The sequence below is a fragment of the Stegostoma tigrinum genome, chromosome 20 (assembly GCF_030684315.1).
Source record: "Stegostoma tigrinum isolate sSteTig4 chromosome 20, sSteTig4.hap1, whole genome shotgun sequence".
Taxonomy (NCBI): Eukaryota; Metazoa; Chordata; class Chondrichthyes; order Orectolobiformes; family Stegostomatidae; genus Stegostoma; species Stegostoma tigrinum.
The window spans coordinates 45,520,676-45,592,764 of NC_081373.1; the positions used below are offsets into that span (position 1 = coordinate 45,520,676).

At 42.6% G+C, this 72,089-nt stretch overlaps 1 protein-coding gene across 5 annotated transcripts; it reads right to left on the reverse strand.

Annotated features, from left to right (window-relative positions):
- Positions 1–367: 367 nt before the first annotated feature.
- On the reverse strand, positions 368–50,511 carry stambpl1 (STAM binding protein-like 1). 5 transcript variants are annotated; one of them, XM_048551193.2, is made up of 11 exons: positions 50,410–50,511; positions 35,880–35,972; positions 32,714–32,928; positions 32,106–32,181; positions 28,251–28,346; positions 22,640–22,997; positions 20,453–20,577; positions 13,332–13,469; positions 8,991–9,103; positions 2,282–2,381; positions 373–912 (listed from the first exon to the last, which is right to left on the reverse strand). In XM_048551193.2, exons 1-11 carry the CDS (start codon positions 50,470–50,472, stop codon positions 856–858), a joined length of 1,434 nt encoding a protein of 477 aa, XP_048407150.1. In that variant the 5' UTR covers positions 50,473–50,511; the 3' UTR covers positions 373–855. The 5 variants fall into 5 exon arrangements, with proteins under 5 accessions (XP_048407153.1, XP_048407150.1, XP_048407154.1 ...); XM_048551195.2 differs by lacking the exon at positions 50,410–50,511 and adding an exon at positions 48,981–49,281 and having other exon boundaries at positions 375–912; XM_048551194.2 differs by lacking the exon at positions 50,410–50,511 and adding an exon at positions 49,911–50,101 and having other exon boundaries at positions 377–912.
- Positions 50,512–72,089: the final 21,578 nt, after the last annotated feature.

A 72,089-nucleotide genomic window follows, 5' to 3' on the forward strand; every position in this document is an offset into this window, starting at 1 on the left:
GAACATTGTCCACTGCATCAGTTATGTGACTGACTGAGAATTCAGATGTGCCCACTGCATTCTGATTAGTAAGTAAAAAATGACTACTAGACACACTTGTGGGATGTGTGGTCCTGATGTTCACTTTTACAAGTGAACTTTAACCATTTTGGGTATTTGGTGTAAATGGTTAAGGAAAAAGCAGAATTTGTAAGTGCTTTTAATTACTGGATGGTGTACATTAATTCAACATTTATATACCCTTATGTTGTATGAGTGCCATACATAAAGGTACTTTTGATTAAGATGAGTCGATCTGGCTAAAAAAAGTGTCACTGCAGCTGTGGCTGTGGTCAATTGGCAATTTCTTTTCGTGACAATAACTTGTCAAGTTTCTGCAGCTTTGCTTCAGTAAAAGCGAACTCAACAAAAAGTTTGTACAATTCCCCAGGCCACATGGAATCAAACACACAGTTAAATTTAATGAGAATGGTTGAATGATAACATTACAGGGATCAACCTAAAAATTAGTAATGATGCTAAACACCGTTTCCACGAGAACTAACTTTGCAAAGTAGCAATTTTAAATCCAAAACAGGAAAAGCACGCTCCAAACATAGCAAAGAAATGAACAGCATTTATTAGCTTCAGCGTGAATTTCAGAGTCAATTTTATAAACACTTTTGGACATAACATTATACGTGTGAAATACTTGGTGCATTTCAAAACAAAATATTAACCACCTTATTTCACCTAAATGTACAAAATGTGTTAAATAATCCAGTTCTCAGAAACTGGTAATAAAAACTTGAAAGCAACATATTGTTTATTCTAAATAATTTATACAGACTCCAGGATTGTAGTAGTCTCACGTTGTCACCTCATGTCCATGATGATGATATTCATATCTTTTACAATGATGTGTTTGCAAGTCTGAAAGAAAAATCAGTCATGAGTTTGGCATGTACAGTTCTGTTCACAAAGTACTGCATTAAATAAGCAACCATCCAGAAAAATGCTCCTACTAAATGCTGTGTCTTTCGTCTACTTTCTAGCCTTCTTTTAACTTTGGAGCTTTGTGTGAAATTCAGGTCTTTCTCCTATAGGAAAGATGTTGCAAAACTTGAAAGGGTTCAGAAAAGATTTACAAGAATGTTGCCAGGGTTGGTGGTTTGAGCTATAGGGAGAAGCTCAACCGGCCTGGCAGCATCTGTGAAGATAAATCAGAGTTAACGTTTTGGATCCGGTGACCCATCCTCAGATCCCTGGATGACATGTCCATCCTGGGCCTCCTCCAGTGTCACAACGACACTACCCGCAAACTGGAGGAGCAACACCTCATATACCATCTCGGGAGCGTACAGACTGACGGCCCGAACATAGGATTCACCAGTTTTAAAATCTCCCCACCCCTGCCTCATCCAAGTCCAACCCTCCCTCTCATTCCCACCTCCTTTGACGCAACCTGTCCATCTTCTTTCCCACCTGTCCACCCCACCCTTCCCACTGACCAGTCTCCACTATACCCCCCACTTGCATCCACCTATCACCGTCCCACCCTCCTCCCTCTATTTATTGCCCAGCTCCCTTCCCCTTCCCCAGTCCTGATGAAGGGTGTAAACCTGAAGCGTCAACTTTCTTGCTCCTCTGATGCTGCCCGACCTGCTGTGTTCCTCCAGCTCCACACTGTATTGACCCGGATCAATAGATGACATTATCAGACCTTCACCTTGAACACCTTGTTTAAATGAAATTCAAGGCACACTATACAATTTTGATCATTTTACAAACAAAGTCAGAAATTGCTGGAGAAGCTCAGCCGGTCTGGCAGTAACTGTGGAGAGAAAAACAGAACTCACATCTCAAGTCCTGTGACCCGTCTTCGGAACTAGAAGCAACTGGGAAAAGGTGGTATGATGACTGGGGTGTGCAAAGGACTGGGGAGGTAGGTGGAGTGGGAACCGGGAGAGAGAGAGAAAATACAGGGTGAGCGAAGAGAGGAGTTGTTGGCTGGAAGTCAGGAAAACCGGCAATAATGTAAAGTAGGAATTAACTGTGTAGAAAGCAGCCCAAGTCATGATGGTACCTGGGTGTGGGGCTAAGCAATACCCATGTCACATTGTGTCTGATTGAAAGGTACATACAAAGTTTGAGCATATTTCTACTAAAATTAAACTTCAGTTTGCATTTTCTTACCTAATTCTGAAAAGTCAACTTAAAAATAGCATAAATTCAAAAGTCTAAGATAATTGTTGGAAGCATTTGGAAATGATAGTTGTATCTGATAAAAGATTGTACATACTTGGTACAAAGGTGGCTCCTTCGAATGTGGGTGAAAGCCTTGCTTTCGGCAGGAGGACACTTCCTGTACCCCCGCAGCAGTCAGGCGGAAGGCTCCAGTTCTAGAAAACATCAGAAGTTGATCAATAGTTTTTACCGATTATACCCAAAGATAAATAAACCATACTCATCTGTGCATTGGACACTACCAATACAAATCAAAAGTCAAGTTTATACAAATTCCAGAAGTGAAATTTAAAAATTAGGAGGTATGTATAATTCCAGCAGCAGGATTATTGATTGTGTACAAGGTCATATCTGCAATTGTATTCACTGCTGCTTTCTAAGGAACATGGGTTGGAATATGAGTCACCGTGGGACAATCTCAAACCAATAACATTGACCATAAACAAATCAGATGATTTATTGGATGTGTTATTCCTCTGGTTTGATTTTTCCACTGTGCCTCTGTCAAGGATAAACCAGAAGAATAACACATTCAATAAATCATCTCATTTGCTTATGGTCAATGTTATTAGAAAAAGCCACAGTCCAGTTCATTTTCTTTATGAGAGAGAACATACAGCTCAATGCAAGAACCCAGCAACTCCACCTCCTCGTGCAGTCTATGGGAGCTTGAAATGGGAACTTGGGAATAGTGAATGACCGGGGAAACTTCAAAGGACACCTGTAATCATCTTTTCTTCACAGGCATTTCTTGGATTAATTTGGAATGATCGACATTATGGTCAGGGATACTTGTGCCATGATTTGTAATCGACATAGTTGTCATTGTATGTGCTATGTAGTGCAGTCTTTATTCTGGAATTGGTGAGTGCCTGATTAATAAAGCAATTGCCCTGAAGGGCCTCAGTTCACAACGTGTTTAACACGCTTGCCTTCATTTCTCAGACCTTTTGAGTAGAGGAGCTGGGACGTCATGTTGAGGTTGTACAGTATGTTAGTGAGACCTTTTCTGGAGTACTGCATCTAGTTTTGATTGCCCTGCTATAGGAAGGATATTATTAAACTGGACAGGGTTCAGAAAATATTTACCGGCATATTGCTGGGAATGGAGGGCTTGCAATATAAAAATAAATGCTGGAACTTTTTCCACTGGTGTGTAGGAGGTTGACAGGTAACCTTATTGAGGTTTATAAAATCATGAGGGACATAGTTAAGATGACTGACAAGGGTCTTTTCCCTGAGGTGGGGAAGGTCCAAACTTGAGGGTTTATTCTTAAGGTGAGAGGAGAAAAAGGTCATGAGCAGCAACTTTTTTTTTTTTTTTTTTTACACAGAGTGTGGTTCATGTGTGGAATGAACTGTCAGTCGAAGTGGAGGATACAGGTACAGTTCCAACATTTAAAAGACATTTGGATAAGTACAAGAAGAGGGAAGGCTTTGAAGGATATGGGCCAAATGCAGTCAGGTGGGACAAGTTTAGTTCAGGAACGTGGTCAGCACGGACTAGTTGGGCTGAAGGCTCTGTTTCCGTGTGGTATGACTCTGTGACACTACTCAGTGCACTCTGGGCATGCTTGCAGCCATTTCTCATTTCCATTGCACATTCCCAATCAGAAGGAGGTGAAAGGCAGCAGAGTGAGTGGCCTAAGATCAGGTTACAGCTCCGTTTGTTACTCTTGGTGCCCCAACAACGTTCGTCTCCCTTTCTGCATTGCACTCCCTAACCAATCTCAATGCCCAAGCTTTCATGTTGAGTCGGTGCCCTTCACAGTAATCATGGTCTCTGCATTCCAACTTGCCTTCCCTAACAGTGGTACCTGATAAACCCCATGACTTCTGGTACACAGATTGCCCTCTCATCAGGACTGACTGTGGTCCTTTCCCCTGACTAACTTGGAACAACAGTATCCAATGCTGACCAAGCAGATCCCTGACCGATTTCTATGCAGCTCATTGATCGACTTACCGCTCAACCCCATATTGGTTCAACTATAGGGAGGTGATGGCCTAGTGGTATTATCGCTGGACGATTAATCCAGAGACCCAGATGATGTTCTGGGAACACAGGTTCGAATCACTTCAGGACAGATGATGGAATTTGAATATTTTGAATAAACTATCTGAAATTGAGAATCTAATGATGGCCATGAATCCATTGTCAATTGTTGGGAAAAAACCCACCTGGTTCACTAATGCCCTTTTAAGGAAGGAAACTGCCATCCTTACCCGGTCTGGCCTCCATGTGACTCCAAACCCACAGAAATGTGGCTGATTCTTAACTGCCCCCTCGGCAATTAGGGGTGGGCAATAAATGCCGCCTGGTCAGCGATGCCCTCATCCCATGAATGAATAAAGAGAATTCCAGACTCTAAACACATTCTGTATAAAAAACCTTACCCATTATGTTTCCTTTGAACTCCCCCCGCTCCCCCCCCCCCCCACCTTAAATGCATGCTCCCTAGTTTTGGGGTAGAACGATGGCTCAATGGTTAGCACTGCAGCCTGACAGCGCCAGGGACCCGGGTTCGATTCCACTCTCGGGGGCAACTGTCTGTGTGGAGCTTGCACATTCTCCCCGTGTCTGTATGGGTTTCATCCAGGTGCTCCAGTTTCCTCCCACAGTCCAAAGATGTGCAGGCTAGGTGCATTGGACATACTAAATTCCCCACTGTGTTCAGGGATGTTTAAATTAGATGGGTTATAGGGGGATGGGTTTGGGCGGGATGCTCCGAGGGTCAGTGTGAACTGGTTGAGCTGAAGGGCCTGTTTCCATACCATAGGGGTTCCATGATCATAGGCCTGCAGAACTGACAATGGCTCCTCCCAGGACTATAATTAGATGGATCCCTGGATCATGATTGCAACAAGTAGCTGACTAACAATGACCATGTCCTGGATGGAGATCAGATGCTGTCCCTGACAGAATTTGGTGGGATCCCTGACTGATCACTGTCCCCCTTGATGGGCCAAGGACAATTTAGCACCTCAGACATTGAGACAGTCATTTGATTGGTGCATATGCAGTGTGTTTGCCTCATAAGCTGCTGGCACATGGTACAGGTACAAGGCTGGCATAGCATAATGCCGTACAGCGAGATGTCCATCCCCTTGACTGATCATTGCTGACAAACCTGCCCGGCTGACTGTGCTGAAAGCTAAACACAAAACCGAACCACAGTTTGCCTGTAAGGTCTGAATGGAATGACAATGCGCAAAAAGGCAGGATATGGTAAGACAGAGATGCTGTGAGTGTTCAAGTAAGTGCAGAGTTAGTGACTGTTACAGAAGCAAGCTAAGATCCTTAAGGTATACCTTCTTCTGATGCATGTGATCAATGGCTGACCTGCATACCTAGTAGGAGCATTGCAGTGTAAGGTGTCAGTGAGCTCCAACTTGCAGTAGTGAGGTGCTGAGCCATATCACAAGTTGATCCAAGATATGCCATAATGACAAGGCTGGTACATTACCATTGCCAATTTCCTTGGATGAAAGGTGCAAGTGCACACTGCCCACAACACATGCCCTGCAATGTTGGGCAATGCTAGCCAAGACAAAAGCATGGAAAAGATGCCTTTTTGGAATTAGCGCCATCTAGCTTCTTTCTAAAGACTTGGCATCTCTATGCAGGCTGCATCGAAATGAGGCAACTTTAGGTAATAATGAGATGTTAATGCACACAAGCCTCTCATTACCCAGCAATAAGATGTGCATCTTGCTGCTAAAACTTTGTGGAAAATCAGACATCTTGTTTTCTGGATATCAAGAATATAATATTCATTCTCATTGTATTTTCCAATTTTTGGGCCATTGCACACGTTGTTCAGAATCTGAGAAAATTTAGCACAGTGTTTCTACTTGTGAGAAAAAGCAGAAGTACAGACCGTCAACATAAGATGTTCAGCAATAAAAACAAAAAGGGATTCAGAAGAAGCCCTTCTTAGCCCAGAGAGTGGCGAGAATTGGGAACTCATCACCAAAAGGAGCAGTCAAGGCAAAAAGATGCACGTAGGACAAAGATGGAACATGTACAGGAGAGAAGACAGCATTTTGTTGATAGAGTTTGATGAGGTGGAATACGAGAGATATTTTGATTTAGGGGTACTGCTGGAGAATTGCAAATATTATACACTTAGATGAAAGCCCAATAACTACGGCCCGGTCAATTTAATCTCAGTGGTGGAAAAGTTTTTAGAAACTGCATTCCAGGTTAAAATTAATACCACAGAATATGCAAACAACTGAAAAAGCCAACACTGATTTGTTAGTGTCAAATCATCATCAGCTACCATGCTTGAGATTTTTGATTAGGTAACAGAGAAGGTTGGTGTGGGTAACACTCCTGACATGGCATATAGAGTCCTCAAGAAAAAGCATTTAATAAAGTACTGCAGAACAGTTGTGATAAACGACAGATCTCATGGAACAAAAGGAACAGTGGCAACATGGATACAAAATTGGCTGAGACAGGCAACAGAGAATAATGTTTAATGAATCAAACAAATAGAAAATAGAAATTGCTGGAGAACCTCAGCAGGTCCAGCAGCACCTGTGGAGAAGAGTGATTGTTAATGGATGGTTTCCAGACTGGAAGGTGGTTGGGCTTGGCAGGGCTGGGTGTTAGGACCCCTGTTCATCCTGATCTATACTAATGGCCGACACCTTGGCGTACAGAAAATGGTTTCAAAGTTGTGTATTATCTACAAATTTAGAACTACTGTGCACCATGAGGAGATATTGTAGAATTTCATTTACACACTGGAAGAACAGGCAGACAAATTATTAAGGGAAGAGAGTGAAGTGACTCATTTTGATCAAAAGAATGAGGAAAGAGAACCTTAAATAAAGGGTGCAATTTCTAATGATGGTGCAAGAAATGAGGGAGCTGGGGTGTATATGTACACAAATCATTGAAGGCAGTGGAACAAAGTTGAACAAGTGGCTAAGAAGGCAGATTGCTTTCCTGGATTTTATAGATTGGAGCGTAGAGAACAAAAGCCAGGAAGCAATGTTGAACCTGTGGAAAACACTAGCTCGATCTCATCTAGGGCAGTGTGTCAAATCCTTGGAAGTGCCTTTAGGAAGGGCATGAAGGTATTAGAAAGGGTGCAGAAAAGATCCACAAGGATGATTCCAGGGGTAAGAAACTTCATTTCTATAGAAAGGTTGGAGACCATTCTCCTTGGAAAAGAGAAGGAAGGTTGAGTGGGAGATTTGGTAGAGGCATTAAAAATCATAAAGGGGCCTGGAGCAATGCTCTTGCTAAGCTGCTTTGCCATGTAGCCACTTGCAGACCTATAGGGGTCACTTCCACACGATGACCATGATGATCTGCCCAGCGGAAATAGTAAAAGGGTAAACTTAGGTCAGGGTGGAGTAAATATTCCCACTCATGGATAGATTGAGAACCAAAAGGGCACAGACTTAAGGTTTCATGTGAAATAGCCAATGGTGAAGGAAAGCTCTGCCTTAGAATATGGAGGACTCAGGCTCCACTGGGATTTTCCAAAAGGGAAATCAATCATTGTCTTTACAGAGAAAGTTCTGCAAGGTTACCCGAAAAGGCAAAGCAGTGGCATTAGTTAAATTGCTTCTTCAGAGGCCAATCACAGACAGATTTGAATGGCTGAATGGCCTCAATGTATACTGTAACCATTAATTGATTCTATGAAAATCAAGTGGAACATAAAGACTGGATGGGTTAATGGACTGCTTCTATACTGTATATTCAATAAATATCAGTTTAAGAAACCTTCCTGACCTAGTATTTCTAGACCATGCAGAGGATAGTGATGATAGGAAATGAATGAAGCCGTCATCATTATTTCAATGGGAGTCATGACTTGAGTTTGATGGAGATCTGATTAACTGGTGAAAACATGCGAGCAATTGCCTATCTATACACTAGGCCAAAAGGACTGAAAAACACCAAAATTGAGTAGCTACAGGAAATCAAGATATGCAAGTTATGGGTCATTTTATAAATCCTCATTACTGATAGGAGCTATGGCTACTGAATGGTACAGCTCAGAAATCTAAAGCCTATGCACGATTTTTCATTCTATTAGTAAGTTATGATTAAGAGTTATCACTTTTATATAGTGCCTTCCATCATGTCAGAATGTTCCACAAAGCCCTTCTGTAACCGTATTATAACACATGAAATGCTACAATCATTGGTACACAGCAAGATTCCATATGTGGCAATTTGATAGGGTGAAAATAATCTGTTTTAGTAATGTTAGTTGAAGGATAAATGATGCCCAGAACAGTGAGCCAAATTCCCCTGTCCTCTGTCTAAATAAAGACATGGATACTTTACATCCAGCTAAGAGGTAGGCAGGACCTTGGTTTCACATCATTCAAACATTCCCAACTGAGAACAGAGAACAGTCTCTTCAGCACTGCATTGGAGTGTCAAACTAGAAGATGCACTCTTATCACTGGAGTGCGACTTAAACCATAACCTTTGGGTCAGAAACAAAAGTGCTACAAGTAAGTCAAAGCCGACAAAGGGCAGCAGAACCCAAATTTGCAATATGTGCTTCGTGCACACAAGGTACCCAGAGGACAGCACCAGGTCATACTCATTGTTAATTCAGGCCTTTTCAAATCATTCCAGTGAGTCCCCAAATTATAAGTTCAGAAAATATTAGATTCTGATTAGCCAAGTAAAACCAGGGAAACCAACATGCTCATGGCCTCACACAGAGCAGGAACACAGCAGTTCATACTGGCTTGCTTTTTGAAAAACAAAACCAACTTACTCATTGTGTTTAGGAGCACACACAATTGCAATGGACTCAGGCAGCATCAGCTGGTAAGAGCAGTGAGTATGAAGATCGACACTTGACAGAAATGCAGTCTGTGTTGGATGAGTCTGTAAAGAGATGGCTTTTTGAAAAATCCTCCTTTAATGCAAATGTCATACACAAACATTTTGTGAGTTTAATCAATAGTTGTGCATCTTTTCTCCTTCTAAACAGCAAGATAGTCACAGGAAGCATTTTCCTATCTCTTCCAACAAAAATCAGTATTGGGTTGGTGCACCATGAGATACACTTGTTCCCTGACAAACAGCAGTCATGAAGTACCTTACAGAACACAGCCGAGATTACATACAGAGATTCTTCCATCGTAGCTTTCTCTTAATTCTGTCAACAACTAACTCAGCCAACATACTATCTAGTGAAGTTTAAGCATGTACCTCAAAGATTTACAGACAGAAACCCTAAGGGTGAGATCCCCATCGTCTGGAAAATCCTGTCAGTTTGGAGGGAGAAGACTAGCCAGCTCATTTGTTTCTCTCTGCAACCTTTCTATTGCTCCACACCTTCCAACATCTATCAATTCTTCCCTTAAACGATCCAACACACTCTTCCTGTGGCAGAGTGGCACATACTCAAACCACTTTGCAAAAACTCAATTTCAAAGTTTTCTCTTACATTTTTTTGCACCGGTAAAAATAATGAAAGAATCTCAAGTATCTCCTTCAGATGATAGTACTTCACCTTAGCACAATCCTGGTAAAACTTCAAGGGTTGGGGCCCCTGCTATTTTCTGACTATTTGGAGACATATTGAGGGCACAATCTCCACATCTGCAGATGATACCAAGCCACAGAGAATAGTGAGTTGTGAGGATGGTGTTTGGTGACTTTAGAGGGGCATTGGACAGCAGGCTAAATGGGTACGTAACCCAGATGAATTTTAATGCAGGGAAATGTGAGGTAATGCATTTTGGCTGAAGAAATGTGGACAGGCAATACAGGCTCAATGTTACAACCTTGAAGGGAGTACAAGAGCAGAAGAACCTCAGGGTTCGAGATCATAATTCTCTCAAGGTGGCCGGTTGAAATAGTTAACAAAAAAATCCAAAGAACTGTGGATGCTGGAAATCAGAAACAAAAGAAAGAGCCTCTGGAAAAACTCAGAGGTCTGGAGGCATCTGTGATGAGAAAGCAGAGTCAATGTTTCAGGTTCAGTGTCCCTCTTCAGAACATAAATTGAAACAGTTGTCAAAGGTTATAGGATTTTCGGGTTTATAAATAGGGGCTTAGAGTAAAAAAGCAAGGAAGTGATGCTACACCTCAACAAATCATTGGTCAGACTATATTTAGTGTACTGTGTTCAGTTTGGGGTACCTTGTTTAAGGAAAAGTGTTAAAGCATTGAAGAGTGCAAAGGAAATTTACTGGAATAATAAATACCAAAAATGAGGTAGATAGAAAGAAAGACTAGGGAGACTGGGATTATTCTCCTTGAATCATAGAAGATTGAGACAGGACGTTACTGTGTTCAAAATGACGAACAATTTTGACAGGGTAAAGAAGGATACCCAAAACAGAATATGAGTCAGTAACTAGGGATCACAGTTTAACGACTGCTAGTGAAAGAGCTAGGAGTGACATGAGGAGAACCTTCTTTACCTGCAGAGTTGTTAGGATTTGGAATGTGTTGTCTGGTGGAGGAGATTCTACAGAAGGTTTCAAGAGAGCTGGATATACATTTGAAAGTGATAAACTTAGACAGCTATGGAGATAGGGCTGGAGAATGTGACAAGCTGAGTATCCCTTTCAGGAGCTGGAACAGACAAATGGGGCAACTTCCTCTTTCTGTACTGTAAAATTCTAAGATTTTATGATTCCTGGCAACATCGCTAAGCCAAGGAATGGTTATTTTCCTCTCTCTATCACCCTGCACTTACCCTTCCTTTCTAACCTTATCTCTACCATCCACAACTTCTATCTTCCTCCCGCGTTCCCTCATTCATAGAGCATAGAAAAGTACAGCACAGTACAGGCCCTTCAGCCCACGATGTTGTGCCGTGGAATAATCCTAATCCAAAAATAAAATAACCTAACCTACATTCCCTTCAATTTACTGCTGGACATGCACATGGACAGCAGTTGCTTAAATGTCACTAATGACTCAGCTTCCATGACTTCGACTGGCAAAGTATTCCATGCGCTCACAACTCCCTGGGTGAAGAACCTCCCTCTGACATCTCCTCTATACCTTCCTCCTAACGCCTTAAAACTATGACCCCTCGTGGCAGTCAATCCTGCCCTGGGGAAAAGTCTCTGGCTATCGACTCTATCCATGCCTCTCATTACCCAGTACACCTTGATCAGGTCACCTCTCTTCCTCCTTCTCTCCAGAGAGAAAAGTCCGAGCTCAGTCAACCTCTCCTCGTAAGACAAGCCCTCCAGTCTAGGCAGCATCCTGGTAAACCTCCTTTGCACCCTCTCCAAAGCCTCCACATCTTTCCTAAAATAGGGCGACCAGAACTGGACACAATATTCCAAGTGTGGTCTCACCAGGGTTTTGTACAGCTGCAGCATAACCTCGCGGCTCTTAAACTCGATCCCCCTGTTAATGAAAGCCAAAACACCATATGTTTCTTCACAACCTTATCCACTTGGGTGGCAACTTTGAGGGAGCTATGCACTTGAACACCAAGATCCCGCTGTTCCTCCACACTGCCAAGAATCCTGCCTTTAATCCTATAGTCAGCATTTAAGTTCGACCTTCCAAAATGCATCACTTCGCATTTATTCAGGTTGAACTCCATCTGCATTCTGTCAATGTCTCGCCGAAGCCTGCAATAGCCCTCGATACTATCAACGGCACCTCCAACCTTTGTGTCATCAGCGAACATACTAACCCACCCCTCAACCTCCTTTTAAGGAGCCTTGGTGAATTTCTGCAGTGCTTCTTGTAGGCAGTGCACACCACTACTGAGTGTTGGGGATGGAGGGAGTGGATGCTCGTGGATGTGATGGGAATGAAATGGGCTGCTTTGTCCTGGACAGGTATCAAGTTTCTTCAGTGTTTTTAGAGCTGCACCCATCCAGGCAGGGGGGAGTATTCCAATACACTCTGACTTGTGCCTTGTAGGTGGTGGGCAGCTTTGGGGAGTCAGGAGGCTAGTTATTCGCTGCAACACCATGTTAGCCTCTCCAGACACACTATCATCTTGACATACCTAACCTGCAATACTTCCACTAGTCACCCCAAAAACAAAACTTAGTCAACCTACTAGGATATGCATTTGAACAACAGATCAGAGATCCCGTTTCAATATACTGCTCCAAGTGTTAAAAGCCTAGTGTGCACAAAAATTATAGCCAGGACCGGTATGGTGGCTTCTTGCTTGCATTTATTGTCCATCCCTAGTTGCCTTTCAGAAGGTGGTGGTGAGCTGCCGTCTTAAGCCGCTGCAGTCCATGTGCTGTAAGTAGACCCACAATGCCATTAGGGAGGGAACTGCAGGATTTTGATCCAGCAACAATAAAGGAAAAAGAAAATATATTTGCAAGTCAGGATAATGAGGGCAACTTTAAGCAGATAATATTCTCATGTGTCTGCTGCCTCGTCCTTCTAGGTGGAAGTGGTTCTGGATTTGAAAAAGCACTTTTTAAAAGGAGCCTTGGTGAATTTCTGCAGTGCTTCTTGTAGGCAGTGCACACTACTACTGAGTGTTGGGGATGGAGGGAGTGGATGCTCGTGGATGTGTTGGAAATGAAATGGGCTGCTTTGTCCTGGACAGGTATCAAGCTTCTTCAGTGTTTTTAGAGCTGCACCCATCCAGGCAAGTAGGGAGTATTCCAATACACTCCTGACTTGTGCCTTGTAGATGGTGGGCAGCTTTGGGGAGTCAGGAGGCTAGTTGTTCGCTGCAATATTCCTAGCTTCTGACCTGCTCTTCTAGCCACTGTATTTATGTGACTTTTTCAATTTAGTTTCTGGTCAATGGTAGCCCCATGGATGTTGATAGTGAGGGATTCAGTAATGTTAATACCATTGAATGTCAAGGGACGATGGTTAGGTTCTCTCTTAATGAAGCCACAAATGCTACTCACCATGTTTCCAACCAAGCCAGGATACTCTCCAGGTCTATGCTTGCTCAATAAGGGCATGAACTGTTTCATAACGAACTTGATTTTTTAAAGATTTCCTTTCAGTGTTGTTACAGCAGAAATTTGCTAATATATTAGTTTAGATAAACAGTTTAAATATATATAAATTAGTATCTCACAGTGCTTCAATTCCTTGAAAAACATGGCACCTACCTTGCAGCATGAGAATATTCATGTCATTAACTTACATGGATCCAGCCCAGAGTGATGAGGCCATGCTGGTCCTGAATAGTAAACAGTTCTTCTTCATTCTCTGTGTCACAATAATCTGGTCCTCCAGACTGTTTGGGTATTATCACATGTGTAATTATGAACTTATCATGTGTCTATAAAAAGAGAATGACAAGAGAATCATAAGCTTCAGTTCTAAAAGGCTGATCTCATTGCTTTGGATACTCTCATAAATGGTCTTCCATCTAGAGAAAAACCAACACTAGATTATGTAAAGAAAATGAAAGGGGATCTGCTGGCAAAAGTCAAACTGCCAAGAAAAGGACTACCTCTGAGTAACAAATCAGGTAGAAAGCAAAAACAGTTGTGCTTCAACAGTTACAATCATCCATTGTCTTTATTTTGATATAAAATGAGGGTCTATCCTTCTTAATGGACAAGCATATGGACGTACACGGAATAGTGTAGGTTAGATGGGCTTGAGATCGATATGACAGGCAGGCACAACATCGAGGGCCGAAGGACCTGTACTGTGCTGTAATGTTCTACGTTCTATGTAATGGACATGAATGGAACCAGTGTTTTGAAGCACTAAGTCCGCTAAAGGAAAAACAAATTTCATTTAAGTATTAAAATCTGATAACTATCGATGACTGTTGATATAAAAGCATGTGAGCAAAGCAGTAAATTTGCGTTCAGGATTAATCATTTACAAACACTATGTCAAGCATTCCTACAACTATTTCCATTCCTGACGGCACATATCGTGGAGACAACAGAAATGTAACAAGGCCAGTGCCCAAAAAGACAAGATCCTCCACTCCATCTCAGTACCATGATTAAACTCCTTTCAGAGAAGAGAAACAGGATACAAACTGCTGAAAAAAGATTTAAAGATGACAATATTTGTGTCATGGAATATGCTGAAAGATTTCCAGAATACAAATAGAAGAAAGTAAAGCACAGCATTAGAAGAAAATAAAAGATAGTTACACTCATCATATATCAGCACTGCAAAGCCTCAGTTTGACTCTCTGATTAACATCCCTGACCTGTCTCTTGGACAGAAAGCAGAATCGGAGATTTACCAAGGAGCTCACTGTTGGGCTAAAGGGTTGCAGCAGCAGCGCGAGCGGGAGCTTGGAGCAGGAGCCTGTCGGGAAGCCGGTGAGTCACTGTTTTTGAATCGTTAAAAAACTTCTCGTGAATAGGCGGAGGGACGCTGAGCAGGAGCCGACACGGGACTGGTGAGTGATTGAGGTAATATATTTGTGTGGTTGCGTTACCCGAAACACTACTCGGGTAGTATCTCCCACCCATCCTCCTCCTCTAACCAAAAAAAAAGGTTCTGTGTGCCTGATTGGTAAGGTAACAAGTTTATTTTTTATTCTTTATTTTTTTTTTAAGTCTTTGGGAATTTAGAATAATGGGAACGGAGGTCAGGGCAGTTGAATGTTCCTCCTGCAGAATGTGGGAGGTAAGGGTCACCACTAGTGTCCCTGCTGACTACATCTGCGGGAAGTGCACCCAACTCCAGCTCCTTGAAAACCGCGTTAGGGATCTGGAGCTGGAGCTGGATGAACTTAGAATCATTTGGGAGGCAGAGGGGGTTATTGAGAGGAGTTACAGGGAGGTAGTCACTCCTCAGGTACAAGAAAAAGGCAGATGGGTTACGGTCAGGGGACGGAACGGGAACCGGCAGGCAGTGCAGGGATCCCCTGTGGCCATTCCCCTCAACAATAAGTATACCGTTTTGGATAGTGTTGGGGGGGTACGACTTACCAGGGGAAAGCAGTGGGACACAGGTCTCTGGCACAGAGTCTGTCCCTGCTGCTCAGAAGGGAAGGGGGAAGAGGAGCAGAGCAGTAGTCATTGGGGGCTCCATAGTTAGGGGGATAGATAGGAGGTTCTGTGGGGACGAGACTGACTCACGGTTGGTGCGTTGCCTCCCAGGTGCCAGGGTGCATGATGTCGCTTGTCGTGTTTTTGGGATCCTTAAGGGGGAGGGGGAGCAGCCCCAAATCATGGTCCACATTGGCACCAATGACATAAGTAGGAAGAGAGATGGGGATTTAAGGCGGAAATTCAGGGAGCTAGGATGGAAGCTGAGAGCTAGGACGAACAAAGTTGTTGTCTCTGGTTTGTTGCCCGTGCCACGTGCTAGTGAGGAGAGGAATAGGGAGAGAAAGGAGTTGAACACGTGGCTACAGGGATGGTGCAGGAGGGAGGGTTTTGGATTCTTGGATAATTGGGGCTCGTTCTGGGGTAGGTGGGACCTCCACAAGCAAGATGGTCTTCACCTGAACCAGAGGGGTACCAATATCCTGGGGGGAAAATTTGCTAAGGCTGTTCGGGTGGGTTTAAACTAATTCAGCAGGGGGATGGGAACCAAAATTGTAGTTCGAGTATAGAAAAGTTTGAGAGTAGGGATGTCCGAAATAAAGTTTCAGGGAGGCAAGATGGCACCGGCAAGCAAGAAGTTGGTTTGAAGTGTGTCTACTTCAATGCCAGGAGCATCCAGAATAAGGTGAGTGAACTTGCAGCATGGATTAGTACCTGGGACTTCGATGTTGTGGTCATTTCGGAGACATGGATAGAGCAGGGACAGGAATGGTTGTTGCAGGTTCCAGGATTTAGATGTTTCAGTAAGAACAGAGAAGATGGTAAAAGGGGCAGAGGTGTGGCATTGTTGGTCAAGGACAGTATTACAGTTGCAGAAAAGATGTCTGGGGACTCGTCAACTGAGGTTAGAAACAGGAAAGGAGAGGTCACCGTGTTGAGAGTTTTCTATAGGCCTTTGAATAGTTCCAGAGATGTAGAGGAAAGGATAGCAAAGATGATTCTCAATAGGAGTGAGAGAGACAGGGTAGTTGTCATGGGGAACTTCAACTTTCCAGATATTGACTGGGAACACTATAGTTCAAGTACTATAGATGGGTCAGTTTTTGTCCAGAGAGTGCAGGAGGGCTTCCTGACACAGTATGTAGATAGGCCAACAAGGGGCGAAGCCACATTAGATTTCGTACTGGGTAATGAGCCCGGCCAAGTGTTAGGTTTGGAAGTAGGTGAGGACTTTGGTGATAGCGATCACAATTCTGTTATGTTTACTTCAGTGATGGAAAGGGATAGGTGTATACCACTGGGCAAGAGTTATAGCTGGGGGAAAGGCAATTACGATGAGATTAGGCAAGATTTAGGGAGCATAGGATGGCGAAGGAAACTGCAGGGGATGGGCAGTTTAGAAACGTGGAGCTTATTCAAGGAAAAGCTCCTGTGTGTCCTAGATAAATATGTACCTGTCAGGCAGGGAGGAAGCTGTAGAGTACGGGAGCCGTGGTTTACGACGCAGGTGGAATCTCTGGTCAAGAGGAAGAAGGCGGCTTATGTTAGGATGAGATATGAAGGCTCAGTTAGGGCGCTTGAGGGCTACAAGGTATCCAGGAAAGACCTAAAGAGACAGCTCAGAAGAGCCAGGAGGAGACATGAGAAGTTGTTGGCGGATAGGATCGGGGTAAACCCTAAGGCTTTCTATAGATATTTAAGGAATAAAAGAATGACAAAAGTAAGATTAGGCCCAATTAAGGATAGTAGTGGTAAGTTGTGTGTGGAGTCAGATGATATAGGGGAAGTGCTAAATGAATATTTTTTCAACAATATTCACTCTAGAAAACGACAATGTTGTCGAGGAAAATACTGAGATACAGGCTACTAGACTAGGTGGGATTGAGGTTCACACGGAAGAGGTATTAGAAATCCTGCAGAAGGTGTAGATAGATAAGTCCCCTGGGCTGCATGGGATTTATCCTCGGATCCTCTGGGAAGCCAGGGAGGAGATTGCCGAGCCTTTGGCATTGATGTTTAACTCGTCATTGTCTACAGGAATAGTGCCAGGTGACTGGAGGATAGCAAATGTGGTTTCCCTGTTCAAGAAGGGGAGTAGAGACAACCCTGGTAATTATAGACCAGTGAGCCTTACCTCAGTTGTTGGTGAAGTGTTGGAAAAGGTTATAAGGGATAGGATTTATAATCATCTAGAAAAGAATAAATTGATTAGGGATAGTCAGCACGGTTTTGTGAAGGGAAGGCCGTGCCTCACAAACCTTATTGAGTTCTTTGAGAAGGTGACCAAACAGGTAGATGAGAGTAAACCAGTTGATGTGGTGTATATGGATTTCAGCAAGGCGTTCGATAAGGTTCCCCACAATAGGCTATTGTAAAAAAACTCGGAGGAATGGAATTGTGGGAGATATAGCAGTTTGGATCGGAAATTGGCTTTCTGAAAGAAGACAGAGGATGGTGGTTGATGGGAAATGTTCATCCTGGAGACCAGTTACTAGTGGTGTACCGCAAGGGTCGGTGTTGGGTCCGCTGCTGTTTGTCATTTTTATAAATGACCTGTATGAGGGCATAGAAGGATGGGTTAGTAAATTTGCAGAGGAGTTGTGGATAGTGACAGAGGATGCTGTAGGTTGCAGAGAGACATAGATAAGCTGCAGAGCTGGGCTGAGAGGTGGCAAATGGAGTTTAATGCAGACAAGCGTGAGGTGATGCACTTTGGTAGAAGTAACCGGAAGGCAAAGTACAGGGCTAATGGTAAGATTCTTACTAGTGTAGATGAGCAGAGAGATCTCGGTATCCATGTACACAGATCCTTGAAAGTTGCCACCCAGGTTGACAGGGCTGTTAAGAAGGCATACACTGTTTTAGCTTTTATTAATAGAGGGATCGAGTTCCAGAACCAAGAGGTTATGGTGAAGCTGTACAAAACTCTGGTGTGGTCGCACTTGGAGTATTGTGTACAGTTCTGGTCACCGCATTATAAGAAGGATGTGGAAGCTTTGGAAAGGGTGCAGAGGAGATTTACTAGGATGTTGCCTGGTATGGAGGGAAGGTCTTACGAGGAAAAGCTGAGGGACTTGAGGCTGTTTTCATTAGAGAGAAGAAGGTTGAGAGGTGACTTAATTGAAACAGATAAAATGATCAGAGGGTTAGATAGGGTGGATAGGGAGAGCCTTTTTCCTAGGATGGTGACGGCGAGCACGAGGGGGCACAGCTTTAAATTGAGGGGTGAAAGATATAGGACAGATGTCAGAGGTAGTTTCTTTACTCAGAGAGTAGTAAGGGAATGGAACGCTTTGCCTGCAACGGTAGTAGATTCGCCAACTTTAGGAACATTTAAGTCGTCATTGGACAAGCATGTGGACGTACATGGAATAGTGTAGGTTAGATGGGCTTAAGATCGGTATGGCAGGTCGGCACAACATCGAGGGCCGAAGGGCCTGTACTGTGCTGTAATGTTCTATGTAAAGAAGCCATAGAGGGTATAGAATCCCTTCAGTTTGGGAACAAGTCATCCAGCTCATCAAGTTCACATTGACTCCATGAATATTATTCCACCCAGACCCACTACCCTACCCTATATTCTCCATTGTTAACCTACCTAGTTTGCACATTTCTGGGCAATATGGGCAATCTAGCATGGCCAATCCACCTAGACTGCGCATCTTTGGATTGTGGGAGGTAACCAGAGCACCCAGAGGAAACCCATGCAGACATGGGGAGAACGTGCAAACTCCACACAGACAGTTGTCCAAGAGTGGAATCAAATCCAGGTCCCTGGTGCCGTGAGGCAGCAATACTAACCACTGAGCCACTATGCTGCAAGTTTCGCAGTGGAAATATTACTATCCAGGCAGACATTTCTGCCCTTGAATTCAAAATCTTCCAACACTTCTCATTTATTCTAAATAATTTTTGCTGCTAGTTAACTGAAAGAGAATCGCATCCATATAGTATCATTGCCAACCCAGAGACACCCCTAACTGCTTTATAGGAACCTTGAGGTGTAGTCAATGCTGTAACGTAAGAAATGGGGCAGCCGATTAACATGCAGCAAGATCCTACAATCAACAATTAAATAAATAAAGCAGACGAGCTGTTTTTGGTGTTTTCAGAAAAACAGCACATTGGCACAAAATCCAACCTCCCACCCCACTGGATGGCTCAATGCACCTCGTAACCAATGAAGGGATTTTTAACTGCAGTTACTGTTGTGCAGCCAATCGAAGTACAGTGCACTCCCCACAAACAGGAACATGATAATGACCAGTTCATGTGTTTCCCTGTGACGTTAACAGAAGGATAAATATTGACCAGGACAACTTGCCCAGCTCTTCTTTATAACAGTGCTCTGGAATATTTGATGTCCAACAGGTTTCAGAGATGGAGTCTTGGTTTGATATCTCATTTGGAAAATAGTGCCTACAACAGCACAGCAGTTACTTCCCTGAGGGGGAAGTATTATACTTTGGTCAGCTCTTCTTTGAGTAGCATTAGGGATCTTTTATGGTCTTCTGAGAAACCAAGTGAGACCGTGGTTTAAGATGGCATCCAAAAGACAGCATTCTCTGGCAATGTTGCACTCCCTCAGTACTGTGAAGCACCAACCTATAATATTCTGAAGTGGAGCCTTAGAAATGAAAGTCACAGCACAGAGCCATGAATGACACCATAAATAGAGCAGATCAACATAAATATAATAAAACAAAGAACTGTAGATGATGGAAGATCTGAAATAAAACAGGAATTGCAGGAGAAAGTCAGTGTGGCAGCATCTACGGACAGAAAGCAGTGTTAATGTTTCAAGACCAGTGATTCCTCATCAGAATTATGCTTCGTACACATCTCCACAATAGGTTAGAGGAGGGGATTCCTCCATCTGTCCATGTGTAGGAAGCACTGGCCACATTCAGTTATTACATTCGTAAGCAAGATAAAAGATATAAACATGAGACAGGGTCAGGGTTACCAAAATATAGCTCAAAGCCTTGAAACTTTCCATCTGATGTTTATACTTATTTTGCCATAAAATACACAGCCCATTTTGACAAATATAATGAAAGTCATGCACTAAATGGGACAACCTGTACAGCGTAAGAGCAGGAAGCAGAGGACTTGGCTGCTGACAAAGATTAACATGGTATTTCTTTTCTATTTGGACAGTTTATACAGTGAAGCAAAATAAAAACTATACCAAACAAGATTGTCACTGCAAGACCCATTGCTGACAATTAATACTAACTCCAGGACTGGTAGAAAGAAGGGAACATGAAAATGATTCTTTTCTTCTGAGGCTTACCAGCTTTCCGCTGAGAATTCCACAGGTTTCTACTCCTCGCGCTGTATTAGTCTCAGCCTGCATCAAAAATCTTTGGCAAAGGTTTTTCGGAAGGACAATATGTTGAAGACCATCGACACTCTGCCCTGTAAAACATAGTTAAGTAGAAATTAGTAATGTACCTGATCACTACTAATGATATAGAGAACATCTTAGAAGTTTAATTTGCAGAAGTAACATGAAATTAATTTTATCTGAATCAGTTTATAGTAACTTTACCAATGCTACACCATGTACAGCACTAACATTCAGTCTGTGCAATTAGAGTTCAGACGTGTGGACATAATTATTAAGTATTCAGCACATACTGCCCTCAGGGTCGAGCCAGAGTGCTGCCTCAAAAACGGTCAAAATTCCACTGATTTCATCAGCTCCATAATTACAGGGGTCAGTTAGCTGGTGTGCAATGCAATGATGCCAGCAGTGTGGGTTCAATTCCTGCACTGGCTGAGGTTACCAATAAGGGCACTCCTTCTCCAACTCACTCCTTGTGTGAGCATCTCGGATTAAACCACCAGCAAGGATCATGGTAGGTCTGTGTGACTTCCATTTATCTGCCTGGCTTTCTTTATCCCTGCCTATCAATAATCTATCAGACCAGATCACCCCTTTGGGGTAAGCACCCATTGGTAATGTCAGGATGCACGTAAGCTATTTAAGAGATAATGGTTAATTATAAGCCTTTTAAATTTGCAATCTAAGTTTAAAACCTAATTGTTAAACGTCAGATCATCAATTGTGGTAGATACCGGATATAATCCAAAGAACTGTACTTTTTTAAAATTCGAACTAATTTTCACCAGTGTTAGTTTGGCTGCTTGGTAGCACTCTCACTTGGAGTCAGAAATTTATGAACTCAAGTCTCACTCCAAATACTTAAGTACGTAAACTAGACTGATATTTCAGTTGATATTCTTGCAAGAGAACAACAAACTAAGGGTCCTGATATGTGCCCCCGAAAGGACAATAGTACACCCCATGTGACTGTGCTTCAAAAGGAAAGCAGGAAATCTTTCCCTAGTGTGATACTTATCCCTCAATCAACATGACTACAGTAGCTCATCTCACCAAAGTGGCAGATAATTTAAAGCTTACACTAAGTGGAGAGAGAAGAAATGGTCAGGAAGCTAATAGATAATGAAACCTTACGAAGCTGAAAGTCGATAAGTTGGGTCCAGATGGTCTGCATGCTAGGTTTCTAAATGAAGCAAAGAATAGAAATAGCAGAGACGTAGTTATATTAATCAGTTCTCTGTGGATGCTGGGTAGTGCCAATAGACTGGAGGATTGCTAATGTATTCTTCAAGAAATGAAAGAAGAATGTACTGCAAAACAGCAAACAAATCAGTCTGAGACTTAGCATCACAGAAGATTTTAGAAACTATTATCAGTGAAAAAATAAGTTTTCATTTGGAAAGGCATGACTTAATTAATGAGAGCCAGCATTGACCTGTTCAAGAGAAACTAACTGATTGGTTATTCCACACAGTTGCAATCTCACGCAGAGTGCGTGCTTTCATTCTGGCAATTCTCCTGTCACGGAGAACGATGGGAAGCAGACAAACTGCTCTCCACAACACAACCCAGGGGAACTGAGACGCCCTGCCAATTTACACAGCAATGTGCTGCTGAGTTTGGACAGTGAACAGTCAACAATGACGGTCAGTCATTTGACAGCTGCTGACATAGGATGACAAATGGATACAGGTCAGATGTCGAGTAAGATGTCAAGTGCGAAAAGGTGCCAAGAGGTAGGTGCCAGGTAAGTAGAATACTGTGGGCACAGGGTAATATTACAGAGGCTAGAATCCCAAGCTGGTAGTGGATAGAGTGCATAGGGTGCCATGGGTAGAATGGGTGGAGGCGCTATTTCCAGTGGCGGGTGAGGGGTGGAGGATGCAGGTGGTGAGTGGGTCTGGAGCAGGGGGAAAGGGTTTGGGACTGCAATCTGGAGCAGGGGGAGAAAGGGTTTGGGACTGCAATCTGGAGCAGGGGGAGAAAGGGTTTGGGACTGCAGACTGGAGCATGGGGAAAGGGTTTGGCACCATGATCATGGAACATTAGACAGATTCAAGGTGATTAACAACCTAATAACAATTAACAATTAACAACCTGGTCCCGTCTTCTTCTTATCTGCTAAATACTTACGAGCAGAGGAGCTCTGTGGTTTTAGGGACCTGTCCACTGGAGGACACCATCCTGGCTGGGCATCACTTGACACGTGGCTGGAAGCATTCACTGCTTGCCATACAGACGCAGGAGGCTCGTTCTGTTCACATGCTGCTGCAGTGCAGGTTAACCTTCCCCCATCGCTCTGTTCCGACATTCTCAGCTTCAGCTCTTTCTGTCTCTCCTTCTGAAAATCCTGTCTCTTCAGCTGCTCTTCAAAGAAATGAAACTGTTGCACTTCCAATTGCTGCTGCCGAATCCTGGCCACACGTAATTTTTCTTCTTCAATCAATTTGTTATGTTGCTGCCTTTCGGAATCACTGTCTTTGGCTTTGCTCTGTGAAAATCAAACAAGCATTTGTTCCTTTAAAATAAAGAAGTGACAGAACAGTCCAGCAGAATGAAGAACTGCATTTATAGTTAACTCTTTACTATCATCTATTAAACAATTGCAAATATAAAAGGTACTCTTGATTATTTCATCTTCTGATAGGAGAAATTTAATTAACATAGCTTACCATCTGCACAGATTTGTGTACTCTCCAACTGTATGTAGTCAATGATGCTTTCAAAAAGAAATATGTGCTTTAAATGTAATTGTCACAAAAATAGCAGAGTGAATACTGGACTTTTACCTAACACACCTCAAAACAGAATAGAATTGAAAGTCTGAGTAACAGTACACTGCACTGTGCTCCTTTAAGCTTCAGAAAACAGCCAGAAACAGTCCAATATTTTACTTACGAGCCTAATGTGGATAATTTGGCACCAAAATTAATGTGCATGCTCTTCCAATCACTATTTTTAGAAAGGTTAGAGGAAATATTTCAGCGTAGGGTTTCACCTTTCAAGTGATATTGGGGCCAGAATACAAGGTGGTACTGAATTGTACTTGACACTGGTCAGAAAGATGAATTAAGTCATCAACTAGCATTAGATTGGAAAAGCCTCTTCATCTGGGCTGCTGACAGGTATTTAAACTCTTGAGACATGATAGTCTACTGGATTAAGGCACCATTCGATGATTTATTAAGACACAGTTTCTGGTCAGAGTTTGCTAATGTCAGTTATTCAGGTCACAAATTGAAACTCAGCGGCCTCATTAGGATTCAAGAGGGCTCAGTGGCCCTGGGCTAATGCAGGGGAGAAATAATCCAGGAATCTTGTTGCTGATCATTACGCTGGTTAGACATTTGTGGATGCATAGGTACAGAGCAATAGCAAGGTCAGACGGTTCGGTTCTGCTATTGTCTGTCACATGGAGATAAGTTAGAAAATGGTCTATCAAATCCAGTTCAGACAGGTGGAGTGACAGTCTGCTTCCTGTGAGGATATCACATAAAATAGGTTAAGGATACCTTTACCCAGTTTCTGATCACTGCCAGGAGCACCAAATTCAAGCTCATTGGCACTGTCACTCTGGAAGCTCTGAGCCTCCCTGCACTAGGATTGGAGCTTGTTTGGTGGTCTTACTAAGTGCCTAAAAATTACAATGGTTCACTACACTTTCAGTTTCTTTTCGCCAAGTAAGTTTCAAATTTGGCTGGTCAATCATAGTGAATACCCTCTGCATGTAATACCAGAGTGGTTTCTGTGGTCTAGGAATGCATACTGCAGGATAAATGTGCACTTACAGAAAAGTAAATTCACTGGGAGGGGAGGATGAATCAAGCATACAATTCTTTTCAAGCGCCCTAGAATGAATCCAAATGCAAGTATATTTGTTGCAGTTTTTAGAGGCAATTTTCTTTGGATATGTGGATATTTTGACCTTGATTATGTTAATAACTGACCATTAATTAATTGAAGAGCAAATTGGCCAGGCTGCGCTTCCAGCAGGGAGCAGTGGTCAAATGTCACTTAGAGAATAAATCAGTACCAAGGCATTATAAGCCTGGCTGTCCGCTGTTTTTGATCACAGCATCCTAAAGGTAATACGAAAAGACTTGTTTTTGTGTACAGGCAGTCCCCAGGGTGCGAGTGGGTTGCGTTCCTGAGTTCCTTCACAAGTCAAGTTGTATGCAAGTGGAATCACAATGCACAACAAGACAATATAGCCATTCAGAAGTACAGCAAATGTTCATATGTTGAATCTTTAAAACTGCACCCTGGTATGGGATAACAAGATGCAGAGCTGAATGATCAGAGTAGGCCGAGCAGCTCATTATGGGATCACATTCATAAGTACGAGAGCTCACAAGTCAAACATTCGTAATCTCCTGGAGGACCTTTCACAGCTTCAGAGCTACGCACTTACAGCCCATTTCTACACAGCGAGGATTCGAGAACAGCAAGAAAATAAAGGGCCAGATAATTTGTTTTAAGCGTTGATTGAGGGTTAATTGTTGATTAGGAGAAATTCGCCGTAAGAGCCAGCAGCAGAATGCCTCAGCTGGTGAGCAATAGGATGATGTCACCACCCAAACTCGTGAGGCCTACAGATTCAGCCTATGATGTAATCTGAACAGGCCAACAAGCAACACACAGCATACATTAGATTTTATGAGATGAGCTTCCCACTATGGATCTTCCCCTACACAATGGTGGCCAGCAACCACGGCCATTTTTCATTTCAGATTTTGTTTCGAGCTGATGAATGATGGAACGGTCTCGTTGGGCTGAATGACCGACTCTAGGCCTTACTTTCAATCATCTTTTTCAAGAGTTACAAAGAGATTGCATTGAAATGGAGGGCCTTGAAAAAGGCTGTGAGCTTCCAGAGCCTGCCTGCCATTCCTCATTGGATGCAGAGTGCGTTCTCTGTCTGCCAAATGACCAATCCAGCAAAAACACACATCATGTGACAGCTCCTGGCAACCTATCGGGTTTCATCAATATCAGGGCTCGAAATGCGAAATGTTAAAAAGAGAGAAAAACAGGACCTGGAGAAGGCCAATCAGATCATTGAGCCTGCTTCACCATTCAATATGGTCGTAGGTAATCCTCTTTCTAAACACCACACTACCACCTGACATCTTTAGTTTGTAGGAATCTATCTTAGTTATTAAACATATTCAATGATTCAGCCTCCATAGAATTTACTGCAGTAGAGAATTCCACAGGTTCATTTGCCAAGTGAAGAAATTTCTCCACATCTCAGTCCTAAATGGTCTACCCTGTATTCTCTGATGTTGAACAGCGTTCTAGACTGCTCTCTCCCAACAGCAACATAAACCAGGTATCCAATCTTTCCAGCTCTGTCAAAATATTGTACATTTCGACGAGACCCACCTCTCAGTCTTCCAAACTCCAGTCAACCCAATCTCTCCTCATATGACAATCTGCCATCTCAGGAATCAGTCTAGTGACCCTTAGCTGCACTCACTCAATGTCAAGCATGCATTTCAAGGCGAGAGGGGTAAAATCAAAAGAGATGGGAGGAGCAAGTTTTTTGTAAACACGGAGTGGTAGGTGACTGGAACACGCTGCCAGGGGTGGTGATGGCAGAGGCAGATACAATAGGGGTGTTTAAGGGACTTTTAGATATGCGCATGAATATGCAAGGAATGGAGGGATGGATATGGTCCAAGGGCAGGCAAAAGTGATTAGTCTAATTTGGAGTCATATTCAACACAGTATTGTGGGCCGAATGGCCTGTTCCTGACTTTTACTATTCCACGCTCTATGTTTTAAGTGCATCCTTTTTTAACCCAAGGAAACTAAAACTGACATGATACTTCATACCTCCCAGTCGCGACCCATTTTAACTCCCCCTCCCATTCCTCAGACGACATGTCCATCATGGGCCTCCTGCAGTGCCACAATGATGCCACCCGAAGGCTGCAAGAACAGCAACTCATATTCTGCTTGGGAACCCTGCAGCCCAATGGTATCAACCTGGATTTCACCAGCTTCAAAATCTCCCCTTCCCCCACTGCATCCCAAAACCAGCCCAGCTCGTCCCTTCCCCAACTGCATCCCAAAACCAGTCCAGCTTGTCCCCGCCTCCCTAATCTGTTCTTCCTCTCACCTATCCCCTCCTCCCACATCAAGCCACACCTCCATTTCCTACCTACTAACCTCATCTCACCTCCTCGACCTGTCCGTCTTCCCTGGACTGACCTATCCCCTCCCTACCTATACTCTCCTCTCCACCTATCTTCTCTTCTCTCCATCTTCGGTCCGCCTCCCCCTCTCTCCCTCTATTCCATAACCCACTCCCCATCCCCACTCTGCTGAAGGGTCTAGGCCTGAAACGTCAGCTTTTGTGCTCCTGAGATGCTGCTTGGCCTGCTGTGTTTATCCAGCTTCACACTTTGTTATCTTGGATTCTCCAGCATCTGCAGTTCCCATTATCCATGATACATCAGGTGTATGTTTTCATCAAGACACCGTGCAGCTATAGTAACTCTTCTTTGTTCCTGCACTCAAATCCTTTTGCGATGAAGGTCAATATAATTATTTGCCTTTCTGACTTGTTACACCAGCATGCTTACTTTCAGTGACTGGTTTAGAAGGACACCGAGATCCCTTTAAGAATCACCATCTCTCAATCTATGACCAGTTAATACAGTCCCATTTTCTTTTCCCTGCTGCAGTGAATAATGTCACATGTATCCACGTTACACTGAATCTACCATCCATTTGCCCACTCACTCAACTTGTCACAATTGCCTCAAAGCCTCTTTACATCCTCCGCAACCTCACCACCCACTTAGTTGTGTGTTATCAGTAAACTTGGAAACATTATGTTTGATTCCCTCATCCATATACATTCTGAAAAGGTAGGCTCAAGCAATGATCCCTGTGGTACCCCACTAGTCACTGCCTTCCACTCCAAGAATGACCCATTTAAATGTGTGCTCTGTTTCATGTCTGCTAACCAATTCTCCATCCATACCAGTATATTACCCCGATCCCTATGCCTACAGGCTGGAGCAGTAGACAGAATTAATGTAAAACTCAACTCTTCTCAATTTAGAACCTATGTAGGCAAAATCAAAATCAACCAATTAAGATGCCCTTTATAATTAGTGACAGGGTAACCTGAGATTAAAGGGTGGTACATGGAGGGGAAGAGTTGGAATGAGTTGGCACTAGGTCGTAAAGAAGCTATAAAGGGCCAGGGGTGGGTACAGGTGCAAAGTTGCAATGAAGGGTGGGGGAAGGACCTAGGGCTACAAGGGTAAAGGTTGGCATGGAGAGTTGGGGGGGGGGGGGGGGGGCGGCTTGAGGGTGGGTACAAAGCATTATAAGGCAGAATTAGGAGTGGGCACGCGGAGCGAGGGCAAAACAGTCAGTGGATTAAACTCTGTAATGTTGAACACTGCATTGCAGCCTTTAGCTTGGCTTTTTGCTTAGCCCACATCCGCACCAGGCATCCTCTTCAGGATTTCCTGGGTCACTCACCCCCAACGTCCCACCCAGGCCAAACCCATCGCACCAAAGTTCACGCAGCCATTTTGAACAGGCAGGTTCACACAGCCAGGAATTTTCCTGCATCTGCACAGCTGACCCAGAAACAGAAATTGGGACCACAGTTACTTTAAGAGATGGTATCTAATTTTAATTGACGTGGTAAAATAGGGAAGCCTGCTAATAAACAAATAAATACACTTGGCACAAAAGAAAATAAAGTCATTAACATTACCTGGGAAGACAGATATTCTTGGTATTCTGCACTATATTTGGCAATAAGCTGTGTCTTCAAGTCATCTGCTCTTGGAAATGCAACTTCTTTCAATTTCTTGAGTTAAAAGAGAAATTAATTGACAATATAGTAAAACTGTTTAAAATAATGTAATCCTTCATCACAGAGCGACAAACATAAACCAGGTCAGCTCGATTGGTCAATGATGTCGCTTATCCAACAAGGACAATTTCCACTCGTTACCAGTTGTGGCTCATTCTGTCGAAAGCCAATCAGCATGGTCCTACACTGCCAATAAATATAGAGATTATGCTGATTTGATTGAAAGATTAGGTGAACAGTCAGAGCTATAGCAGATGGATTTTAATATAAGCTAGTGTGAGGTTATCTATTTCAGGATAGATCAGAGTAACTTTTCAGACAGCATAATGTTAACTACAATGAATGTCCAACTAGATTTGCAGGTTCAGATGCAAAGCTCTTCAAAACGCCACAGACAGATCAGAAAACAGTCAAGAAGGCAAATGGAATGCTGGCCTTCACATATTAAAGGATGGAATACAGAGATGCAGACGTTATACTGCAGTTATACAAAAACCTGCTTCGACCCTACTGAGAGTACTGTGAGCAGATCTGGGCACTACACCTTAGGAGCGATGTATCGGCACAGGAGGGAGATCAACACAAGTTTACAAGGATGATACCTGGACTTCAGGGGTTAAGTTGTGAGGAGAGATTAAACAATTAAGGCTATTATTGTCCAGAATTTAAAAGGCTAAGAAGTGATCTAATTGAGGATTTCAGGATATAAAGACAGGGTAGATAAAGATAAACCACTTACATTGGCTGTAGATTCTAGAATCAGGGCAAAGACCAAGAATTAAGGCCAGGTCATTGAGCGGAGATGTTAGAAAACAATGTATAGTGGATATTTGGAATTCTCTTTCACAAACAGCAGTGGATGCAAAGTCAACTGTTAAATTTAAATTTGAGATAGATGATTTTTTTTATGGAGGAAGGGTATTAAGACATATTGGCCCAAGGCAGGTACATGGAGTTAGGCCGCAGATCAGCCGTGATCTCAACGAATGGCAGAACAGGCTCAAAGGGCTGCATGGCCTACTCCAGTTGCTAAGAAATGGGAGGTGGACTGACCGGACGAAGGGAATGGGGACCGACCAGGGACGGGATGAAAAGGACTGGAACGTACAGCTGTAGGTGCCCACTCCAAGAACTGAAGTGATGCTCTGGGCACGCTGTCTGTTTGATGCCTGTTAAATATGGTGCCAGGATCTTTGACCCCACACCTCCCCTAATGGTGTGGGGGTGAGTTGACTTAACTGCCCGTCCCCACCTCATGATTCTCTCTGCTCCTTCGGGATATAGGTAGAAGGAGCTGAAAACGGGGGTGATCGAGCAAGCAAAGCTAGGCCTCCTAAGTGACAAAGTGACACTCACTTCCACACCTTCCACTGTATAATTCATGTGTGGGGCTGAAGATTCTGCCCTGACTGTACGGACGTATTAGTGACTTAAACTTTTCTTTCGAAAGTAAACTCTGATGTGAGGCGACATGTGAGGAGAGATATATATCTCACAATCACAAAATCACTGCTTACTGACAGAGTAACATTAAAAAAATCAGGCTCACGAGCTACTTGAGGCTATGGTATACAAATACAGCATTCCTACTGGGTCCAACAATTAGAACTGAATCACTTAATTAAGGGAAAAGGGATCATATGCAAATTTTGCATCACCAGTGATTTTCTAACAAAGGAAGACTCACACTTCTATAGAACCAACTAAAACCTCAGAATGTATACTAACATACTTTATACCCAATGGAGTGCTATTCGACTGTAGTCACTGTTGCAATTTAGGAAGCATAGCTGCTGTTCCATGTGCCGCAAGGTCCCTCAAATGACTATACGAGGCCTGTTTTAAATATGGTGCCAGGATCTTTGATCCCACACCTCCCCTAATGGTGTGGGGGGTGAGTCGACTTAACTGCCCGTCCGCACCTCATGATTCTCTCTGCAGAGAAATGACCAGATAAAGTGTTACAGGTATGAACTGAAAGACAATTATCAGCTTGGACACCAGAGTTAACTCCCTGGCGTTTTTAAGCAGGGGCAAGGGATCTCCTACATTGGGCAGGGGAGGCCTTCCTCAGTAATGCACTGGAATTTTGGGATAGACATTGCGCTCAAATTCATGACAAGAGCTTGAAATCCATGTGTTCAAAGCCGTTGAAGTTACAGTACTGGAAATTGTGCTCATATAATTCCAGTATTACACCACTGAATTGCCCCCAACCAGAATGGCTAGGTTTGCTTCCTGACTTTAGCTCTGACATTCTGCTGAGTCACCTCAATGACATTCATAAAGCAGCTGAATCAACCTGCTGTGCCCTGCCCAGCAGACTTTTGGAAAGGGACGGATGGTGATGAGAAATCAGTGAAATAACATAGATCGAATGGAACATGGACAAAAGTCGTAGAATCCCTACAGCGTGTAAGCAGGCCATTCAGTCCATCGAGTCTGCAATGACCCCTGAGAAAGCTTCCTAACACCCCTCCCATCCTTGTCACCCTGCACTTCCCCTAGTTAACCCAACTAGCCTATAAATCTCTGGGCACTATGGGCAATTTAGCATGGCCAATTCACCTAACCTACACATCTTTGGACTGTGGGAGGAAACCAGAGCACACCCATGCAGACACAGGGAGATATGCAAATTCCACACAGACAGATGCCCAAGGTTGGAATCAAACCTGGGTCCCTAGTGCCGTGAGGCTAACCACTGAGCCACTGTTCTGCCCTAAAACAAATGGATGTTATGTGAAGTCTAAAACTTCTGTTGAAGGATGTTTGTTAGTAAAAGATAAACAACCACATGGCAATTAACATTATAGTGATCATCTCCTTCTGCAACAATTAGTAGAAGATAAGTTACTGGAGGTGAAAAGAGATGAAATTTATAAATTGCTAACATTACTGCAAACACTTTGGGCTGAATTTTCATCAAGACAGATAGCAGGAGTTAGGAATCTTCCTGATACTACAACTCTGCAAACAGCCCCCACAGAATTTGATGCCTTCATCATTCCTTGAGCTCAGCTTAACATTCATAATGCAATGACCTGGCATCAGAAAACTCTTTCAATATTGGTCAAGTTATTAAAAGGTAATAAAGCTGTCAATCAAATGCAATAACCTGGCAAAACTGATGCCTGGCCATCAGCCTGCTTCTGTTAATGCAGCTGGTCTCATTCTGAGTTCTGAATCAAACTGCAAGAATGACTGGTGCATTAAGACCTATAAGGGGCTGAATACACAGCTGCAAAGAATATTGCTAGCTTTGCTTGATTGACAGTTTTATTACTTTTTAATAACTTGATCGATATATAAACAGTTTTCTAATGCCTGCATGTTTATTTAGATAGAACTAAAGGTTTATTTAATGAGACATTCATTGGCTATGCTTAATTGACAGCTTTATGAGTAAGTGAAAGGAGCAAGTTCTTCACGTTCCTGATCCCAGATTCGGGTCCACCATGGAGCATAGCTCCGCTGGTGAGCATGAGCCACCTCTCCTGGAAAACCATCAAAACTCCACCAAAGTTCTGAGGATCTGAAATGCCTAGCCCACTATGGTGCTGGAAAGTGGTGAATGCATAGTCATGGTTGATACCCTTATCCTTGCAGGGGCAAAACTTGCCAGGAACAGGGATGGGGTTGGAATTCTGGACTCGGGTCCCGCCCACCATCTTCAAAGCTCTTCCATCTCCAACACATGATGCATGAACATTTTGGTGTCTGACAATATAATGCATAAAACATTACACTTACTTTCAGAATATCCTGCTTTTCTGGTATAGTACATGTTCGGTAATCACGATGCTTTGGTAATTTCTCTACAAATAAACTGCAAAAATGAGTTTGTACACCATTATGACCATCAGTTTGAAGTAGATTTTTGCTTTTCTTATGCATTAAAATATAGTCATAAATAAATTTACTCTCTTCCTTTTGTTATTTCCTCTCTACTCTTGTACAATCATAGAATCCTTACAGTGGAGAAAGAGGCCATTCGCACAGCAAGTCAGCACAGACCCTCCAAAGAACATCAATCCAAATCCAGACCCCCATCCTATCCTTTAACCTCAGATGTACCAAGGCTAACCCAACTAGCCTATACACCCTTGGACACTGAACAATTTAGCACGGCCAATACACCCAACCCACACATCTCTGGACTGTGGGAAGAAACCCAAGCAGACGTCGGGAGAATGTGCAAACTCCACACAGACAGTGGCCCGAGGGTGGAACTGAACCCAGGTCCCCGGCGCAGTAAGGCAGCAATGCAAACCGCCAAGCCAGCGTACTACTGTGCAATCAGCTAGCTCATAAACTCTCTTGAAAATTAGCACCAAATTCATGAGAGAAATGTTCCTTACGTTATAAACTTGTTGTAAAGGACAAAAGCATTTTCAAGATTTCCTTCTTCCAGGTAAACAGCTGCCATTTGGACCATCTCGACTCCGGATCTGAAATAGCGGCGGGGAGTAATGAACTCATTGATTTCAATGTTGCAGCCCATTTTGGTGAGGACCCTCACTCGCTCTTGTGGTGACAAAGTGACATCCGTGTGACTGGGAGTAGCCAGCTTCTTCTGTGAAATCACAAGTTCCCCTTATTAAAAAAAAGCTAGAAATGACCTCAACATGTCACATGTCTTAAGTGACCTAGAAAACACCTCAATTCTCTCTGAAATCCATAAAAATAAAACTAAGGCCATTGTCTTTGGTGTCACTTTAGTAAGTCAATGATGGAATTGTAGAAGAAAGATATTGTTTTAGAAGTCCCAGGCTCAAAATATCTCGTATATTAAATGTCGATATTTTAATCAAGAATTGCATTTTAATTAATATTCATATATTTCATTTAAACTATTTAAAGGGTATTTTACATTAATTCTGTACATCAATCTTTTTCTTTCCTCCAGTAACTTCTTATTGGGATTAGACAACTGTTGCCCTCTTACACCTTCAGATCATTTTTCTGGGCTTCTACTGACTATCAGCTGATAATTCAGCAGTTTCTGCAATTACAGTCCTGTCAATTCCATCCTCACCGACTGTCATGTCAATTAGAACCAATGAATCACAGAACTGTTATGGCACAGATGAGGCCATTCAGCCTACAGTGCATAGTTCTATCACCTAGAGGCAATCGCCTGCCTTTTCTCCATATCATTGCATATATTTCTGCTCAAATCATCGGCAAATGTCCTCGGAATGTTCCAACTGAACCTGATTCCTCCACGTTACCAAGCAAAGCATTCCATTGCATTCCCAACCACCATCTTATTGCTGTGCACATCAATTTGAATCTGTGCCTTCTCATTCTTTTTTTCTGTTACAAGGAGAGATGGCTTCTTCCTATTTAGTCTGTCCAGCCTACTCATGATTTTGAAAACCCTCGATCAAAATCTCGTCTCGGCCTGCTCTCAAGGAGAACAGTCCCTACTCCTTCAGTCTAACTTCAATATCCATTCAATTTGAAAAATGCACCCACCACATTCCAGTGGCTCGTATTTGGAAAGATACCATGTTTAATAACTTTAGCTAGACATTTAATCTTGCCCATCAGGTCACTGAGGCGCTAATTCTGTTTATCCACCGAAATTGATAAGCCTAACTTTGTCCTAATCTAGCCAGGTTATCCCGTGGCCACATAAATACCTAACCAAGGGAAGTTGGACATCAGCTTGCAACTGGGCCCATTTTCAATTAAAATGGGAAGTAGGACACAGGTGAATTACTGACCAAATCACTCACAGGATACAGATTTTTGTCATTTAAGTATAAACGTTATAATGAGGCCTTCATTTAAACTGTCAATCTAGTTGGCCGTAGAATCATAGAGTCCCTACAGTGTAGAAGCAGGCCATTCAGCCCATCTAGTCCACACTGACTCTCTGAAGATCATCTCATTTAGACCTAACCCCATACCCTATTCCTGTAACCCTGCATTTCCCGTTGCTAACCCACCTAGCCTGCTCATCCCTGGACACTGAGCAATTTAGCTTGGCCAATCCACCCTAACCTGCACATTTTTGGACGGTGGAAGGAAACCAGAGCACCTGGAGTAAACCCACATAGACACAGGGAGAATGTGCAAACTCTACACAGACAGTTGAGGGTGGAATCAAATCCAGGTCACTGGAACTGTGAGGCATCAGTGCTAACCACTGAGCCACCGTGCCACCTACGCTTGCGAAAAGGCGGCCAGGGGAGGAATGAATCCACAAAGTATGTGTTTTCATAGCACCAATTGTGAACCAGGAGGCGCAGTACTTCCTCACAGTTCATCAAGTTACTTGTCAAACCCCACCCCCACCAAGCGACACTAATAAGTGGTTTATTCCCCATCCCCTCGTAAGTGCCAGTGAGTGCGCATCTTCTGACCAGCATCAATCGGGCCACCTCTTTACGGGACCCTTCGCCCAACCAACTGGACCACCAACACCTCCAAACAACCAGTGGACCTGTGCTCACCACCACAATTACTCGTCCCCAATGTTCCCCTGCCCTCCCCACCTGTTATATTGGAAACTATTGGTCTCTCTTAACTCTATCCACACCTGCATACACACAAGCTTTGGTCCTACGGAGCAGACTTCTGCCCGAGAGACCACAGGCTGACCGCAATGCCTCTAAGTGGGAACACAGAGGAAATAAATTTACAGTCATGCTGCAGTTAAGTTCAGCAAGACGTTCGGTAAAACCTCTTCTTCCAGCTTTCCTAACCTCACAACAGCATTCTTCCCGACACCCCCCCCACTTCCCTCTCTCACCACACAGAACTTGCCTTAAATCTAAACTCCAAGCTAATTCATGTTCACTCCCACCACCCTTCTTGAAAACTCTAGCATATTTTAATGTGGTAAAACTTTAACTGCAGAGTGGCTGACTATTGACATAATAGCAGAACATTTCTAGACAACTTTGCAGGTCAGACTTAGAATCATGCGATCCCTACAGTGTAGAGCAGGCCATTCAGCCCATCGAGTCCACACCGACCCTCTGAAGACTGGTGAAGATGATTGAAAAACGGATCCCTGAACATGAATGTTACAAAACTGATGGCTCTATGAATTCAGGAGTGAAGGTGAATATTTAAATTCTGTAGCTTTACAGGTTTATTACATATAACCTGGAATGACTCACATGTGGCCTGCAACACATATCAGCAACATCATCTTGCATTTATGTAGCTTCTTTCCAAGCTAATAAAGCATTCCCTACATCAAAAGTCCCAAATGACTTGGTTCAGCTTCTCCACTCTAGTATAATCCCATCATTACACATTATTATTGTGGGGAAGGAATGTCAAAGAAAGAAATACAGGAAAACATTTGAGCTACACAGTTTGCAAAATGGTGGTTAAAGTGATCATAAAGTAAAGGAGATACAGAAAGACTTAGTCTATATTACAATAGCACATATTGACAGGGATCCAAACTAGTAATATGACATCTATTAAAATAAGAGGTATGTGTTTAAACAACTTAATAATCACAACTGACCACTATATCATTAACAATAAATTGGGTAGTACCAGAGTGGCGAATGTAAACGGCTGTTCAAATTCCATATTGGGATAGGAATTAGCTTTGGGGTTTCCACCAAATGTATCCATTCCTGATCTCACCTATTGAGGGGGAGGGAAAAGTACATGTTATAAAGATTCTTCATCAAACACCAGCTCTCTATTGCACAACCAGAATTACAGAACTGTTCTAAATAATGTCACCAATGAACAATGTACATTAATTGTTGTTCCATTTGCAGCATTCAGTTAGTTATACAACACAAGTGAGTGCATACCAGCAGGAAAGAGAATGTAGGCTCCACGGGGAGTGACAAGGACTGAAAACACTCATCATCAGAAGTTTAGAAATTTTCAAATTGACATTGGTACATCAGAAGTAAATTTCCACTAAATGCATTCATGCTGTATTCTGATGAGTAAAACTACAACTAAATTAATAAATCCCATTTGTTCATACTTTATGCACACACTATGTCATCCTTATGACAATGTCAATAAATAGCTTTTGTAGCTAATCATGTGTAAAATAGAAACATACACAAAGACATGACAGAGCCATAAAGCTTATCCACTTAATCACATTAAATATTAGATTTTGCACATTACTCAACCACTGGGATGATTTCTAGGCAGAAAACAATTAAAGAAGAAAAGTATCACACCAACTTCAGGAAATTCCTCTTTGATTCTCTAACACATTGAAGTTATGGGCAGCATGTTGGCCAATACTGTACAACCAGATGTATTTTACCAATCTGTACCCACATATCCCAAATGATCTGAAGAACCAAGATTCTGTAGGGCCTGTAAAGAATTACTGGGCCCATGCCAAATTTCCTCATGCACTTTGTTCCTCATCCATTCAGAAGTCCTCCCAGACTAAAAATTGCCACAATACCTACTTGAAATTGTTAATACCTTCTACTTTAAACAGGCTATAGATTTCCCAATTAAAAGACCTTTGTATTCCCTCTAAGGTCAGTGCATCTATTCTGGCAGCAGCACTTAAAATGATGGAAGTGAGCCAAAGTTTTGTTCAGCTTAATTATTACTTTGTGATTTTAATTCTATATCCCAAGATCACATTTGCCACTTGTAGCCCTCAAAATAGTACAGTGTATTGTGCTGATCCTCCTAATATTCCCACAGATTCCTCTTCCTTGTTGTAATTTAACGACTTTAGCCACATATTCTACAACCCCACTGTTTCTTTTCCTTCCACAAATTTCATTGCTTGGGCAAAAACAGAAGTTGGTGGAAAAGCTCAGCAGGTCTGGCAGCATCTGAGGAAGGGTCACCGGACCTGAAACGTTAACTCTGATAGTTTTCTTCACAGATCCTGTTAGACCTGCTGAGCTTTTCCACCAACTTCTATTTTTATTCCTGATTTACAGCATCCATAGTTATTTCAGTTTTCATTACTTGCAGTTTTGTCAGTATCATTTGCTCCAAATCATCATGAACGCCTGTCCAAATGTCCACATAAAATCCCTACAGTGTGGAAACAGGCCACTCAGCCCACTGCATCCGCAGTGACCCTCAAACAGCTTCTCACCCAGACCTACCCTATCCCTATAACCTTGTACTTCCCATGGCCAATCCACCTAACCTGCACATCTTTGGGCTGTGGGAGGAAACCGAAGCACCCGGAGGAAACCCACACAAACAAGGGAAGAATGTGCAAACTCCACACAGACAGTCACCCAAGGGTGAATCCTGACACTGTGATGGATCAGTGCTAACCACTGAGACACCATGCTATCCCAAAGTATAAAATGTATATATGTATAACACATATAATAAATTTAAAGGGCGCTTGTGGTGCAATGGTAGTGTCCCTACCTCTGAGCCTGGAAGGCCTTCATTCAATCCCCACCTGCTCCACAGGCATGCTATAGGCTGATTAGCAAACATCTATAATAAAATCTACTCACATATATCTTATAAATTGTAACTTTACCCTCCCACTACCAGGCGGCAGTGCAGCACCTTCACCAGGACGAATAATGTCTATTCAGCATGATAAAGTTCAAAAGTACCAGTTCCTCTGTAAATGTAACATGCAAATTTAATTTGCAAAATGTTAACAGGAAGTATGTCAGACATATGACAGTTATTACAGATACAAAAAATAACAGGAGTTGCACTTTCCACAGAGTTGCTGCTCCTTTAAAAACTTTGCCTCTTCTGACTCAACCACTCACTTATCAACTCGAATTAACATCCCAGGCTGTGCCTTTCACCCTTGTAATTTCTTATATGGTAACATGTCAAGCTGTTTTATAAAGCCCATATATCATTAACCAATTGACAGGATTACAACAGGATTGCACATACTGATCTGTCAATGTGGGATTTAGTGGTGCAGATGTGCTGAATAATATAAAATACACAAATAAAAACTGGCGATTTAAACACATTATACATATTAACTCAAAGGAGCAGATGGTTGGATGCCTTGATAGCGGGGGAGGGGAAGAGAGAAAGAGAAGGATTATGTTGGGAGGGAGATAGACATTATGTAACTATTACAGTAATGCACCCATAATCTTTGGCCCCACCTCCCCGAATGGGTAAACATGAACATGAAAATGAGCTACCTGGATCATTGAAAAGCCATGCACAGCCTAGCAGCCTTTGCCAAGCTATGTGCTACATGTAAACAGTGTGCTGTGTTGTGTAAATAACCTGCATGGCCCTGTGACAATATAATTATACATTTCAAAGCAAAATATAATGCTTAGGAAACAATGCACATGAACTCAATGATCACGTTGGCTACTTTGCAGGCTCCCACACCGAACATCAAAGGTGTCTGCCACTTGACCTCCCTGTCATCCACGTATCTATTGGTAGCACCTCTCCATGGGACCACTATCAGACCCAGCCACGTTTCTCTGGACTGCATCAGAAACTTTTCCCCCTAACTTATCACAATTAAAACGTACCACACCCACTGCAACATAGTTCAGTCATCAGGTCTTCCTTGTTCCAAAGAAAGAAGGGTAACTCCTGAATTTGGAACATTAAATCCAAAAAGAAATGGCCTGAATTTAAGAAATCTCTATTTGTTCTGTTGATAAACGAAACAAGGTAGTTGTAAAAGGTGGACTTATCAATGTGGACTTCACCAGTTTCAAAATCTCCCCTTCCCCCACTGCATCCCTCAACCAGCCCAGTTCATCCCCTCCCCCCACTGCACCACACAACCAGCCCAGCTCTTCCCCCCCACCCACTGCATCCCAAAACCAGTCCAACCTGTCTCTGCCTCCCTAACCGGTTCTTCCTCTCACCCATCCCTTCCTCCCACCCCAAGCCGCACCCCCAGCGACCTACTAACCTCATCCCACCTCCTTGACCTGTCCGTCTTCCCTGGACTGACCTATCCCCTCCCTACCTCCCCACCTACACCCTCTCCACCTATCTTCTTTACTCTCCATCTTCGGTCCGCCTCCCCCTCTCTCCCTATTTATTCCAGTCCCCTCCCCCCATCCCCCTCTCTGATGAAGGGTCTAGGCCCGAAACGTCAGCTTTTGTGCTCCTGAGATGCTGCTTGGCCTGCTGTGTTCATCCAGCTCCACATTTTATTATCTTGGAATCTCCAGCATCTGCAGTTCCCATTATCTCAGTTGTAAAAGGTGTCAGCCTGCTGATGATCTCCCCTCTAGGCGAGCAGGTTCTGAAAACAACCTGCATATCGAGAGTTTGAGCTCAGAGTATGATTTGATAACCAGAGAGCTTCAAGCTACAGTACTACAGATTCCAGTCTTTGGGTGTGAATTTTACCTGAACTCCAATTTGCCCATTTCAGTCTTCAGGTGGACGATCAACAAATTTATGGCAACAAGAATCCACCTGGTATTCTAGTCAGAAACCAAAAGAAGATTGGCTACTCACTTCCCCTGCTGCCACAGCATTGATGTGCAGAAAATGCCACTACCACATTTCTTTACAATCTCTGTGACTCTAGAAATAATATACTGCATGTGAAACATTTGAGACATTTGTGAGGAATGCATTAAGTTGCAATATCGTGTTTTCCTCTAATTAGCAAAATTTAGGTTTAATTAAAAAAGAACAAATAGTCAGGATGCTTAGTATAGTCAATGCCACCTGGGAGGATGCATTAAATCACAGTAAGATTTTTCTTTTGCAAAGGAGACGCACATTGCATGCCTTGAGACATCTAACTCATTTCTGAGAAATGAGGGTGACATCACTCTCCTCCACAAGTTTATTCAGCAAGAGAAGCAGAACTGTGGAGGCCAACTTGACAGCACTCCTGTCTCTTCACTGGGAGCCCCACTCCCAGCTCTTGTGTACTACAGAAGAGCCTGGCAACAGGTACAAGCAATTTAGAATGTATCATTCCAGTTTGTTTCCTAACCTGGGCACGTGGGGTTGGTACAGGGAAGGCATAAGCTGTAAAACTGCTTAGAAAATCCAAAGGCAGGGTTGGTATGAAGGATAATCAATGTCTTGAGACATGGGCTGACCAGGTTTGGGGGGGAAAGACAGAAAAAAACTTCCATCTCAGGGTTTGTCCAGTTTAAGCCAGAATTTGCCTATTCAGTTTTTAGAAAGTAATTGGGTCAAGTCCCAAAATAAGTATGCCATGTAGATCTACTATATCTTCTTTCAACAATCAAACGAAAAAGCCAGTTTTGTTGGCAGGAGTGTCTCTCAGTGGACACCGAGAAGGAAGCAGAAACAAACTCACGCAAGAAAATGGAAACAGAGAAACGGGAAACACAACTGAAAACAACCCAAGAGCATTCAGTGTTAAAGCAGATCTCGACCACACTGCAACTAAAACAAAACTAATTTGATGAAATTGGGAGATTGCTTACTAAAATAATTCAACTGGTATTAATGGCTCATGCACAAAGTACTAGTATGGAGCTTTGAGATACAAAGAAAGTAATAATTGTATGTTATATCAAAGGCTACAAATGTGTCATTACTATACAACATGGTGAACAAAATCAGACAGATGGTACCATCATCAGACAGACAAAGAGCAAACCTGTTATCGGTAGAAGATAACACGTTTTCACTCATCACTTAGGATTACAGAAGGTCACACCACAGCTGTAGAACCATCTGGTAATCGTGGTACAATGACAAGCAGAAACTTGTCCTTAAATATGTCTGCAGCATAAATAAATAATTACGTTAATACAGTAAGCACCTTGAAACTGTGAATGTGGCATTAATTCCAGTGAGAATTAAAATTCAAAGCTTCTCTCATCCCTCTAGCCATAACCTGCTTCTTGATATCCCTTTCAGACTCCTGCCCATCCTTCTTAACTTGCCCTGCCTTCAGTGAACTATATGGGCTTTGCATCATCTCAAAACAGTCCTCACAGAAGTGTATTCTCTCGTTTTGAATTAGTCTATTGACAAAAATAAGCACAACAAATCTAATCCATAGCAAATTAATTTAGTGAATGAGGCTCACTTGTGTTTACAGATTCAATCCAGTTACTATTATTCAGTTACCTGCAACATCCCTCTCCCAGGCAGGTACATTGTGCGTAAGCCTACAGTAACGAGTTTACACTGCTTTTAACAGCCCTCTGTGGATGTCACATTATAATCCTCTCAGGTATCATTTCACCATATACACAAACACAGTGGGTCTTTTAAAAGATGCCATCTACAAACACATCACCTCTTATGTGAAACTTAGCTTCTTCCATAATAGGGAGTACTAGCTGCCAGGGGTCATCTAATTCATCTGGCAGGATATCAATAAACCTCAAAAATCTTATGATAAACAGATTTTAAAATGGACAAGATGACACCAGGGCTATTCCAAGTGAACATAGCCTGACAAAATTTATCTTAAATCTCAGCTTGACCTTTTGTCTAACATGCACCAAATGGAAGAAAATATACATCTGAAAAACAATAAAATGTGCTGGCAGATGTATAAAAATTTCCTGTCTATGTTAACGGTTGGCAGCAAATGACTTCAAGGCCAGAATCTCATCAGACAATCAAATCTAGATTGCATAAAATTTCCAGTGTTGCACAAAGGCCTATGAAATAATGCAAGTCCTTCAGAAAGCCCATCAGCTGTCAAGCTAAAACCGATATTTGAAGGAATCAGCCCACCGGTGACATTTGCCCTGTTGTGACATTGTTCAGTAACATGATTTCCACTCCTTCCGCAGAAAAAAAAACAAGGTGTTTGGTGAACATAGTGCAAGCTGTACATTTTGAACATTTTTAATCATTTCGCATTTAAACATCCACAGGGCATCACAAAGCTCACACAACACCATAATGAAGATACAGATTTTTACCACATGTATATTAGAGATTACTGTAATTAGAGCAGCTCTATCTTTGAAAGACCAGTGCCATAAAACTTTCCTCTCTGTTATATTTTCCAGGAGCACTGGGGAAGTTACAACAAAGGTTTGTTTAAAAAAAATTATGAGGGTTTCAATATGGAATGAAAATAACATTTTCTACACAGAGCCAGCCAACTAAGATTGTAGTGGAAGAAAAGTGATAAGGCAGGGACAAACAAAACAAAAAGAAAAGAACTTTTGGTGTTTTTTTTAAACATGTAACAAAATTGCTTCCTGTTTCCTTCAAATATCCAGTGGTAAATAAACATTATTCGAAACAAAATAGCCACCCCATTTTAAAAACCAAGATTATTTCAGGTTCAATGTCTGATTTGTAATTAGTTGGTTAGCAGTGAATACACTGAAACAGGTAATGGAGCTAGTCTTAGGAACCCTGGGCTACAGAAAGAAACAGTCAATGTTATTTTTTTACTGCTGAAGGGCTACGATACAAAGAGGCTGCTTGAGGGTACAAGGTGAACATTACATTCTGCTGCCTCCCATCTGCCCACTCACTGCCTAACATTCACATAAATCATCGACCAAGATTCAAAAAAAGGAACAAAGCTGCTTATACTCCACTATCACCTTGTATCGTCGCAAACAGGCTGCCCTACTTTTATACTCCAACCCCGCTGAAATAAGGGCCACCCTTCCATTAGCCTTCCTAATTACCTGCTGCACCAGTGCTAGCTTTCTGTGTTTTGTGCACAAGTCCCCAAGTCCTTTTGTATCATAGAATCCCTACAGTGTGGAAACAGGCCCTCTGGCCCAACAAGTCCACACTGATGCTGACAGCATTCCACCCAGATCCATCCCCTATAACCCACCTAATCTACACATCCCTGAATACTATGGGAAGTTTAGCCTGGCCAATCCACCTAGCCTGCACAACTTTGGACTGTGGGAGGAAACCCACACAGAGGTGGGGAGAATGTGCAAACTCCACACAGACGGTCGCCTGAGGATGGAATTGAACCTGTGTCAATGGCGCTGTGAGGCAGCTGTGCTAAACACTGAGCCACCATGCAGCCCCAATCGTACTGTGGCTTTCTGCATTTTTCCTTCATTCTACTACTCCATTCTTTCGTGCTCCCTTCCAAAATGAACAACTTCACATTTTCCCACGTTATTCTCCATTTGACGACATTTTGTCTACTAATTTAACCTTTCAACAGCTCCCTGTTTGCACCCCCTCACAACGTGACTTTCCACCTATTTTTGTGTTATCTGCAAATTTGGCTACAACACAATCACTTCCTTCCTTCAAGTCATTAATATATATTGTAAGCAGTTGTAGTCCCAGCACTAATCCCTGTGGATCACCGCTGGTTATGGGTCACCAACCTGAAAAAGAACCCACAACCCCACTCACTGTTTCCTGCCCATGAGCCAATTCCCTATCCATACAAATATACTACCGACAACACCATGGGCTCTTATATTAAGATCTAACTTTTTGTGAGGTGCCCTTTCAAATGCCTTATGGAGTCCAAATACAATACATCTACTGGTTGAGACTTGCTAAAAAAAAACTGATTAATTAATCAGATACAATAGCCCTTTCACAATGCCACTATGCTTGATTAGATTGTGTTTTTCCAAATGTTCTGCTATTACTTCATTAATAATAAATTCCAATACTTTTCTGGAATAGATGTTAGGTTAATTGGCCTACAGTTACCCACTTTTGGCCTCCTTCCCTTTTCAAATACAGATATCACATTAGCAGTTTACCAAACCTTCTCCAAAACTTCACCAGAATTCAAGGATTTCTGGAAAATTATAACCAATATACCCATTATCTCTGGAGCTACTTCTTTTAGGATCCTCTGGTGCAAGCCATAGACTCTCAGAATCATACAGCTATCATTTGGTCCAACTCATCCCAAACTGAGCTAGTCCTATTTGTCAGCATTTGGCCCACATCCCTCTAAGCCCTTCCTATTAATCTACCCATCCAAGTGCCTTTTAATATATTGTAATTGTACGGCCTCCAGCAGTTTGTTCTATAGTGCACCATCCTCTGCGTGAAAAAGTTTTATTTCAGGTCCTTTTTAAATCCTTCCCCTCTCACCTTATACGTATGCCCTCTAGTTTTTAATTCCTCTGTTCTAATAAAACATACATTGGCTATTCACCCGATCTAAGCCCTTCATGATTTTATAAACTTCTTGGGTAACTTTTTTTCAAATTCCAAATTACAAATACTGGTAGTGTAAAAATAAACACGTAAGTTCCACAAAAAAAAATCAGTGAGAACAGTAAGAAATATATCTTGGGGTTCTTAAAAGAACTGTTATTCGCATAGCACCCAAATGGAAGTCCCAAAGTGCAGCCTAATGCTTACATTAGAAGTCGCAGGTTTAGGAAAATCATTACTTGGAACAAAAAAGGCACATATGTAAATGGGATGCTGGCACTCCAGCATATGTAATTCCATGGATTTTAATGAACGTGGAAATCAAAAAGATGTAAAATGAACCACTGACTTTCTATTACTTATTTAACAGTGTCATACACAATGTCAAGATCTAGCCATTTTCTTTTGTAGACATGGTGACCAACTTGGGCATTGCAAATTCCAAGAACAGCAAGTGAGCGAACAGACAAACAGCAAATCATATTCCGCTTGGGAACCCTGCAGCCCAATGGTATCAATGTGGATTTCACAAGCTTCAAAATCTCCCCTCCCCCTACCACATCCCAAAACCAGCCCAGCTCGTCCCCACCTCCCTAACCTGTCCTTCCTCTCACCTATCCACCCCTCCCACCTCACGCCCCATCCCCATTTCCTACCTACTAACCTCATCCTGCCCCCTTGACTTATCCGTCCTCCCTGGACTGACCTATCTCCTCCCTACCTCCCCACCTACACTCACTTTTACTGGCTCCATCCCCACCTCTTTAACTTGTCTGTCTCCTCTCCACCTATCTTCTCCTCTATCCATCTTCGATCTGCCTCCTCCTCTCTCTATTTCAGAACCCTCTTCTGCTCCCCCATTTCTAATGAAGGATCTAGGCCCGAAACGTCAGCCTTCCTGCTCCTAAGATACAGCTTGGCCTGCTGTGTTCATCCAGCTCCACGCTTTGTTATCTCAGATTCTCCAGCATCTGCAGTTCCTATTATCTCTGAGACAATCAATAGTCCTTGTGGTGCTAATTGCGTGAGGAAAGTTGATCTGGATAATGCAGGACCTTCTCCTGCCTTTCAGATATCAGCATAAGAATCCATCACATCAAACAGGACAGAGAGAGGGACTCATTTAGCATTTAAAGAGGGCATCTTTGACAATGCAGTATTCCCCACAAATGCACTGAGGTGTCAGACTAAATTTTGTGCTTAAATCCATAAATGGCGCTTCAGCCTATCAATGTCAGCTCTAGCAAATCTCAACAGTGATCAATACTGAAGAGCTGAGCAAGACATATTATGAAAAAGCAAGTAGATACCTAGACAAAAGGACCACAATGGTCAAACATACACAAAGTGCGGCTTCACAATGATACCTTTTCTGTTCCAATCTTAATGTTGCCAATAAAAATGAACAAAATGCCTCATCTAATGTAAATAAATATCAAAAAAACACAAAAATCTTTCAATCTTAAAAAGATGTGATTCTAATCAGTGTAACCACGATGCACAGGCAAGATTAACAGATACCATTGAAAATGTGGACATTCCTTTCTGTGAAACCACTGAATAAAGCACCCTGGGGCTATTTACATTTTCTATGACCTGTATCAATACCCAGGTTGTAAATGGTTCCCTGCAATTTCTAGAGAACTTATGCAACTTAAGAAAACATTGCTCCATCTTTGTCAAACACTTCAGAAAACTTACCTACTTATTTTACGCAAAAAGGAATCACTATTCACTTATTCTTAAGTAATTCAGTCCATTATAATTTAGTGTATTTTTTTTTCTCCTCATATTGCACTGGGTGTCTCATTATTTACTTTAAGTTTGTGTCCTGTGCTCGACAATTCTTCTATTTATTGAATCAAACATACTCACTGTTGTGAAAAGTCTATTCAATTGAATCAAACTTTCTTTGTTTTATAAGAACAACACTAGTTGCACCATGTCGATTCAACACAAAACCTCTGAAGTTAAAAAATCCAAATCTTTTTCCTATTTCAGCCAGGATAGAGTTTAAGAATTAGAGATGACTTGGTGTCCCTCAAATAGATAATGGAAAGTACACAGTTCGAGTCTATGCTCATTATTTATGTTTGATGAGTCCATTGAAAAGTGCACATGATTGGACAGGACTAGCCAATTCAGTCAGTCATTAAACTTGCTCAATCTTTCAACCCATTTAAGTCTGATCTTCTGCTTTAACTCTACTTTCCTGCACACACTGTTGATTTCCACGATCTACAAAAATCTATCAAGTCAACCTCAACCCTGAATATCTCCAACCAGAAGAAGGAGCAGACATAGCCATTAGGCTTGACATATCTGCTCCATCATGCGAAGAGATCATGGCTGATCTGATAATCCTCAACTCCACTTTCCTGCTTTTTCCCTATAACCCTTGGTTCCCTTATAGTGTCATAGCTTCAAAATCTGTCCATCTCAGTACTGAATATACTTAAAGAATGGCTTTACAGCCCCTTGTAGATTTACTACTCTCTGGGAGAAGAAAATCCAGCTCTTATATCTAGGTGACCACCTATACTGAGATTACATCCTCTGGTTGAAGACTCTAACATAAAGAGGCAAACATCCTTTCCATATCTACTCTACCAAGTCCCTGAAGATCATGAAGTTTCCACAACCATCTGGGGTAGAGAGTCTGAAAGATTCACAAACCTGAGTGAAATAATTCATTCAGGGTAAGGGTGTCGGCACATACACACCCTAAGACTGATTGGTCCTTATCTTTAAAAAAGACTCTTTCATTCCTAACAGCTAACATTCCTGTATTTGCTTCTTCATACATAATTGGTTATCAAATACAGCTCTCTACTCCAGTGTTAGATGCCTCTCTCTTAACATACTTATTCTCGCCTACTGATAAATCATGTGGTCAATTACATCATTATGATTCACATGATTTAATCATATTTTAATGAATCTCATTATACCATTTTTCCCACTAACTTAAGCCATCTTTCCAGCCTGGCTGGGTTCTCCTTACAAGCCTGCATTTCCACGTGGAGATCGAATAATCCACATGTCTAACAGCCTGCTGACAACATTCTCTAGATTGACACACATAAAAAGGCCAGTTGAATGAGAAACTGCTCCTAGCACTACATCCTCAAATAGTTAATGTCTTTAGGAGAAATGGGAAGATATTAGGGATCATAGGAAAAAACCTACTGAATAGGAACAACCTTAACAAGATCCCATTCATACCCTTAGGAACTGGATGGAGTTGGCACAATCTCAACTCTTGTAAGCTTCTCACAAATAGCATATAGAACAGGGTGACCATGAGCAAGTAAGACAGTAACTTAATGCCAGCTTCCTACTCTGAACAACTTCATCTATATCCTCAGACTTCTGTTTAAGAACGGTATTAGTTTTCAGGAAGTAGATTTGGGAAGAGGCAAATTGCACACTGGCCTTAAAATTCTGCTACAAAAACAGAAATTGCTGGAAAAACTCAGCAGGTCTGGCAGCATCTGTGGACAGAAATCACAGTCAATGTTTCGAGTCCAATGACCCTTCTTCAGAAGATTAAAATTCTGATCCCTTACTATTTTCTAAAGCATCTCGAAAATAATGCATGAAGCTGATCTTAGTTCATTTAACCTCCACCAACATATCACTCTTTGCAGGGTAACGTACTTACATTTTTTAAAAAAACTGCTAATTTTTATGTTACATGGTAGCATAAATTAGCAAATACACATAACTTCTCATACATTTAGCACAATTTCAATTTTTGTAATAGCCTTAGTTTGCAACAAATTTTGCAATTACTTTAGTTCAAAATGCTACCACAAATACAAATGCATTTAAGCATGGATCCTTTTTTTTAAACCGGGTAGGAAAACAATGCAAATGTAATGATTTGGGAGTCTGCCTTTGCAGCAAAACAGCCCAAAGCCTAATTCTCTATGGAAAGCCCTTCAATGAGCCTCAACAGACAAATAAATCGAGTTCAATGTACAGTTTTAAGCTGGAGTAATTCAAATTAGACCTATTTATATTTTGAAATCAAAAAATATGTTTGTGGTTTACAAAACGTATCTCACATGGAATTGAATCAACATACTTATTTGGAGGGAATACATTTCTATTCTGAGGAAGGGCCACTTGACACAAAACATTGATTTCTCTCCGCAGATACTGCTAGACCCGCTGAGCTTTTCCAGCAATTTCTGATTTTGTTTCTGACTTGCAGCTTGCAGTTCTTCCGGTTTTAATTTCCTCTGTCTTATTCCTTTACACACAACATATTCCACAATCTAATAGATTATACGCATTTAACAGTGCTAACACTTTTAAGAATCCATTTGATTAACTCAATCCTGGGCATGTTCTCACAAAGCCACAGTGCAAGATGCCACTGCTTCTTTGCAAGCAGAATTTAAAACTAATCTGACTACAACACTCATTCTATTGCAGGCGTTCAAATTTCCTTCGAAGATCTACCTCTGCCACAATGCACCTGCATTATTACTGGCATGCATCAATGTCAAAGTTTCACACATACACATTTCATTGAATTAAATAAAGTCCATTTTGTCGCACAAACATCCAACATGAAATCATGTTCTTACTTACATTGCAGTGCTGAAAAACTGCCCTACACACGAGGTAGTCAACCTTCAACAATCAGCTAAACACAATAGATTTCATCTACAAACAACACACAGGGAAAGCCAGAGTGACGCATGTTTGCCACTCCTCTCAGGCAGCTATTCAGAAATGAAAGGTCATCCCACAGTTCACGCTGTTTTTTTTTAAACAACTTAATGCTCCTTATTGCTGCAAGCAGAACTGTCCAGGAGAGAGGTAGCAATCTAAGCAGAACTCTCACAACACCACATTCTGAATGTTTATCAAAATCGAAGGTAAGACTGAGGGCTTTGAAGATCGTTAACATTTACAACAGTTCCTGTTGGTCATCACGTGGTGCTGGTAGAACCCTTCTCAAATTTCTGTTTCCAACCTACCCAATAACTGAGAGCATGAATGAGCATCCCAGAATATTAGCAACCACGTACAAAGCAAATCTCTTACAACTTACTGACGCGCTCAATGTAAAAAATAAGATTTCTGAAATAAATGGACTTCACACACACTTAAAAAGCACAGCCTTTGAATCAGATCGCAGTTAGATAGGGAACTTCCTTCCACACACTCAACACGATGGGTTACCCTGGATAGAGTTCTATTCCCATTTCAGCGAGAGAACATGAAAGTTTAACCTGCAAACCGGGGCTAGCGAACCTCTCGGCTGCTCAATGACAATGCGAGAATGAATCTGAATGATTTACACACAGTCATTCATGTGTACTTGATCAACCTCGTATGTTTCAGCCAACTTGACATATTCCTCAAAACGATCACTTGTGGAATTGTTTAGGACTGTCTCCTCTAAAAGGATGATTCTCTGTAATACATCTGGCACCCCCACCCATGAGCAGAGACTGCTCTTACACTATAACCCTGCCTGCAGATTGGACGGAGGAAGGTCTATGTGTGCCTTACCTCTCACAACCCGGCGGCAACCAGCGGGGGTATCCGCCAGGCCGAGCCGGGCTATTCAGCGGTTACACTGAGCGGATGCTGTTGGAAGTCGCTGCCTTGTCAGCAGCTCCATTGTATCCTCTCCATAAAGGGAGGGCTCGATCGGCTGCACCGCACTGCCCGCTCCGTCAATCACAGCGCCGCCCTCCAACAGCAGGCAGCCACACAACTACAGCTCCAGGGACGTCAGGGGCTCGCCGAGAAACTGCTCTGATTTCTCACTCTCCGCCCAACAAAACCAAACATCACACACCTCCCTGAATCCGAATATCACACACTCCCCTAAACCCGAATATCACGCACTCAAACCTGTCATGCCTACTCCTAAAACACAAATATCACACTCCCAACCCCAATGTCACACAATCCCTAGACAGAAATATCACACACCTCCTAAACTTAAATTACGAACCCTCCTATCTTTAATATCACATTTGCCCAAAACCCGAATACTCCTCACCTGCGTAAGGAGTTGTATAGCTCTGGCAGATGAGCGAGCACTCACGGTGAATGGTTCATTCATTCTGTTTGAGAGCCGGATTGAGGGTGTTGTCAGATCAGATTGTTTACTCACTCAATTAAAAATTATTACCAAGCCGGTGTCATTTTAAAGCATCACACTGAGTTTTTTTTTCATGCAACCACTCTTAAAGTTACAGAAACTGCAACAAAGTACACAATTCCCACAGCAGAAACCTGAGCCTGGCCTTTTGGGAACAAACAACACAAAGAGACATTTTTCCCACTAAAATACCCTGAGAAAGAATGAGGTGAATGTTGAAAAATTATAGAACAGTAACTGTAGAATCATGGAAAAACTATGTTTTTGGGGAGGTGTGTTTATTAATGTCACATGATTAGTAACCCAGACACAAGAAAATACTCAGGGGACATGCGTTAAATCCCAGCACAGCAGCTAACATAACTTAATTTCAACCAGTAAACCTGAAGGTGAAAGGTCGTCTTGTTGATTGTGAACATGAAGCTATCATCAGGAGTTATCAATGTCATTGGCTTCCCTAATACCCCTTTGAAAAGGCGACTTGCTGTCCTGCCAAGTCTCGCCTACATGTGACTCCAGGTCCACAGCAGTGCCATTGATTTTTAACTGCCCTCTCAACGGGCAATTCAGTTCAAGAACAATTGGGAATAGGTGATAACCTTACCGGTGACACCCACATCCTGTAAAAGATGAATAAAATCATCAATTAAATCCACAGATTTGGTTAGATTACTTGAAATGTTTTGTGCTTAAGTTGAATTCAGGAAACAACCTAATATCACAAACAGAATGTAATATGACTGCTTCACCTGCATGAAGAAAATCAGCTAGAGATTTTAAGCTAGTGCCATATTCTTTGCGGAATTATGCAAAGAAATCCAGTCCATGCTTTCTGTCAGAGTTAATGGGAACTGCAGCTGCTGGAGAATCTGAGATGACAAAGTGTGGAGCTGGATGAACTCAGCAGGCCAAGCAGCATCTTAGGAGCACAAAAGCTGACGTTCCAGGCCTGAAGGGTCTAGGCCCAAAACGTCAGCTTTTATACTCCTCAGATGCTGCTTGGCCTGCTGCGTTCATCCAGCTCCACACTTTGTCATCTCATGTTTTCTGTCAACTGGGTCTAAAAGGTAAGTAAACTGGGAATTCTGTATATCTTTTTAAAATCTTTAACTTTTGTGACAACTCTGGGAACAGCAGGGCTTGTTTTCAATGTTAACAAAGTGTAGAGCTGGATGAAGACAGCAGGACAAGCAGCATCAGAGGAGCAGGAAGGCTGACGTTTCGGGCCTAGACCCTTCTTCAGAAATGCTACCCCAGTGAGACACAGCATGATTGAATGAAAGAGCATCAGAAGTTATGAAGCCTTCCATCGATTTGCAAGTTTAACTTTTATTAAGCAACAGGAGGAGTGAAAGATGATCAGACTGGTAAGCTGCATTTACAGTCAAGTTTAAACAGAGATTGTTTGTTTTTGCAGCATCGGTGAAAGATGGGTTCACAGCTCAATCCCAGACGATACGCAGAAATCTTATCTGTGTTGATTTGGCTGTTGTTGCTGCACTGTTGGACAGCGAAGGTGCTGTTCCAATTGATGAGAGTCTTCACTTTACTTCTCAGTCCAGGAGCCTCAGACTCTCCCAGATCCTTATTATCTATTCCATACCCTTGCTGCATTCTCCAGTTGTTCAGAGGTCAGCATCAAAAGGTTAAATAGCATCTTCTGTCTGCAGTGCACCTTCTGAATGACTGGACGTGCAGGACACATGTTATGGTCCACACTGGAAGAAGGTGTAGCACTGCAGATACGCTGACATAGCTTTGTGATTCCTATCTCTAAACAGATAACAGCACCACTGTCAATACCTCATTTACTCAGCATTCCACGGGAGATGAGTGCCTGTGGTCTCCTGCACTTACTCTGCAACTGCCTACATCACATTAGCTGGAGCTTCGTCCTGATCTTGGGCTTCCAAATGCATGCATTTTTCATCCATGCATGTGGGTGCAGTTAGTGCAGTGGACAGTGCCTCTGCACCAAATCCACTGGGGCCAGTTCTGTGGACAATATTAGAAAAAAAGAAAGCCCTCAGTAAAGTGATCATTCAGCAGTCACGTTGACACACAATGTCTTAGCAGCATCCTCCCAACACTGGGACATGGAGGTCACAGATCAGGAGGGCAAGGGGATGCCTCTTCAAGGACTTTTCACATTATTGACCTGAGTCGGTTGCATGCTGTTTGAGCCTTTGGGAGTATTTTATGAGTAGGAAATTGTATGTGTAGTAGGAGTGATGAGAATATCTCCCTAGCAACCCAATCACCATACCACCCAAGAAAAGTAGCATTGCCTATAGGCTAATGGATGGATATTTTACAGACCACAGACTGAAGCGAGCAGCTCCTGCACATTGTGCAGGCTATGAAACTTTGAATATGACTGAAAATTGTAGACTGAGGTGACACTAAATGGCACATCTAACATTACATACGTTTCACCTCATTCCTAGGATTAATTTGTCATGTTGAGTGAAATGGTAAGATTGCGTGCAGCCAAGATTTTTACTTGGAACAGTTTGGCAATGTATGAAGTTCATGTTTTTATTCTTATTGTTATGTAATACCAGATGTGTGTCGCCTGTGTCCAACAGATACGTTAGAGTGTCTGATTAATGCTATTGCTCCTTGAAAGGCCTCATATCACTCTCAAGTGGAGCTCTTGTGCTCAGACAGTAAAGAAACCTTATTCCAACTAGCGTTCCTGTTATTCTTTATTTTCTGAATCAGAAGTCACATGATACTAGGTTCTACTCCAACAGGTTTATTTGAAAACACAGGCTTTTGGAGCATAGCCCCTTCATTAGGTGGAGTGAGAAAGAAGCACACAGAACACAGAATTTATAAGTAAGAGATCAAAGGGTCACACAATTGATGAAGGTGCATTAAAGAAACCTATTGATTAGACAGCATCTTAATAATTTAGTAGGTTTTAATTGATTAATATGTACATGTAAATCCCCACATTTTTTCCAAGTCACTGTCCTGAGAGAACTAAAGATTTTCAGCATAAAGAAGAGGTGACATTTTACTTTCTGTGCGAACCTGAAGTCAAATGGTGCAAATGGCATTGGGATATGTTCAGTCCCTCAGAGGAGCACTGACTCCACCTTCCCTAAGCACTTCAACTGCTCATGTGCAGTTTGGATAAAGATCGAAGGCTGTGCTTCATAGAGTCAATCGTAGGCTTAGCCTTTCAATCCAGGTGACCCCACAAAACATGTCCCTTTTTGTCTTGCTCTTCCTGCCAACCTTATTGGCTTTAAGCCTGTGCATGATCCCACCGAACTCTTATTTGATGGCTCATTCCATCGCTTCATCCCCTGAGCTCCAGACATTTGGCTCAGTTAAACCAAACAGAATGATGCAATGGCCCCTGATTGAAGCCATCGAGGTGGTGAGCTGCCCCCCCCCCACTCCAATATTGCTTTGCCCTCCCACGCTCTGTTGTCTTCTGCCCTTCAATGTCGTACTTCCCCCTTCCCCTCAGAGATTGTCCTCTCTGTGTCCCAGCAGGCTGCCTCCAAATCCAACAATCAACAATCCTACTTCCTTTCCACAGCAGTTTTCCCTGGTAACCCCCCTTGACTTTCAGTGAACAGGCCCCCAGAACTGATCACGAGTCCCCCACCAACACCCAGACTGACTGACTTGGAATGACAGCCCCAGCTATATCTGCACAGCTCCCCAGCCCGCCATTGCCTGGACTTTTTGCACTGGACCTGAAGAACTGACTGTGGCCCACTGCCCAGATTGTAATGGTATGGACCTCTGACACTGATAGGCACATGTGCCTGACCGATGGTGTCCAAGTACCCAGACTGAACATCAGACAATGCCCCCTTCAATGACATCAGACCTATTTAACCTGATGGACCACTACTCCCCTTAGGTTTTCAGGCATGCCATTTAGTACAGCCTGCTCGCTGTATACACCTGCTGACTAAGGGTTCAGGTGTGGACCTCATTTATCCCAGTACCACACAGCAACATATCCAACCCCGTGATTGATTACTGCTGACAAGCTGGCTGGCTTTGTATGTGCTAAAACACAAAGCAATTGTTATGATTTCAGCTGATGTTATTACTGTAGAAGTCAGATCCCAGACTGAAATCTGGGTTGTTAGATCATATTTTTGCTTCTCTTTGTATATAGAAATGAGTTAACTTAGGAATATAGGTGCGAGGGTAGGCTACTCAAGCCTGCTGTGCGATTCAATACTATTTCCATAACCATTTATGCCGTTGACAGCTTTCTGAATACCAATCTCAAAACACACTCAAAGACTCAGCTGTACCGGAGATAAGTAGGAACTGCCAATGCTGGAGAATCCGAGACCACAAGGAGTAGAGCTGGATGAATACAGCAAGCCAAGCAGCATCAGAGGAGCAGGAAAGCTTACGTTTCGGTTCTAGACCCTTCATCGGAAAAATGTCTAGACCCGAAACGTCAGCTTTCCTGCTCCTCTGATGCAGCTTGACCTGCTGTATTCATCCAGCTCTGCACCTTGTGGTCTCAGCCACAGCAGTTCTGGGTTACAGAGTTCCAAAGATTCGCGACCTTCTAAATACTTAATGGGGTGGCAACACAAGGATGCAATGTCACGGGTCTGGTGTTAGTGGTAAATGGAAATTCGTTATGCAAAAGAAAATTAAAATAGAATAAACCAAATTATTAACATTTCTAAACCATTGAACTGTCCACCATTTCCACAGCAAAACCAATATCAAACCTCCTGTTGGATGGACACTGATCAGAGTACCGATCTGACTCCAGCTTCATACTCCATTCAGCTGAAGGGCCATAGTTATAGTTTTAAGGGTCTGGCAATACTTTTATGAAGAGATTTGAGCAGGGCCAGAATGTAACTATTAGAATGTGATTGTTTCGGAGATCTGCTACTGTTTTTATGTGATGTTGACGTTCACTGTAGGATGAAACCAATGCAAATTAACAACACGTATTAAGAGTCTAAAGGGATTCAATTCCTCGTCTTTGGACTTTGCCTTCTGTTTTCCACAGACGATTGAATTAGTCTGGATTTTTTCAATAGCCTTGATTGCCGTCACCGAACGCCTTCAACGCTGTTGGCAGTAACTCTTCCTGTTACTGAACACCTCTTAGCCACTAAATGGCTGAAAATCAGTGGCAAGTTTGCAAACCTGACTGGTACTGTTAGGAGCAAGTACACTACTTACTCTTGTCGGGGTTGGTGGGGAGTGCAATTTAGCTTTGATGGCTGGATTGTGATGCAGAGTGACATCAACAGCATAGGTTCAATTCCTGTACTGGCTGAAACTATCACAGAGGATTCTTCACCTCAACCCCAGGTTAAACCACCATCAGTCACCTCTCTTTCTCCGATGAGAGAACAGCCCTCCGATCTGTAAGACTGTTCCTTACCTTTTACTTACTATTTGCCCCTTCACAATTATAAGAAAATGACTACTGGTAAAACATTAGAGTGTAAAAACATGCCAAATTTGTGCAATGAGATAAATTACCTGGAGAATTAAAAAGTTAAGAGTGAAGAATTCATATTGCAGCATGGTTGCCTCACTGGTTGAATGTATTTTGCAAGATTACTTTGCATTTTTCTACAATTCAGTCAGCCATGTGCACTGGACGTGGCAATAGGGGACCAGCAAGAGCTGAAGAAGTCTGTCCAGTATGTAACGGTGCATTTGCAGCTTTGAGATTCTACTGCTGCCACAGCTGTGATAAATGGTAGTACAGGGATCTCTGAGTTGGCTGAGATGTAACAGGGAGGAATGAACAGAGCTGTCTTCTGGAATGCCTTTGCGAAATATCCAAATCATTCTGACTTTGGCCACCAGCCCTCTATAACTTTGAGACTACATAAAGCTAGCAATAGTGGCATCTGCAATGTTGGCCATTTGCCATTCATAGAAGGTGACACAAATATGTTTCGGCCCATTAATCACTTTTGCTACCGTCTAACAGTGACAATATGAAATGATGCTAGAATTCGGCTGATCCATTGGCTTTTCCAGAGTCCAGCGAGTCAATTACCAAACTTATATTGTCATTTGAAGTGTTAGTGCACAATGTCAGCAGAAAGAAATTTTCTTGGAAAAATCATAACACTTCCTGTCAGATTATCTACGTATTGACTATTTTTCTGACTGGTTTGCCAAATATAGGGAGAAAATTCTGTAATACCATTGAGCCCTTTGTGTTATATCCTGTTTCTTCAATGTTATTGATTCAAAATCCTGGAATTCCCTCCCTAATGGTATTGTGGGTCTACCAACAACACATGGACCATAGCAGTTCAAGGAGGCGGCTCACCACAACCTTCTCAAGGGCAAAGAGGGATTGAAAATAATTGCTGGTCCAAGCAGAGATATCCACATCCCTTGAATAAAAGAAAAGTTCATTCATACAGTCATGGCAATATTACGCAATTGCCCAAAATCAAACATCTAATTTCTGGTGAAAAAAAAAATGTTCATATAGTGCCTTTCACAACCTTAGGACAAGTCAAAGAACTTCAGAGACAATCAATTACTTTTGGGATTGTTGTCACTGTTATAGTATACGCAACAACCAATTTGCAAGCAAAATTCCACAAACAACAATTTATTTCAGGGCTTTGCCTGAAGGATAAATAATGCTGATGCCACTGTGGCGAATTGCCTAGGTCTTCTTCTAAAGCATTGTTTAGGATCTTTCCCATCTACTTGATTTCAAGGCTGAAGGATCCGTATTCACTGAGAGTGTAAGTCAGGGCTAGAACTGCTGGACTTTAGCTCCGTTTCACTGGTTCCATATCTGGACCCTGCAATCTAAATATATAGAACAAAACAATAATTAATCCTATGTGTTAATGCTGGCTTCTCTGAAAAGTTTTCTTACACATTCTCAAATCAAAATGAGAATATCACAACAGCCACACATATTTATATTGCACCAGTAAAGGCACTTCAGAGGAGCATGATAAAACAGAACACTGAGCCACATACGATATTAGGTGTGTTGACTGAAATAAATTTGAAGGAACATCATGTTCAGAGTAAAGTAAGGCTGGGAGGGAATTCCAGAGGCTGGGGTCTAAGCAACTGAAAGCATGGCCACCACCGCTAGTGGAATTAAAATGCAACAATTGATTGATATGTCTTACGTTATTGATTAACTCATATTAATCACAAAGAGAATCAGAGTAACTTGAGCTATAACGAATATTATCACTGGTATCGCAAGCAGCACTTGGTAGAGGTAGAATTTAATGGAGGTGATAGGGATCTCAGAGCCAGCAAAATAATTAACACAATCTACAAGCAAGTCAAGTGTTGGGTTTTTATTTCTCCAAAGGTGCGAGTATAAGTTAGTACAAAGTTGCCCTATTTGTTTCATGTGTCACACCTGACCTACATCTCCTGAATCATTTCCTTGTGGAGGCAGCTGCTGAGATTCTGCTTTAACTGTAATCTATCTGTACGTAAGCTTCAGACCTTTTATTTAAAAAAAATGATTTCATGGGAGATGGATGTCATTGCAAAAGGTCAACATTTATTACCCAACCCGAATTGCCTGTTAGCATCTGCTGTTGAAGCACCTTCTTGAACAGCTACATCTAGTGGCAGCTTATCCACAGTACTGTTAGGAGGGATCCAATCACAGTAAAAGAGAAATGGTGCAGTGATAGACTGTGCTGTCAAAAGGAACTTCACTAACATGCTGACATGCATCTTGTAGCTGATACATACTGCTCCCTGCGTGTGCTTGTGGTGGATAGAGTACCATTAAGCAGAACTGCTGGATTGTGCCAAGGTTTGAGCGATGCTAGCTGTTTCCAGCCAATTTCTGCCAAGTCTGCTTTGCCAGTACTTCTGGAAGAACATGATAACCGTGAGCCCAATTCATGAATTGTTATCTGTGGCTCATAGGACTTCCTATGTCTGATTGACAATTGACAATTAGATTTCTGATGAAGGGTCTAGGCCCGAAACGTCAGCCTTCCTGCTCCTAAGATGCTGCTTGGCTTGCTGTGTTCATCCAGCTCTACACCTTGTTATCTCAAGTATTCTGTAATGTTCATTTTGATATAATGTTGTTCAACAGCAACCTGCTTTTTGCTTTCCCTGATGTCTAACCAGTCCACAGTTTATTAACAGTTTCCTTTTCAACAGATTGCCTTCTGTGTGAAATACGGTAATATTAAACCCTAATACAACAAATTTGCAAGTAAGTTTCTTTGCACTTTCCGCTACAATTAAGCACTGAAGTGGTTACTACAGTGAAGTTGATGTTTTTATTGAGTTATTTTTCCCACCTCCCTTCCCAAAACATATCTGCCTCAGTTATTTTGCAAGGGGGTCATATAATTTACTCTGGTTCCTGTTCGCCTGTGTTCCATCATGCATTTGTAACACTCACTGGAAGTTTCACTGGTTTATTGATCAATTTGGGAGGTTTCTTTAGCATCAAGTTTTTAATGATCAGAGGTTGACCAGATTGTTCTTTATCACACTCTGGGCCTGACTGAATCCATCGATGGTCAGTCTGAACATCCCCTCCAACGATCACATAAAAATCAGTCACCCAATGATTCAGGAAGGGACTATCCCCAAAATGACACCTTTCGTCCAAAACTTTTGTCTAAGAGCTTAAATCCTTCCTAACATTATGGTGCAGTCTGCATTATGCTGCATTGCAGAAAAGGAAATGAGAAGTAATTGTCTTACAGGCCATGTTCTTGTAGAGAATTTGTCACAGGAGCTAGCAATCTGCATAAAACACAAAAAACAGATTTTGATGAATGTTTCCAGCTTTTTCAGTTCAGTTTAATATTTATGTATTTAATCTTTGGTTGCCAATGTGATGCATCAATTTAGACACTGTAGTTCTTCAGGAGAGAGGGCAGTTCATTTTCCACATCAAGCAGCTGTTCACCTACACATCCGCCAATGTGGTATACTGCATCCACTGTACCCGGTGTGGCTTCCTCTACATTGGGGAAACCAAGCGGAGGCTTGGGGACCGTTTTGCAGAACACCTCCGCTCGGTTCACAATAAACAACTGCACCTCCCAGTCACGAACCATTTCAACTCTCCCTCTCATTCCTTAGACGACATGTCCATCCTGGGCCTCCTGCAGTGCCATAATGATGCTACCCATAGGTTGTAGGAATAGCAACTCATATTCCGCTTGGAAACCCTGCAGCCTAATGATATCAATGTGGATTTCATCAGCTTCAAAATCTCCCCTCCCTCCACTGCATCCCAAAACCAACCCAGCTCGTCCCCGCCTCCCTAACCTGTTCTTCCTCTCACCTATCCCCTCCTCCCACCTCAAGCCGCACCCCCATTTCCTACCTACTAACTTCATTCCGCCCCCTTGACCTGTCTGTCCTCTCCGGACTGACCTATCCCCTCCCTACCTCCCCACCCATACTCTCTTCTCCACCTATCTTCTCCTCTATCCATCTTCAGTCCGCCTCCCCTTCTCTCCCTATTTATTTCAGAATCCTCCCCCCATCCCCCTCTCTGATGAAGGGTCTAGGCCCCAAACGTCAGCTTTTGTGCTCCTAAGATGCTGCTTGGCCTGCTGTGTTCATCCAGCCCTACACCTTGTTACCTTGCACACAGGTTTGGTTTCCATCGAATCCCAGACATCAGAGTGAGGAATAGACTAATGTGTAGAAATCACTTCACTGTACTTCAATGCCACAGCAGGGTTAACACTACAGGTGGTTAAAAGGTTTCATTTCCAGAATTGGTGGGCAAATGTTACACTTTGCTTTTCATTTTGGGAAATTGATGGAGCATATTTGTTATTGAAAATGCAGTTAGAAGATAAAGGTGGTTCGGAGAAAGCCCTCTTAGGAGCACAAAAAGCAGTTTAAAAGTTGTATCATATCATAGGATCCCTACAGTGTGGAAACAGGCCATTTGGCCCAACAGGTCCAAACCAACTCTCCAAACAGCATGCCACCTAAACCCACCCCCATCCCATCCCTGTAACCCTGCATTTCCCATTTCTAAACTATCTCACCTGCACAATTTAACATGGCCAATCCACCTAATGTCCATAACTTTGGACTGTGTGAAGAAACCAGAGCAATTGGCGGAAACTCACACAGACGTGGGGAGAACGCGCAAACTCCACACAGACAGTCCGCTGAGGCTGGAATTGAACCCAGGTGTGTGGTGCTGTGAGGCAGCCAGTAGATGCAAAACACAGTATGAACATGAAAAAGACAGCGTTTCTCAAATCTAGCCTGCTCCTCAAAATGATCGCCCCCAGCTGAGCAGACCCTATACAAGTTAACGCTGTTTTTTTTTCCTGGCCAGTTGGTTTTGGAGGATGACTGGAAACATAACAGGGAGCTGGAACAGAATAATTTCCTGATGTATTCCTGTCACTGGGTACCTTGAGTAGAAGTGGGCCTGATTTAGGATTAGCTGCCCCTTCCACCAGAGATGGACAGCCAATTAACATCATCAACATCCCAATTTTGTGGGCTTACTGAAGTTATTTTTGCACCAGTGGAGCAGCGACTACCATGCGAAGAGAAATCAGCTTAATAAAGACGAGACAGAGGAAACCATCAGAGCACAGGGGCTGTGTGCTCCTCTGATAGGACCATGAGTGACAAGTCCATGTGCAGCACCCAATTGCTTCATCTGAAGGGGTTTTATTCTGCCACACCAAGACGCTTAACAGTTTTGGACCTCACAATCTTTATTTGCTCCCTTACCTCGGAAGATGCCTCCAATGTTGAGGCATCCGTACCGTCTCCAACCAGCCTCAATTGTACCCACTTCACCTCGGCAGCTCCAGAGATGCCAACTTTTGGATTGGCCCAGTGGCATCAAGAAACCACTTGGAAAACCCAGCCAGTGGCAATGGGCTTTTCACTGCATCTCCCCCAATCCAGAGGCTCCTGCGGCACTGAAGGGCTCAGCCGCTGGGTCTTTTATTTTGTTCATTTGGACCTCCTAGTTTGGATAAAATTTAGGCATTAAGGCTGGAGGCTCAGTTCTCTAATGACCAGCTCCGAACTAGTCAGAACATCAACTCTGAAGGAATATTAATTCTGTTTCGCCCTACAGATGCTTGCTCACATTTTCTGGTTTTATTTCAGATTTCCAACACCTGGAATATTTTGCATTTCTCTAACCAAAAAATGCACAGCTGGAGCAAGTGGTGTGCAGGAGGAATTTCAAGAGCACTGGTCTCCTGACAGACATTGCTCACCTCTCATTAAATTGCATTTAGTCAGCAGGACGTCATTCTTTTATTCAGTCCTGTAAGGTCATTGCTGCTGGGCCAGCATTTATTGCCTATTCTTAGTTGTCCCTTAGAAGGTGGTGGTGTGCTTTACGCTGATACCACTTCAGTCCACGTGCTGTAGATAGATACACAAACCTGGAACTCTCTCCTTAAAAGGTATTTTGAGTGACAGTGAAGGAGCAGCACTGTATTTTCATCTCAAGATGGTGAGTGGCTTAGTGGGGATCTTGCAGGAGGTGGTGGTATTCCCATGTATCTGCTGCCCTTGTCCCTAAAGAAATATGGGATAGGCCATTTAGACCTGAGAAGTTTCTTCACCCAGCAAGTGATGAGCCTGTGGAATTCTCTGCCACAGAAAGCGGTTGAGGCCAAACCATTGAATGTTTAAGAAAGAGTTAGAGACAAGGGGTGGCACAGTGGCTCGGTGATTAGCACTGCTGCCTCATAGCGCCAAGTTTGATTCCAGGCTCGGGCGACAGTCTGTGTGGAGTTTGCACATTCTCCCCATGTCTGTGTGGGTTTCCTCCGGGTGCTCCAGTTTTCTCCCACAGTCCAAAGATGTGCAGGCTAGGTGCATTGGCCATGCTAAATGGTCCAGAGCAGCTAAGAATGTATAGGTTGGGTGGATTGGCTATGGCAGTCTGAGGGGTTTGCCTGGGTGGGATGCTGTAAGTAGACTTGATGGGATGCATGGTCTGCTTCCACACTGTATGAAACTGTGATTCTTTTCGGTTAAGGCTAAAAAAGCAAATCAAAGGGTAATGCGATAAAGTAGGAACAGAGGACGGAGTTGAATGATCTGGGGCTAAAAAGGCCACCCCCCCCCCCCCCCCGCCGCTCTTGATTTATATGCTAATCTGTTTCTGAATTACTAAATTTGTGACACTTGGAAATTTGACACTATGGACATGTGCTAGGCAGAATTTTATTTATAGCAATTGATATAGAAATGAAATCCTTTTCTAAATTGGTATCATTATCTTTCTTCAAGGATCACAAAATGGAGAAGCAAGCACAAGAAGGTCTCACAGTAATAATAAATAACAGCTGTGTTTGCAGTTTGAAATAATCATTTTTAAAGCCAGTGTATTTTTGTGAAGTTAAAATAACTTCTGGCCTGTCACTGCTATGACCTCAGTTCTTTTTCAAAAAAAAGTGGTAAGAACAATGATATGTAAATCAGTACGGTTAAAAATAAACATCTTTCCAAAATTAGTACATACAATAACCAAATAATTCAAATTTAGCAGGTCTTACAAATGTATGTTTAGATATCAATGGCTTAATAATGCAGAGTAAAGTGATAGCCATTTGGTAGCACAGAACTGGAGTATTGCTGAAAAAAAAGACATTTTGCTGAAGGCTTACACTCAGAACATTTCACAAGAATAAAAATTCACGGGGACAGCCGGCATTCGTTCTGCATGAGAGGGGAGTGCTGATTGGTTGGCAAGCTGATGAAAACTGGTAGATATATTATCAGTTAACTGACAGGCTTTGTTTGAGTTTTAAAACAGGTAGGTTGATTCTGATTCGCAAAGGAATGGGCATTATCTATTTTGTTGAGTTGAAACAAATGCAGTATATATATATGTTCCTTCCTGTCTAAACAAAACGGATTGCCTGGAAAGCACAGGGCCCCATCTGTTAAGGTATTCCAGTATATGCAACTATGCTTCTCTGTGAATCTGTATTACAGTGCTAAATAGGTTGTCAGCATAATGCTGCCCACATTCTGGATTATCCAGCAATTTTAAAAAAATATTCTTTCACGGGATGAGGGCATCGCTAACTTGGCAGCATTTATTGCCCATCCCTAATTGCCCAGAGGGCAGTTAAGAGTCTGCCACATTGCTGTGGGTCTGGAATCATATGTAGGCCAGGCCAGGTAAGGATGGCAGTTTCCTTCCTTAAAGGGCATTAGTGAACCAGATGGTTTTGTCCCTGACAATTGACAATGGGCTCACAATCAACAGTTAGTTCTTAATTCTCGATACTTTATTGAATTCAAATTCCACCACCTGCCATGGCAGGATTCAAACCTGGGTCCCCAGAATGTAATCTGGGTCTCTGGATTAACAATCCAGCGATAATACTTAGAGGGGAGGCAATGGCCTAGTGTTGTCCCATTTGCAGAATGCATCAAAATGTTAGATGTTTTGATGGAAGTTTCAGAAGCACAGGTGGGTTAGATACAGCCAGTGCCTTGCTTACTCCAAATGACCAAAACAGACATGCTTTTTGATACAATCCAATGTTTGGGTGGTCTACTTACCAACCAACCAACCAGCACTTTACTCCATACAATATAAAATGTGGTTTCCTTTTGAATTTGTATTGTTGTAAAATGTCTTAATAAGTGCAAGACAAAAAGCGTTGACAAGATGTCCCTTTTTCCCCATCAACGCAGGGAGTAAATTAGAAAAACAAGTTACAAAGTTCCAAAATTATCTCTGGCAACTGTACACAGCTGTGCATGGAAGTTCAAATTTAGAACAATTCTCATAGGATCTCATTAAATACTGAGTTGTATTTCATGAGGGATATTATTTTGATTTCATGATTGCATTTGCTGAAATTCACCACAAGAGGTTGAATAGTTTTGCTGGCCTTCATGATCTAACTTCACTCAGGAGAAACAACTGTGACTCACGATTCTGTGCAGCACTCCCTCAGTACTGTGCTATTGAAGAGACAGTGAGTTGAGATCCTAATGGCCTGCTATAACATAGATGTCGAACATCCCACTGCACTGCTTAAAGGGATGCACGGGACTTGTTGATGCTGAAGCCAATATTTATCCCTCAAATCATCATTATTGCTTAATATATATGAGTACCCTTTCTGGGATCTTTCTGTGCAGTCATGGACTGCTGTATTCCTACATTTCAACAGTGTCATAGAGATGTACAGCATGGAAACAGACACTTCAGTCCAACTTTGTCCATGCCAACCAAATATCCTAAATTAATCTTGTCCTATTTGCCAGCATTTAGCCCACTAAACCCTTCCTATTCATATACCCATCCAGATGCTTTTTACATATTGTAATCATACCAGCCTCCACCACTTCCTCTGGTAGCTCATTCCATACACGCACCACCCTCTGCGTGGAAAGGTTGCCCCCAGGTCCCTTTTAAATCTTTCTCCTTTCACCTTAAACCTGCGCCCTCTGGTTTTGGGCTCCCCTATCCTGGGGGAAATGCCTTGGCTATCCATGCTCCTCATGATGTTATAAACCTCTATAAAGGTCACCCCTCAGCTTCTAACACTCCAGGGAGAGCAACCCCAGCCTATTCAAGCTCTGTCTATACCTCAAACCTTCCAATGCGGCAACATGCTTGTAAAACTTATCTGAACCCTTTCAGGTTTCACAACATCCTTCCTACAGCAGGGACTGCAGAATTGTATGTAGTATTCCAAAAGTGGCCCAGCCAGTGAACACATTTCAAAATAATTTAATTAGTTGAAATGATGTTTTAAACTTAGCAGAAGTATCAAAAAGCATGATATAGATGCATACCTTATTTGAATCTTTGATCAAGGATCTTACAAATCGTCAGCACCTGCAGAACTGGATCATAATTGTATTGTTATCAACACAAAAAAAGGGGTAAAGCTGAGAAAACGTTTACCTTCAAATAAACATTAGTCTTGCTTGTATCAACTAGGGTTCAGTAGAGTGTGCAGGAATTGATGCTTTTACTGGCTCTATCTCATACGCCTTCGCTCATTAGTGGTCATTCTTTGTTCAATGCACCACACAAGCAGCAGACACGTCTGCCTTATTTTGTATGACAGGCATAAAAGAAAACAGCACGTTGTGGCTTTCAGTTACATTCAAGTGATTTGAATTGTGCGCTCGGATATGAAATGACAACATCTCCATTGACCTCAAAAGAAATCAGTTCACGATCAGGTCTAGTGATATCTGGGGCAAGGATTACAACTTTTCCAGTGTTAATTTAATTTGGGTCCAATGTTAAGGGCATCTCCAACTATCCAGGCACAGTTGTCATTAAATAAGCTGAATAGCCAATTATACAGTAAGAGTTCTCATACAGCAAACCAGGAAGTAAATTACAAAAGGCAAAAATATCCTTCACCTTTGATACATTTTCTATGTGAGAATACGTTAGACCTGAAGCACCGTCAATAATATTATTCCCAAAGTTTGCTTCTATTAAATATCTATGATTCATTTTTAATGCAATGTAGAAAATTCACGATTCAAATATAAAAATCAAACTTGCAATTTATTCAAGAGTATTTATGACTTAGCACACCATTAAACAGCTCAACAAGGAATAAAATACTTCTTTAGAGAAAAACATTCTGTGGATTATAAAAGTGGAAGTTCATGCCAGTTCAAGTGGTTTCTAAAGATTTTCATCTAATAGCATTTCAACAGCACTCCCTGTGGAGAAACAGGAAATCATTGACAGCCGCTTCTAGATTTCCTGTTTTCCCACGTCTCACCGCACATGTACAAAGGCATGTCAGTTTTACAGTGGAATTAATCACCAGTATAAAGATAAACACGAGGCCGAGGAATGACCGAACAGCAGTTACTTGGATACATTTTCAGTCACTGTTGCTGGTGTACAGGGCTACTGCAACCACTTGTCTCTAGAATAGTGCTAGAGATTGGCTTCAAAAAGTTTTCTGCCAAAACTGCTGCGCACACAAACCTCTGAGTTGTCAGATGGACTTGAAGGACACGTCTTAAATAATAACTAAGAGTTTCATTTCAATGTAGGACAATCTGAAATGACAGAAACTTCACAATTTCCGGCAGTCCACTGAGAATTATCTGCATACTTGTTTGAACGTGCACAACAAGCAATGTAACTAAATATGTTCTGAGCTGGCTGGAAGTGGGCATTTAAAGATGAAGTAGCTATTTTTGAGAAGCTGGTCAGAAAAATCAGCCTTTCCTTAATTCTATTTATTTTCTGCAATAACCTTTTCCCGGTTATTTGTGGAAGAGTTTCAATACTAAGATCTTTAGCAGTTAAATACAGGCCTGACCCAAGTCAAAAGAGATTAGAATGTGAGGCTGGATGAACACAGCAGGCCCAGCAGCATCCCAGGAGCACAAAAGCTGACGTTTCGGGCCTAGACCCTTCATCAGAGAGGGGGATGGGGAGAGGGTTCTGGAATAAATAGGGAGAGAGGGGGAGGCGGACCGAAGATGGAGAGTAAAGAAGATAGGTGGAGAGAGTATGGGTGGGGGGGGTAGGGAGGGGATAGGTCAGATAGGTCAGTCCAGGGAAGACGGACAGGTCAAGGAGGTGGGATGAGGTTAGTAGGTAGATGGGGGTGCGGCTTGGGGTGGGAGGAAGGGATGGGTGAGAGGAAGAACAGGTTAGGGAGGCAGAGACAGGTTGGACTGGTTTTGGGATGCAGTGGGTGGGGGGGAAGAGCTGGGCTGGTTGTGTGGTGCAGTGGGGGGAGGGGACGAACTGGGCTGGTTTAGGGGTGCAGTTGGGGAAGGGGAGATTTTGAAACTGGTGAAGTCCACATTGATACCATTAGGCTGCAGGGTTCCCAGGCGGAATATGAGTTGCTGTTTCTGCAACCTTCGGGTGGCACCATTGTGGCACTGCAGGAGGCCCATGATGGACATGTCATCTAAAGAATGGGAGGGGGAGTGGAAATGGAACCTTCCCCTGCAACCGCAGGAAATGCTACACTTGCCCCCACACCTCCTCCCTCACCCCTATCCCAGGCCCCAAGATGACATTCCACATTAAGCAGAGGTTCACCTGCACATCTGCCAATGTGGTATACTGCATCCACTGTACCCGGTGTGGCTTCCTCTACATTGGGGAAACCAAGCGGAGGCTTGGAGACCGCTTTGCAGAACACCTCCGCTCAGTTCGCAACAAACAACTGCACCTCCCAATCGCAAAACATTTCCACTCCCCCTCCCATTCTCTTGATGACATGTCCATTATGGGCCTCCTGCAGTGCCACAATGGTGTCACCCGAAGGTTGCAGGAACAGCAACTCATATTCCGCCTGGGAACCCTGCAGCCTAATGGTATCAATGTGGACTTCACCAGTTTCAAAATCTCCCCTTCCCCAACTGCATCCCTAAACCAGCCCAGTTCGTCCCCTCCCCCCACTGCACCACACAACCAGCCCAGCTCTTCCCCCCCACCCACTGCATCCCAAAACCAGTCCAACCTGTCTCTGCCTCCCTAACCTGTTCTTCCTCTCACCCATCCCTTCCTCCCATCCCAAGCCGCACCCCCATCTACCTACTAACCTCATCCCACCTCCTTGACCTGTCCGTCTTCCCTGGACTGACCTATCCCCTCCCTACCTCCCCACCCATACTCTCTCCACCTATCTTCTTTACTCTCCATCTTTGGTCCGCCTCCCCCTCTCTCCCTATTTATTCCAGAACCCTCTCCCCATCCCCCTCTCTGATGAAGGGTCTAGGCCCGAAACGTCAGCTTTTGTGCTCCTGGGATGCTGCTTGGCCTGCTGTGTTCATCCAGCCTCACATTTTATTATCTTGGAATTCTCCAGCATCTGCAGTTCCCATTATCTCAAAAGAGATTAGTTTCTCTATTAAATTAAACATTTAAGTAGGTGATTATTTTCTCCCAAACCCCAAAACTGAAAAACTGTCTTGAAAACTTTACAGAAAATTTTGGCAAGAACTTGTTTTGGAAGCTGATAAAAAGTTAAAAATAAGTTAAAGGACACAGAAAATGTTCTGGAAAAAAAATTATACGGCTAAGGAAGCTTAATTGTTCAAATGGGTAAAACACAGGAACAGGAATGGGCTTTTCTGACTGGCTGTGTTTCCAGCTTTTCCTCATTTTGTTCTAATTATGATCCAGTTCTCAGTTTTATCGAGTGCATTAAGTACCAACAATTGGATATTTTGAAACTCATTACCCAGTTTTTAAATAAAGAGAATCTACTTTCAAAATTTGGAAGCCAGTCCTTTTAAACCAAATTTTCATTAGCACTTCTTACATTTGGAATAATAAGGAATGGACTGCCACCTAGTGCATGATAAGTTTTCATCACATAACAGCTTGTTCCAGATGAGGAAGGACAGATGTTGCATGTAGATGTATCCATCCAGACAGATTCCAAAATCTCCATGTTGCAACACCTCATTTTCCCCTGAGAATCTTTCAGGATTTTCACCTCCACTACACTTTCCACAAGCCAATTCAAATAGTTGGAGATGAAATCCCTAATCTCATTCTTTGACATCTTTTACAGCTCCCAGTCACAGATACAGGTGACAATGTGGTGTTTTCATTCTATGCTATGGCTTTAGGATGGTACAGTATTAATTTGAACATTATGTCCTCTTTTCCTGCACTTGGAACTTATGTTAACTGTCTGAGACTAGAGGATAGTCCATCCCAAGTTTTAAAGTGTTTTAATTGAGTTTTATCCTCACCAAAATGCTAAACTCTGACAAAAGAGCCCAAAAATGCCAAAATGGATAATTCAGGTTAAAAATAAAACTGCAAGTTCTACGAACAAGCAAAACTAAGGCAACAAGTCAAACATACAAGAAGTTCAACTGCAGATTTATACAGCATGGCTGTATGGATTTACCATGTCCTCTCATTTCATCATTAACATTCTGTGCATGGTAGGGAGTTTTTAATTTCTGCATCCCAGCTAAGTACTGAAAATACACGGTACCATGCTGTTCAGTATAACCCAATGGGGCAGGACATGGGGGAGTTGAGTATGTGGCAGAAGGCTCACGCTGCTGTACTTCAGAGGCTAAAATTCATCTCAGTGAAGACTCAATCTGATTGCCCAACTGTCTTTCTGATTCTTGAAGTCTGTATAAATGAACCATGTAACTGATAGTCAATAGAATTGGCTTGCTGAGCTGTTTCAAAAGGCACATGCACAATCTTATGCAATTTGACTTTTAGTTTTCTTAAAATGCAGAAGCTTTTGGTTTATTTTCACTTCCCCTCCCCTGCCATCAATCATTGATTGGAAATTTAAGATGCCTTTAAGAAGAGAAGTAACTCCTCAGCTACTGAAGCAGTCCATGCCCACATGCAGCAAGACCTGGGTAACATTTAGGTTTGAGCTTGTAACATAGGATTAAGGCAAACAAAACACAGACACCTTGCAGTACAGTGTCCTCTATTCCAAAAACATCAAACCATTAAGTGACACTATTCCTAAAAAGGTTAAGTTAAATAAATGATTTTCTTTTACAATCGACCCATGAGAAAACGATTGACTGCCTCTCCTGATCATGCAACATTCAGTAGCAGGGTTGTTTGCAGAACAGTGGGACCCTGCTTTCCGGAGAGACCACTCTCTCCGTGACTCCCTTGTTCGCTCCACACTGCCCTCCAACCCCACCATACCCGGCACCTTCCCCTGCAACCGCAGGAAATGCTACACTTGTCCCCACACCTCCTCCCTCACCCCCATCCCAGGCCCCAAGATGACATTCCACATTAAGCAGAGGTTCACCTGCACATCTGCCAATGTGGTATACTGCATCCACTGTACCCGGTGCGGCTTCCTCTACATTGGGGAAACCAAGCGGTGGCTTGGGGACCGCTTTGCAGAACACCTCCGCTCAGTTCGTAACAAACAACTGCACCTCCCAGTCGCAAACCATTTCCACTCCCCCTCCCATTCTCTTGATGACATGTCCATCATGGGCCTCCTGCACTGCCACAATGATGCCACCCGAAGGTTGCAGGAACAGCAACTCATATTCCGCCTGGGAACCCTGCAGCCATATGGTATCAATGTGGACTTCACCAGTTTCAAAATCTCCCCTTCCCCCACTGCATCCCTAAACCAGCCCAGTTCATCCCCTCCCCCCACTGCACCACACAACCAGCCCAGCTCTTCCCCCCCACCCACTGCATCCCAAAACCAGTCCAACCTGTCTCTGCCTCCCTAACCGGTTCTTCCTCTCACCCATCCCTTCCTCCCACCCCAAGCCGCACCCCCAGCTACCTACTAACCTCATCCCACCTCCTTGACCTGTCCGTCTTCCCTGGACTGACCTATCCCCTCCCTACCTCCCCACCTACACCCTCTCCACCTATCTTCTTTACTCTCCATCTTCGGTCCGCCTCCCCCTCTCTCCCTATTTATTCCAGTTCCCTCCCCCCATCCCCCTCTCTGATGAAGGGTCTAGGCCCGAAACGTCAGCTTTTGTGCTCCTGAGATGCTGCTTGGCCTGCTGTGTTCATCCGGCCTCACATTTTATTATCTTGGAATCTCCAGCATCTGCAGTTCCCATTATCTTGGACCCTTAATGTCTTGTGTCTAGCACAGCATGAGCTAGTGATTAAAGCAAAGAAACAAGGTTGGGAGCCATTGCTCTCAGGAGACTCATTATTAGTTACCCTCAACCATAAGAGCCAGATTGGCCTGCCATCCAGATCACAACAAATGTTTTCTTCACCTTGTTCAGGTGTGGGGATGTTGTGCTTTCAGACAAATTGTTTCTTGAAGGAAGAATCTCATATGGCCCAAGTCAAAAGTAGGGAATCGGTTTACAGTTTTATGGCTCAGATTAAGTTAACAAATGTGAAACTGTTCCGAGATAAATGTTTTTACTTAAGGACAATGATGTTTTTAAATCATTTAGCTTTATAGCTTTTAAACAGGCCAAAGTTTAGCACTTTGGAATTCACTGGCGCTACGTTATCTTAGGAGCAATCAATGGAGTTGGCAAGAAAGACAAGCTGTTACAAAAATGAAATGACCTGCAAAAGTGATTGGCTCAAAAGAGCGAGTCAGGGGACAGCAGGAAGCGATGCTACTAAAATGAACTTTGATTTCCTTTAAGAGTAATCACGAATTGGGCAGTCACTAACTAGCCAATCCAAGATTGGCTGTGAACCTTGAAGAAGGGTCTCAACCCGAAATGTCAACTTTCCTGTTCCTCTGATGCTCCTGGCCTGTTGTGTTCCTCTAGCTCCACACTGTGTTATCTCTGCTTTTATATAGTATTTTGTCTTGGATTACGTGCTGAGGGATGCATCAAAGCGTGGGGCAGCTGCTGCCATGCTGCTGTGGGGAAAGGCCAATTGGAGATCTCTCTGCTGAGGTTAAATGGGGGTCCATTCAGATATTGGACTCTCCCAGAACATCAATTATATGTAAATGTAATCTTGCTTAAATAAGAGAGGTCTTTGGTTTGTTTGTTGGATAGAGTCAAACTCCAGCGTTTGTTTGTTTTCATTTTCTCGATATCATACTGTACAGGACTGAACTGTGTTTATAACTGTATATAGAAAAAGATATTTTCTGTGAATAATTTCATTTATTTGAAAAATGAACCTT

Bases quoted from the DNA above. Each gene is read 5' to 3' on its own strand.
- stambpl1 (XM_048551193.2), bottom strand. From the start codon at position 50,472: ATGAATGAACCATTCACCGTGAGTGCTCGCTCATCTGCCAGAGCTATA. The intron at 32,182-32,713 runs GTAAGGAACATT...TCATTTTTGCAG, and splicing joins CTTTACAACAAGTTTATAAC to TTTATTTGTAGAGAAATTAC. The intron at 913-2,281 runs GTATGTACAATC...TTTTTCTTTCAG, and splicing joins AGGAGCCACCTTTGTACCAA to ACTTGCAAACACATCATTGT.